Genomic DNA, 72,089 nt, shown 5'->3' on the forward strand with positions numbered 1-72,089 from the left:
ACGGCCGAAGAAGGAAGTATGTTCAAGTGTGTCAGCTGACACCGGAAACAGTGTAGACGGAAACATGCGGATGTGCGAGTTTGTGTTCGATAGCACCGGGACATCAGTTTGCGCTGACTGAATCCCTGTAATGTAATCTTCATGTATGGGATCCATTGAGTCGCCATCACGTATACTTAGATCCATATTTGTTGTGACGTGCACGTGGTTAAAGTTGCGCAGGTGAGTGCGTTTAATTTTAATTATTTAACTGATTGACCCCACTGTCATCTTTGCTGTTCTGTTCAAATGGTGAAAACCGAGATAGTGATAACTTCACTCTTATTTACAGTTGAACCCCGTTAATCTGTACGTTTTGGTTACGCTCGGAAATAGTACGGATAGCGAGACGGTCGGTTAACAGGATCAAAACAATCAAACCGTACTGACAATGTGAACAATTTATTCATGTATATATAAAAACATAAATCAATAGTCAATAGTAAAGCATTGCATGTAAATGGACACCAACAAACTTTCTTTTAGCACGTTGATTCGCGTTTACATGTTTCTTGACTCAGCATGTTCTTTCCTGAAAGCTTCATAGATGTTTGCCTTCTTGGGTTTATCTCTTCGAGTCTCTTCCTCATATCCATCAATAAATTAACTGAACCTTCGTTGCCACTGCATTCGAAGAAGGTTGACCCGTGAAGGTCCGGGGCAGAATAGGCCTTCAGCAACCCATGCTTGCCATAAAAGGCGACCATGCTTGTCGTAAGAGGCTACTAACGGCACATGTCATAGGTTCCCGATTGCGTCTGGTCCTGGTTATTTACCGACCGCGGCCATATAGCTGGAATATTGCTGAGTGCGACGTAAAACTCACTCATTCACTCGTAGAAGATCAGCAGACCGATAGCGAGGTCAACAGCTTGTGCTGCTGTTGGCGCGACAACTACTTGTTGCTCTTCGTCATCTGACTGGTCGTCTGCCGGTGGCTGCACTCTGTTGATGGTTTCAGAGTAACACTGAATACACTTAGTCGTGCGGTAAACAATACTGAACTGAAACATATGCAAGCACATGCGTAAATGGGGATCACAAGACACGTTTGTTGCTTATACTGAGTCTCTAAATGTATTTCCTGCAGGGTAAACTACAAAACATTTAGTTTTACAGACCCCAGGCTACCTGCCTTCGCACGACACGTTTGTTGCTTATACCGAGTCTCTAAATGTATTTCGTGCAGGGTAAACTACAAAACATTTAGTTTTACAGACCCCAGGCTACCTGCCTTCGCATGACACGTTTGTTGCTTATACCGAGTCTCTAAATGTAATTCCTGCAGGGTAAACTACAAAACATTTAGTTTTACAGACCCCAGGCTACCTGCCTTCGCATGAGTTGCACGCGTCAGCTTCTCATTGAAATTTTAGTGTCGTAGTTTCGGAGGTCAAATGGCTCAAACAGACGACCATGGTGATAACGATAGTGATGATGAAGAAGAAGATGACGATGGTTTTAATGAAAAACAGAAAGCTGATGACGAGGACGACTGCGATGATTGTGATAATGGCGACGACGACGATGACGACGATGATGATGAATATGTGACAGCTGATGAAGGAGAAGTGGAAGATGTTTGGACTCAAGACAGAGGGGAAGAGGAACCCAACAGAAACGTCGAAGCTGTACAAGTCGATAGTCGAGATGACAATGACGAGGTAGGTCATCAAAATGACGTACAGTTTGATGGGGAATACTCTGAAGACACTTGTAGAGAAGACGGATTTAGCGAGGAAGAGGTAGAGGAAGATTGTTACTACAGTCAGAATGATGCCACAATGGTCCTAGTTGACACCGTCCACCACAAGGACTACCGAGAAGTGGATCGAGGTACGTTTAACTTCTGAATACATGAATTTACTTGACATTGTAGATACCAGATTCCACATAACGTTATCATTCCTAATACGTAATCTTCAAGATCTTTATATTCTCAAGAAGCATTGAAAAGTGTAAAAATAATTATGCCTCTTTGTATAGTAAGCCCTTTCGGGTTTATTTTATAGTTTTTTTTTCTCCAAATTTGGATGAATGGTCGATGAAACGTTGCCACGACATGACAGGGTTTCAGTGTTATCACAGAATTCTTCGCTTGTGGGGCGTCGGGGTAGCCTAGTGGTTAAAGCGTTCACAAAGATCTTGGATCGATTCACCACATGGGTGAAAGCCCATTTCTGGTTTTCCCCTGAGTGATATTGTGAAATGTATCTTAAAGCAGCATAAAGATAAACTTGCTCACTCTTCGCTTACAGAAAAAGACATGCTTCTGCAACAGATCTTGAGGTGTGCCAATATAACGCCCCAACCCTGTGCTTCTGATGTGATTGCTTCTGGTTTAGTGAATACAACACAAGTACAATGTTTACCACCAATAAAAGACCAAGTGACAGACACTGAAGTACAAAGTGTACCAGCAATAGCAGACTGTGTCACGACAACACAAGAACAGTGTGTACCATCAACATTAGAAAGTGTCACGACAACACAAGAACAATGTGTACCAGCAACATTAGAACGTGTCACGGCAATACAAGAACACATTGTACCATCAACATTAGAACGTGTCACAACACAAGAACAGTGTGTACCAGCAACATTAGGCCATGTCACGACAACACAAGAACACTGTGTACCATCGACATTAGAACGTGTCACGTCAATACAAGAACATTGTGTACCATCAACATTAGAACGTGTCACAACACAAGAACAGTGTGTACCAGCAACATTAGAAAGTGTCACGACAACACAAGAACAATGTGTACCATCGACATTAGAACGTGTCACGTCAATACAAGAACATTGTGTACCATCAACATTAGAAAGTGTCACGGCAACACAAGAACAGTGTGTACCAGCAACATTAGAACGTGTCACGGCAATACAAGAACACATTGTACCATCAACATTAGAACGTGTCACAACACAAGAACAGTGTGTACCAGCAACATTAGGCCATGTCACGGCAATGCCAGATCAGTTTGTAACAGCAACACTAGACCCAGCTACAGCAACTCAAGGTCATGGTATACCCGCAGCAACAAACAAGACCATGACAACAGAAGGAGAGGGTGTCATGGCAACACAGAGTGTGCCAACATCAATAGATAAGTTCATGAAAGCAGACAAACATCATTTTCAAGCAAACATAGACCGTGTCATGGCGGCAGGGGGACAGTGTTTACCCTCAACAATCGGCCATGTCATGGCAGGTCACCAACAGCAACTCCAATTCCAGTGGCCAGCAGCAGTATCAAATGAAACTGCTAAAGGTAGGCCTACCTTGATATGGGTATTTCGATAATTTGGTTTCATGAGGTAAATTTACATGTACAGCATAATTTGCATAATCGGATAATCAGTTTCATCAAGTTAATCTCTGTTATTAGTTTGATCAGGGTAATTTGTACAATCAGTTTGATCAGGGCAATGTGTACACTCAGTTTGATCAGGGTAATTTGTTTAATCAGTTTGATCAGCATAATGTGCAAAATCAGTCCGATCAGAATAATATGTATGATCAGTTTGATCATGGTAATTTGTATAATCAGTTTGATTAGGGTAATGTGTATAATCAGTTTTGTATAATCAGTTTGATCAGAATAATTTGTACACCCAGTTTGATCAGGGTAGTTAGTATAATCACTCTCAACAGAATAATTTGTATGATCAGTTTGATCAGGGAAATTTGTATAGGCAGTTTGATCGACATAATGTGCACACTCAGTTTAATCGGGATGATTTGTATAATTAGTTTCAAAAGTTTGATTTGTATAATCAGTTTGAACAGTTCAATTTGCATAAGCAGTTTCAGCAGCTTACTTGTATCATCAGTTTGACCAGCGTATTTTGTACAATCAGATTGATCAGGGTAAATTGTATCATTAGCAATTTGTAAAACAACCCTCCCTCACTCACCCCGTCAGGAACTGTCCAATACAACTTCATCAAGATGGAGCAGCAGGTGGTTGTACCTAAAGCCAAGAACCTGAACGTTGGTGGAACTCAGAACATTGGTAAAGCTGACCCAGGTCAGAAGGATGAGGCCACCCCACTGACTCTAGTACAAAAAATACGAAGTAAGTGAACAGTTTTATTGAACCCGTTGACGGGCATTCGTATTTTAATTGTTTTTCATTATGTCCCATACTTATAATTTTGTCGCGCCAGCCATTTTTACAGCTATAACATAAATACAGAACTAACGGGATCGCTTGCCATGTTCAAAGACTTAGTTAGTTATTCCATCGTGTTCCAACTTCGAATATCGACAATGTAATGTCATTTTTCAATCACTGGATTGTTTAGTCCATATTCGAATATTTCATGACAGCCGTCATATTGCAGGAATATTGCTGTGTATGGGGTCAAAACATCAACCAGACCAAACGTATTTTGATTTTATTTTCGCCGTGATACTAGGGGACAGAAGAAGGTAAACAGACTTGGGATTTATGTACATGAAAGATGTTTCTAAATCTTACAACCACCATTGACTCCTTTGTGTCTGGGTAAATTTGTGTAAAATATTGTTTCATCGAAGACTGGGTTAAACACTGAATTTGCACGACGATGTTTAATATTATGTTATAAGTTGTGTCGAAAAAGTTATTCAGTTTGATACGGAAACAAAGATATGAAAGACACATATCAACTGTTGATATGATACCAATATTATTTTGTAAACATTAATTTAATCACAATATACTCTATACGTACTTCCCTAATTACGGGACACCTGTCTTCATTTGTCGTTGTGATAGGTGGACATCCACTTCCTGGTCTGTCTACGGTGACCCCAGTCTGTCTGTAGCACCGACTACTTCTCTTTACGAATACGGTGGCATCCATAGACGTTGGCAACATCATTGTATACCAACGCCATCGGCACCATCTCAATGGCTTTTTCCTGCTCTTCAGCTGTTAATCGTTGCATATTGGGCATCACACCATGCATTCTGGTCTCTCATTATACTCTATAGAATCATATGCAATGGATGCAAATACTGCTTGCATATTTCTGTGTTTTGGTGATTGATATGAATGCATTTATGAAATTTGTTTCGTGATTTGTATACAGCTTTCTTGTAAACTAATACCTTCTGACTTATATTTCATAGATCTTTGTAGTAATCCATAAAGGTAGTAGGGCAACGGTTCATTTTGTGTGTAGTGTATGTTTAGAAAGGAGAATCATGATTAAATGTTGACATGCATTCCAATGTGTTTGGACGTGATGTCTCAAGCGTGTGGAGAGCTTAATAATTTCAACTGAAAGTCAAACATATAAACTCGGTAGGTTCTCAAAGTCCTCGGGATATTGTAATGACAGTTTTGGTTACAGAAAGGACCGAGGCGAGGATTCGGTCATGGACGGAAAATACCGTGGAGACTGCGGTCTTCAAGAAGGTAAGAGAAACACTGGACAATGGAGCCCCTTGGGTCACAATCATTGGTCCACCGGGAGAGGGAAAGTCTACTGTAGCGTATATGACACTGAAAGATCAGTATAACAAGGGGAGACAAGTCTTCCAGGTAGAGTCGCCTTTCGAGTTCTCCGATGTCACGATGACCTATTCTCGTCCTCTTATCATGCTGGACGATATTTTGGGAGACTTGGAATTCAGCGTTGTTGAATGGTCCAGGTGGAGGCAAGTTCTTCGTTCATTCCTAGATCCGATCTCTTTCAGTAAGGGAAATACAGAAGAAAGCCGAAAAAAGATAACAGTTTTGTTTGTTGGTCGGGATTACATACTGCAGTCGGCCTCGGATGATTTAGGAAGGCTAAGGACATTTATGAAGGACGATGAAAACACTTTCCATATTTCGTCGGGGAGAGATGTTGATGAAAAAATACTGATGTGGAACGCTGTGCCCGAGTTGAGGCGTATGGAGTTTGATCATGAAAAGGTCAAGGCCATATGTCAGACAAACTGCCCCTACGGATTTCCGCATATTTGTAAACTGTTCATTGCAGCGTATCACCATGACAACAACATTTCAGCAGAGGAATATTTTACCAAACCCGTGGACTTCCTGAATCAGACTATTAAGAAGATCTTACAGGACAAGGCGAAGCGACGGTTGTTTAAGGCAATCCTCAAACGGAACGGGAAGGTGACGGAGAAGGAGTTGGATGATGATGATTATGCAGGGTACGACTGCATACTGGCTGCTAATCATCTGATAGGGACGTATTTAAAAAGAGAAGACGGCACATACATGTTTGCTCATCCTTCTATACACGACGCCACGTCGTCTCTCCTCATCAGGAAATAAGGTAATAGACCTATAAGTCTCGGAGTCGTTACTTCCGGTACCCAGCTGGTTCCTGGTTCCCGGTTCCCTTCGCAAGCGGATCTTGAGACATGCGAGACAGAGCCCAGCCTATTTCCTGTGCCAGTCTTCCGGTGACAAGCGTATATCCTGGTAAGTATGATTTTACTAGACCTGACCATGAGTTCCACCATACTTGGCTGTCACAGTTGTTGACAGTCGTAATAGATGGCTACTTTGGGAATGGTTAGATTCGAAATTTCTTATTCCTGCAAGGATTACGCGAAACTTACTGTCAACTGACAACATTAAATACCATTCGAAAGGACCATATGTGTTTGGTGAATACAAAGGGAAATTACCAAAAGTTGTGAATGACTGACAGTGTTCTAAAGACAAGTGTGGCGTATGCAATCTTCTTGTTTGCAAAACCTTGTCTGAATGTTTGAACACCGTAACATTTCAGAATTTAGTATTGCTGGGTTGGATATTAATGAAATCGTAAATCTGAAATAATTCAGATTCATATTTTCTATATCCTGCCGTGTTACGGGTTGTTACGGAAGAGCTTGAGGCCATCCGATTCATGATACAGCTTGCTGAAAATTTGCTCCTAGCGGATTTAGCCAACTGTTGGTACTATTTCATTGTCTGGTGGAAACCTATATAGTGTGGCCCAATACTGTTGTTTTTTGAGCTACAGACGAGTCGGCGTTGTGTTTCGCAACCGTGTGTGTTTGAAGTAAGATTTGAAACTCCGACTACTGGAGCTGTGTTACAGTGATTAGTGTCTCTTTTCTCCGAGTGAGTGAGGTCATTTCACACCGCTCTTAGCAATATTTCCAAATATATCACTGCATGAGACACCAGAAATAGGTTTCACGAATTGTACTGAGGTGGGGAATCGAACCCACGTCTTCAGCGTGAAGAGCGAAAGCTTTAACCATGTGACTACCCCACCATACCTGCCTTTTCCTTATTTGCGCGTGTTCGCGCATTGCTTCGCATTTGAGACGTGTGAAGATTCGTGTTAGAACCAGTCTTTAGTATCCCATGCTGGTCGTAAGAGGCAACTAATGGGTGACAGTATCATTGTGGTGTGGTATCTAGATTAAAGGGAACCGCCGACAGTAACGAGTGGGGCTCAGAGATGCATGGCTGTGAGGTAATTCAGATTTGACTGTTCCTGTGCCTAAACTTTCTAAGCTCTCTTACCGCTAAGACAATCGTAATGTTAATGTAGGCACTCTCAAACGGTTATCATAGCGCTAAGGGAGCTTCGAAAACCTTGGTCCCGGTTCTTCCTCGACATGGAACCATTCTTAATTACTCTCGTTATTCGGACATGCCGGTTGGCGACTGGTGCCCATCTCAGGGCCATGTTCACGGCTGGAGCCTCACCTTACGTTACATTATTTTTGGCCGGAAGTTCTGCAGTTTCCGGAAGTTCTATTTAGTTGGATATATCACGTCAAAGTGCTGTTCTGTCTTTTAGACAAAATACAGTATATATGTTCGGAGCAAGTTGTCCCACACGGCGTCACCTAAGTTAATTGAGGAGTTATTTATTCACCGTTAGTCACCGACAGTCACAAAATCAACTAATCTATTTCCATGGAAAGACCCATTTACTTAGGTGATCCCTTCTCAGTACTGTCAACCTATACTTATACTGTTAAGAAGTTCTTTTACATAAGTATGTAAAAGGCTGCAGTGTTTAAGGCTGCAAAGATACCCAAGTAGACTTGGTGTAGGAGCATAAAGCAAAGAGTAAATGAGACAGAAGATCTGTGTGAAAATGAACCAGTACCATTTTAACGTCAACGTTCTAACGGCTTTTTAAACATATCTCCAAAACGCATATTTCAAGACCTGCACGTGTTGTGCTTTCTTCACTTACTCATGCTGATAGGCTTTGTTGTGTGGCTAGACAATACCATGAATCGAGTCCATGTGACAGATCGAAGTGTGACAGTATGTGGTGACAGGATGTCGGAAGCACAACGTCAAATTGGTCGTGGCCGCCTGGAAACAGGCACGACACAACAAGATGTTGCCAACAACTTAGGACAATGCTTTGTGTTCCTTTATGCGTATATCAACAGGACGGGAGGTTTCTCATGTAAATGAGTGACCACATTTACAATTAATCTTGTAGATGGCTTTTGAGGGGTTGCTTATTGGAGGGTAAGTTACGGACATTGGCTTGGAGAGTGAGCGAGTGAAGATGGTGTCGATGCCTGCTTGGTGCTGTTGTAGTCTGCTGATTTGATGGGAGGTCTTGCCGATGTAGGGTAGGGTGATTCTGATGGGGGAGGATGCAGGCTTGCTCAGTCTGGGTTTGTTGTGGAGGGTGTTCGAGATGGCCTTCTCGACTAAGCTGACGGGATACTGGTTGAGGTTGACACATGTTGTAGGTAGTTCAGCTCATGCTCTTGGTACGGCTGCTGGATCACATTTCTCACATGGGTACAATGTGAGAAATCGAACCCGGGTCTTCTGCGTGACGAGTGAACGCTTTAACCAAGATGCTAAACCGTTACCCCTCCAGATATAAATGAGACACACCATTGGGTGACAGTATAAGCACCTCGCCATCATCGGGATAAGGTGACACAAAGCCGACTATGTTTTAGCTTGGTAGCAGTGGATGCGTTATGGTAACTATAGCATCTATAAGCCACGCTCATCCTTTCATTCTTTGTTGGTACAGTTAGATTATGGCGAAGATAATTATGACAGTAAGTGGGTGAGTGAGTGAGTTTTACACCTCTTTTAGCATTATTCCCGCAATATTGCGACGGTGGGCGCCAGAAATGGGCTTCACACATTGTACCTCTGTGGGAAATCATTTCAGCTTGACTAACGAATGCTTCAACCATTAGGTTACCCCACAACCCCGATTTACATTCCAGCAATATACAGAGGGAGGACCAGCAATGGGCGTTCCATATAATACCCAAGTGGGGAATCAATCCTAGGTCTTCGGGTTGATGAGTGGACAAGCAAGTCAAAACATTGATGAACTCGCTTGTTTTCCGCCCCATTTGTACCACAACCAACACAGAGTTTGAGACCAACTCTTTCAGCTGGATATATAAGTATTCGTCATCATTATTTGTTACATCTACACTACGCTTCTCCTGCGCCTTGAAAACACGTGGTGGAACTGCTCGTACTCTGACGTATAGCGTGCTCTCACAAAGAGGCTAAAATGGCCGCTAGAAACGTCCGACGGTCTCTTAAGGCCTTGATACTATATCAGTCACACTGTACGTTACAAAGAACACATAACAGGCGTAACCAGTGATCTTGATGAATTTGGAAACATTGTACGACCTCATCTAAAAGGGACAGCCTGTGACGTCTTAGCTAAGGACATGCTGTATAAACCTCGACATCAAATGCAGAAATATGACTTTATTAAACTCTAATATTGATATTAATTTGAAAATACCATTTTTATTGAGCACGAAATTCAATTCAGTGTAACCATAGTTGTTCGTAGAGCCTCTTTTTAGGTTAGTGCTTAATGAGTACATGTTTTGGTTTGCTCCCCACTCATTGGCCGTTGGTCGTGGTACAACATCTCAAATCTGAAGCTGAAGGCTTCCATTTTATTGCTCTGGACCAGTCACTTCCCACTCGCAATCACTTAAATGTGGTTCGTAAAGAAAACATTAACATGAAGTGTCGACTGTCTAATCAATTTACAGAGACACTCCAACACCTCGTTTGTGGATGCCTTTCTTTGGCACAAACACAGTAACTTTAAACACATGATGGCATGGCTCGTTGCTTCTACTAGCGTCTTCGTCATGCCTGTCGCTTTGACTCCGAGGTATATCCATCGTACAACCATGAATATGTCCAGGGCCTCATGGAAAATGACGGAAGAGGCCCATACCCAGCCTCTGAATAATTTCTGCCAACACACCTGATCTGTCCATTTGAATAAGCTAATGAATGTATGTATAGGATTGAATTTCCTTTTGACAGAGACGTGATTGGCGAGGAAAAGCCTCCTAAATGTGCCGATCTTACCTTTGAAATATCTCGCTTACACCCCAAGTACACTGTGTTGGTGAGTCTAGGAAGTGTTTCCTGTGAGAAGTCGCTTTTTGTATTTGTGTTAGTGTCTTTTTGGCTTTGGATGTTGTTGTGTATATGTGCACGCTTCCGTGCGAGCGAGCGAGCGCGTGTGTGCGTGTGTTCTGGTTTCCTTGTCCTCAACACTGTCAACATATACTTATCCTTCCCAACACCATCAACCTATACTCATCCCCTTCTCAACACTATCATCATATACTCAACCTGTCCTCTTCGCCATCAACCTATAGTCATCCCCTTCTCAACACTATCATCATATACTCAACCTGTCCTCATCGCCACCAACCTATACTCATCCCCTTCTCAACACTATCATCATATACTCAACCTGTCCTCTTCGCCATCAACCTATACTCATCCCCTTCTCGACACTATCATCTTATACTCAACCTGTCCTCATCGCCACCAACCTATACGCATCCCCTTCTCAACACTATCATCATATACTCAACCTGTCCTCTTCGCCATCAACCTATACTCATCCCCTTCTCGACACTATCATCTTATACTCAACCTGTCCTCATCGCCACCAACCTATACGCATCCCCTTCTCAACACTATCATCATATACTCAACCTGTCCTCATCGCCATCAACCTATACTCATCCCCTTCTCAACACTATCATCTTATACTCAACCTGTCCTCTTCGCCATCAACCTATACTCATCCCCTTCTCGACACTATCATCTTATACTCAACCTGTCCTCATCGCCACCAACCTATACGCATCCCCTTCTCAACACTATCATCTTATGCTCAACCAGTTCTCGTCGCCATCAACTTATACTCATCCCCTTCTAAACAGTATCATCTTATACTCAACCAGTTCTCATCGCTATCAACCTATACGCATCCCCTTCTCAACACTATCATCTTATGCTCACCCTGTTCTAAACGCCATCAACTTATAATCATGCCCTTCTCAACACTATCATCTTTCACTCATCCTGTCCTCATCGCCATCAACTTATACTCATCCCATTCTCAACACTATCATCTTACACTCATCCTGTCTTCATCGCCATCAACTTATACTCATCCCCTTGTCAACACTATCAACTTATACTCATCCTGTTCTCAACGCCATCAACTTATACTATCATCGTACACTCATCCTGTTCTCAACGACATCAACTAATAGTCATCCCCTTCTTATCACTTTCAACCTACACTCATCCCTTTCTTAACACGATCAACCTGTACTCATCCGCTTCTTACACAATCCGCATCCCCACCACAACACTATCAAACAATACTCTGATATCACCTTCTAATTACTATAGATCTATACGTGCTCTTCCCAGCGCTGTTAAGCAGTGCATGTTCCCTCCCACCTGAGTGTGCCTATATCGTCTTCAACCCGTGAAGGTCCCGGGGTAGAATAGGCCTTCAGCAACCCATGCTTGCCATAAAAGGCGACTCAGCTTGTCGTAAGAGGCGACTAACGGGATCGGGTGGTCAGGCTCGCTGACTTGCTTGACGCGTGTCATCGGTTCCCAATTGTGCAGATCGATGCTCATGTTGTTGATCACTGGATTGTCTGGTCCAGACTCGATTATTTTACAGACCGCCGCCATATAGCTGTAATATTGCTGAGTGCGGCGTAAAACTAAACTCACTCACTCACTCACTATATCGTCTTCAACAGTGTCGTCGTCTGAAGGCGACATAACACTGTAAATGGTCACTGTAAGTGGTCGGCGCCGGTGACGATGACGATGATGATGATGACGTCGACCATGTGCAAAATACGCATTATGTCGTCGGAAACCCACGTTATATTGTCAAATTATCGCCTTCTTTCTTTCGCGACTTTTGATTTTCTTGACTGATTTGTTCAACCTCAGACATAAGGGTACTTCAGGGATATGTGGGATCATTTCGTACCCATAGTTTAACGCTGGCGTTAAACCGCCGTAACACTAATGCTTTTGTGAATGCGAGTCCAGGTTTAAAGGCTGATATTAATGAATGGTCACAATGTCAGTTGCCTAGAGAATCATTTTATATAATCTGTAAACGCGACTTTTCTACCCTTGGTCGCCCTTGTCCGAGTTGGGAAATGACCGGTTCGACGGCATGCTGACCACAGTGCAGAAATGTAACATTGTTTACAATGGGGATTTTATAACATTCCTTGAAACTGCTGTCGTAAAGAAACATTAGGAAACAGAACAATTAGTTACTGTCGGCTGATGAACATCATGAAATGTATTTCAAGAAAACCAAATGCCTTTTTCTTTCTAAGAATACGTGGTATAAGTGTTAATATTCTAATGTTTTAGGTAGAGAAATTGTGTTGACATAGTTCCTCGTCTGCGATGCATGACGCATGCCTGAAAAACAGCAATTCTTGTTTAGGGCCGATAAGTACAGAAACTGAGCCCCAAACATGAATATTTAATTGTTCCGCCCTCCATCGATCAACGGAAACAGCCGAGCAGCGCATCGGTATAGACCCTCCCCGTTATACACACCTGTCCCGCTATATCGGGATTGTGAGGGCGTCATAATCATTGGGAGTAGCCACGCGTTTGTATGTACAGCTATCAGCCATACAAACGACTAATAGCCAGAGTGAAGAACTGTGAACACCCCCGGGTCACGGATTCCTGTTGCGATACCATGAATTAAGGATATTACCGAGCAGACGACAGACAGCAGACGACAAGAAAACGAAAACAAAATGTCCCGTTCAAACGACAAGGTGATGCGTTTGAATGTCGGGGGCACCTTTTACACAACATTAAGGTCAACTCTGTCGCTGCATCAAGGGACAGTTTTATGGAGAATAGCCACTGGAAACCAGTACTGCTACCGAGACGATAGGGGATTTTTCGTAATCGACCGAGACGGCCATGTATTCAGGTAGGTAGAGAAAGTCAGACATCTTGTCCATTGCAGCTGAATTTATTGATTTGGCTTGAATGACAGCGTGTACTATCCCAAGACGTGATGCAGTCGGTAAACAAATTACCTTGACATCCGGAAAGCATATTTGTTATGGCTGAATGTTGAATTAATTGAAACTTGTGCCCAACGAGTCAGAATTTGTTTTCATGTTTACGTTCTCCTTACTGATTGGATCACTGTGTGAATGACAGTGTCTGAAAACGATGAATTGCAAATTTTATATCTTTATTTCCGATGAGAAGGACAAATATTTTTAACCAGTTTACAAACCGAAGTGAACAAAAAAGCTCTACAGGGATACTCTTGCGGAAAGGCTTGCTTCTAAAACCGATTACAGATGCATGATTTTGTGTTTGTGTGACTTTAAAACGTATAAAGGTAAAGGTCACACGCTTTTCTATCCGTTGTGAACATCTGTTTCAAGTGATGATTAAAAATACCGTGAATGATATATTGTAAACAGATCTCCACACCTGTGTTTGAAGCTACACACCTGTGTTTGAAGCAAACTATACCCACAAAAACAAGCCCCAAAAGCACTAAATCATGGCAAATGGCGGGTGCTTGTCGACAATTATATATATATATGGTAACACAAATGACAAATGAACATTGTTTCGCCACACATTTTCAGTTATTCGGTAAGGTGAGGTGAAATGGGGTTTAAGAATATTTCGCTCATATGACAACGTGCATACTTGTGTAAATGTGATTGCTTGAACTCAAGCAGGTTTCATAGGGCTAGTTCACGGATATGCAATGCCGCAGTTAAGCACTAATACCCCATTCAACTGCATTATACTGTCTCCGAGCGTACCAGTCCTTATACCCATTACACCGAACGCCAGGCAGGGACAAACTAAGTACCATATTTTAACGTCTCGTGGTATAACGCGTCCGGGTCAGTTATTTCACCTGCGTGTACATTAAGTGCCGCCCCCGTGTTAATTTTGTTTGTTTTTAAATGAATTCACCAAAATCGAGTTCTTTTAACGCACAACCAAATGGTTATCCTCACAACCTTTTCTCCCCATCAAACCATATGTGACTATTTGCTTATTTATTGCATATATACAGGCGTTTGTTATTAAAGTATAATCGGATACATGGGGAGGGAGGTACGATAGTGGTTAAAGCGTTGAAGACCCAGGTTCCATTCCCCACATGGATGAAGCCTAGTTCTAACATCCCCCGCTGTGATATTTGCTGGCATAGTAAAACCATAATCCCTCCCTCCCTCCCTCCCTCACTCACTCACTAATCAGATAGGTTCTGTTTTAAATATATGCTTGATTTGATACACTGGTGGTTGTATTTCATGGAACTTATGATAAAGTCCATCCCTGTCAAAAGAGGAGTTGTACATATTTGAGAGCACCTTTCGTCATGTTTTTCGCATTATAAATGGCCGTCAGCATTATAGACAATTGACGATGAGAAATACATATATATTGAGAAGAGATATAAGACAGCCCTGCTGGACTGAAACTCTTTAATCTGATGTCCCACCATTACTATTCATTTTACTAATTTATTTATATAGTAATTGTAACATTACACATTACAAATGACACCTGACACAGGTAAAACCTTTCAGACATAATGCGTAATTACAGACAAATAAATCTTCAGCCTTGGCTGATGTTCGCCCTGGGCATGTCATAACGCAATATCTGTGTCTGTCATTTGTCTGTTACGGCGAGAAAATAAACAAATAAAAACAAGAAACGATCGCAAACCACACACTGACGGGCAACGAGACGTATACATCTAGAAAAAGATGTGACTGTCAAATTACAAACTTTTTCTGAAGGTTACCAGGTTTAAAACGGCAAAAACAGCAAGACGTGGATATAAAACACCACATAGGATAACTGTATCAAACCCGACACCATCAACCTTTACTGTTTGTGTCATCCTGAACAAGCATAACTCTTGGAGTACAATTTCTTAAGTCCGCCAGTGCATTCCCCAAAGAATTCAATTTGACTCAACTCTCCCTGTAGATGAATGTTTGGTGTATGATAGTTGAAGTGAACAGTATATCTAAACATCGATTAGTGTTACTCATTCATTCATTCATTCATTCATTTATTTACACATTCATTGATTCATTACTTTCCTCATTTCTATCACTACACGCGATTGAAATTCGACTAGTACTTGTACATGCAATACTGATTATTAATGTTCTGTAATATGACGACTATATATAAATATCCAACGTATATCCACGCATTATGTATTAAGCCGTTAATCAACAAAATCCTTGACTGCTAATTGAAAAGAACACGATAAGGCCACATATAATGTCTCCGTGCTGTATGTGATTGATCATAGTTACGCTTACCTCCATTATCGACCGTATAAAGGACTCCTGTTTATGAGCCGACTACTGCTTGACAACTGACGGTATTGTTATAAGTAGCAGAGTTACATACCTGTGAGGATCAGCTGTAGAGAGCACACATGGTCGTATATGTGACCGTAGAGTTTATTCAAAAGCGATGTACATGAGTATGCGCGTGCGTGCGTTGAGGCGTGAGTGAATATGGTTTTACGCCGCTTTTAGCAATAGTCCAGCAACATCACTGCGGGAGACATCAGAAATAGACCTTGACAGTCGAACCCGGTCTTCGGCTTCACGAGCGAACGCTTTAACCACGAGGCTACCCCACCATCGCTTTGGTGCACGCATGCGCGCTCTCTCTAAGCACACACCATATGATTGCGAGGCCGTCAGTCTGCCCAGACAGAAGGTCGGTGGTTCGAATCAACATAATTTTTAAAATGGTAATTGTTGAATGCTTGCTTTGTGTCGAAATGTAGTATCGGCAAAACACGGACCAGATGATTTTGGAATTGCACTGTATCTGGGTGAGGTATCCCGTTCTTGTATATCAGTAGACGGGAGATATTACACAAGCATGTCCCAGCTTGAATGAAAATCTCTCCGGTATACCGTATTTCACCTCACCAGAAAAGCTGGGGAAATGCCGATATGCTTAGTAACCCCGGGTGCATGCGTGTATAAACCAGGGTATATATCACCCGGGTGTCAGCCCGTCCGATCTGACGGGGGTATTCAGCCAGCGGTCCAAGACTAGGTACATGAACTAACAACTAGCTGTAGTTCATGCTTATACATAAGTCTCGAAATGTATTCAGTCGCGCGTACTGTTCCTTCACCTTGATACCAGACACTTAGGGATCTCGGTTACAATATGTCGAGGGAAATGCAGCCATTGTTAGGTCGACGTCGAGATATCTGTTAACGACTGTTCAATTATTTATCGAAAAACTACATCTCGATAGATCTTTACGTATGTAATTTTCATGACGTCATCGCGTAAACTGCAGTTGACGTGTTCGTTAACTGGAAGAAGTCATAGAACTCGAGTTATATATAAACATATGGAACTTTCACCTATTCCATCTCGATGGAGATATTTTCATTTCATCCTGATGAAGGAGCATGCAAATGCTCCGAAACGTTGTGTTATCCACAATAAAGAAGTCGATATGTATACATCTTGCTCTTCTTAAACGTGCTTCATATTTTTGGTTGATAATAATAGAGGGATTTTTGATAAGAAAATACTTACAGTGTCGCCGTTTACAGGCAGAAATACTGGTCTATGTCTATTCTGCTAAATATTCCCCGCTTATGTATAACATTAGCTTCACTACCCTTTTTAGTATTTTGCAGGCTTCATTAGTTACTCTCCTATCAAAGCTCGTGTGCTGTTATTGTGTCTGGCTTCCTATCCCAACCAAACTGTACAAACATATCCTCTAACTTGTATATATGCCCCTTTTCCTCATATCCTGCTTGATAACGGTGTTATCTGTAGAACCTACAAAGAAACGTCACTTTAACGGCAGTAAAGAAGTTGTCCGTCCGTAAAGTGTTATCCTTCCTTGCTACATAAAAGACTGCATCCACACGATGTCTAGTTGCAACATCGCGGGCCGAATACATGTTTGTATTTATTTCTTCAAAAATGTCTCACGTGAATACAGCTATTGAAGCAGAAGACTTTAACCAAGAGTCGATCGTTGGGTTGCATATTGCAGAGACGGTATGACGGACCGGAGAGGTGTAAATTGCAGTGATCCATGATATGATTGACAGGAAAGCGACAGGTCATGTCGACCACACAATAGGTGTCACCTGTTGCCCATTTATGATCTCATTATGTTCAGATCGTGAGACATGTCATTATAAAGACATTGGCTCGGTTCCACTGTGCGATCTTACTTCTAAGTGATCGTATTTGAACACAGACTTACGGTCATCGCAGCTTTAAGATCCCTTCGTGGTTCGGCTCCCTGGCCTGGGCACACAAAAGGCTGTTAGCACTAAACCAGGCCTCTAACATTAGGGTAACGATTCATCGAACTTCAATTTATTTCGATTTTCGATTCACTTTTACATAGACAAAAAAAAAACATCAGGTTTTATTTAAATCTCAGTGTCGGCTTTTTTAGCGTGAAATCCATCGTCAACCTGGCGATATCTGCTAACATCAGTGCTCATAATAATCAACCAATCACGTTTAGCCATATTTCAGCGCTCGAAACTGATGCAGTTTTAGTCAAATTTCGTTCTGGCTGTGTGGAAATGATTTTAACAGGTATTCAAACTGTCCAGACAGTCTAGTGAAATGTCATGGGGTCATTTTGTAAATATATCACTCTCTCCGACTTCTTAACTTATAGTGCATTTGTAGATCATGCATGATTATAGCCTCATGAAAATGTTAATTATACTGACAGCATTGATGACACCTGTGCCATGCCGATAATATTTTACCTCATGTATTCTTGTCTTCTTTAGCTTAGTTTTTAACTTCTTTATTCGGGCTAGTGAATTGTTTGTGGGCTTGTTAATTACAGGCTATATAGCCCGAAGGGCTGGCAAAATTTGGAAGCTATTTCACAGCTGTATTCCAGGGATATGACAACTAATGGGTAAGACAATCCTGTGAGTGATATCATGAGCAAGTCCACACCGTCGGGGTACGGTGACGCGAAATCGAACAGTTGACGCAGCATGACGTCGCAGCCTGGTGACTTCTTAGAGGGGCGGTGGGGTATCCTAGTAGCTAAAGCGTTTGCTCGTCACGCCAAAGACCTGGTTCCGATTCTCCACATCGGTACAACGTGTGAAGTCTGTGTTTAGTGATATTGCTGTTAAAAGCGGCGTAAAACCACACGCACTCACTTCTTAGGACGAGCAACGTTCAGTAGGAATCAGTTTCCACCTTCAGTTTTCAAGGTGGTAGTGGTGGGGAAGGTGGTTGTGTGGTGAGTTTTGTGGTTGGGCTTTGGGTGGGTATGATCTTTGGAAGTATATTAAATGCAGTTGGATTTAGATTTGTCATCTCCTCTCGAGTGTATTCGTTTTTGACAAGTGGGGTAAACTGTACGACACGTTTCTTCCACAATTATTCAGACGCACTGACATGAAACTAAACGCGGCGTCCACCTAATGGACCTGAACCAAGATCCATGTGGTAAACACTTCGTGGGTCAACGCCTTTAATTTCCTTAACGATGACTTTCTTTCAAACCTAGTATTCAGGCCCTGACCACAAAGGTCATTTGGACCCTGTCCGATCACATTAAGGAAATATACACTGTGGTTTATGCATACAAAAACCTTTTGCTAAAGCACTCGTACCCAAACGAAAATATGAAGCACTCACTCTACAACAGAGGCTCATCAAATGACACATTACGTCCATCCTTCTATGACTACAAGTGTACTTTGAAAAGGGTGTCCTCGCCGTACACATGAATACACACTCGTTGAAGCAGTACCGATGTCATGTAAATTTCTACCAAATTGTCACAATGCAACATTTTTTTACTAAAGTTCAAGATTAAAATATTTTTGGGACTGACTGAAATATCGGTACGAAGTTTAAAACTTGTTAAAACAGTTAACAATCTTTGCAGAGCAAAATGTCTTATTATTTCATCGTCAGCTGTATATTTCCACTGTGAACGGCACAAGCCATTCACATCTATGAAGAGAAATCATTTCTTGGAAAATATTACGACAAATGGCCAAAAGTGACGTTGTCGTCTTCTTTTGGCATTCCAGTATTTCACTTTCAGTCACAACTGGATTTTCAGATTTAAAGATTTCAGTTTTTATGCGACGACAGTCTTGATTTTACTTAACGATCTAGAGTCAAGAAAATCAGCTGTCACAAACTGGCACGAGAAATGACACAAAATAGATAAAGCCAAACACGTTTACCTTTTGCATAAGTATGTCCTTAGTTTTCTGGCGATGTCAGGCAGGAACCAAGACAACTACCCGGTGTCCCTTGTAAGGACTTAGCTAAATAGCAGGTTATATGAAGTCTTGAAAAATACATCAGTTAAGAGACAGCTGTGTAAAACGGCAGGAATTCTGCGTCAACTTTAAAAAAAATAGCTAGTTTTCTCAGGTAGTGGCTACTACCTTTACTGATGGACTTTCCAGTCGTATTTCTTTAGAAACCACATTTTTTTATGCAAACATATATTAAATCTTGTATGGGTTATGCATTGAGTTGTAACGCAATTTGAAATTACGTCAAATGTTCGAATATAACTGGCACGAGTCCGTACATTTAAACCGAAACTTGAACAGTAACTATATAAAGTGTACTGGTCAAATACGTAAAACATTTATTTCCCATGAGGTCATTTGTCAAGGGGTGAACTTGACATATTGGTAACAGCATTCGCCAATCATGCCCCAAACACCTGGTTTGAATCTTGGTTTGAATCATCATCGTTGTCGTCGTCATAAGTATCATAATCATCATCATCGTCGTCATAACTATCATCACCGTCATCGTCTCTATTAAATCGTCGTCGTTGTTATCATCATCCTCGTCACTATTATGGCGCCATAATGCGCCTTAAAATTGACTTATTCGTCAATATTAGATCACCATGATCGTCGTTATCAGCATCATAGTCACTATTACATGGAGAGATATACATGCAGTCGCTGAGGATGACATTACAAGGACGACGGTGATTAATGTTATTCTTCAGGATTATCATTCCTCGATATCTGAAATCCAGAATCGCAAATGTCAGATCCACTGACTTCAATTTTTCCGATCAATCGCTGTCCAAACATGCTGATCTGAGTAATCAATGTTTGTTCATCCATTCATATCGCTGTCAGTATTATGCAAATTGCCCCAACTACCTCTGTGACACTGACGTTTGTTTGAGATGAGTGATATGATATATTACCCAGGTTACGTCATCCAGATAAAACGTGTTCTCGGTAGAGGTCGCCCTGCACCAACCTACTGATGACCTCGTTGCTGCTTGTGAGTCACCGGCAACTACACTCAACGCTGCTGAATCTGTGTGGCTGTAAGATCGACTTGACAAACAGCTTCACAAGATTTGTGAAACATGAGACGGACGGGCAAGTTTATGGAGGATAAATCTTACTCCTCCTTGACCTTCTGATGTTTGTCTCTGATGTATGTCCTTATCATCAGCAGCATCAGGAGCAATCTTTAATAGCTTCTTACCATTCATGTAATTTCGACTAACAGTGATAGTGTCGAGTGAGTGAGTGAGTGATTGAGTTTAGTTTTGCGCAATATTCAGCAATGTTCCAGCTATATGGCGGCGGTTTGTAAATAATCGAGTCTGGGCCAGACAACCCAGTGATCAACAACATGAGCATTGATCTGCGCTATTGGGAACCGATGAGATGTGTCAACCAAGTCAGCGAACCTGACCACCCGATCCTGTTAGTCGCCTCTTACGACAACAGTCGCCTTTTATGGCAAGCATGGGTTGTTGAAGGCCTATTCTACCCCGGGACCTTCACGGGTCTGATAGTGTCGAGAAAAAAAGTTAGTATCATTATTACCAGCCCCGTCACGCCGAAGGTCTGGTGGTCGATTCCCCTTTCGGGAAGTCCCGCCATGGAATGCTGCTAAAAGCGGCATAAATCCCTACAGTCACATGCGAACGGTGACACATGACAGTGAGTTTGGCGCCGAGATTCGCTCTAGCATTGCACAGGATTACTTATGTCAACATTTACTTTCACCGAGTTAGCAAGTGCAGCTGTTTTCCCGGTTTCACGGCCTGATCTCCATTGTCATATCCACCTTTTAGGAAGCTCAAGTTTTGTATAAAACCATCCATCTTATCAGAACTAGGTCATCTGTAATGAGTGCATGTTAGACTCCCAAGCCGCAGTGTGTTTCGATATAACACTATGGAAGCTCAAATCTGCTATGGTGAAAACAAATCACAGAGTTATGTGTAGTTTTGTTGCTGGACTTACGCGTTCTCTTCGTTTGTTAAATCGTTCACTCGTCAGGACCAAAATCGGAGTTGGATTACCACATTTGGTACAATGTGTGAAGCCCATTTCCATATTGCTTGAATGTTGCTCAAAGCGGCTTAAACCCAAACTTACTCACCCTTTCATCACACCGAAACATAAGTCTCATTAACCTATTTAGACAATGGCCTACATTTCAGAATCCGCATTTTCTCGTGTGAAAATGAAAATGAGCACCCAAAACAACTCTGGTTAAAATGAATTCCAATTCCTTGTTTCATAAGAAAATGGTATTTGCAAATGAAGTTTAATTTTGAACTTTAACAACACCGTATTTCTATATTTTATGTTGAGGTTCAGGCAGCGTACCGTGACTATGGAATCACAGACTACCCCTGTTTGATGAGGTGGTAAAATGATTCACAATGCATCTGGTTAAACCTGTGATGTGTTTTGCACTTATTCAATGTAGTTCTGTAGTGCACAATGAGGCTGGTGTAATATCAATTCCGTACCAGACCGCCAAAGTTTCCGAGCGGTAGAGCCTCGTTTTGAGATTTCCACGATTTCCAGGTTTCTGTTTGTCAGAGCTCGCTGTACGACGCTGTATGACGTGTTTGCAAAGAATTAGAAGGAGCGTAGTGTTGCAATATACAAGTGCTGAGAGTTACCTAAAATTTGTGGACTTGTTATTGCACTAAGTTGCGCAATAGGACGGAACCCAGTAAACAGGAAATGAGCCTCTTCTGTATCTATGTTTTGACATGTGTTTTTGGTTAAAATATACTGCCGACGTGACGATGAAGATGAACGCGATGTGAGCGAGTGAATTCGTTTTCAAACCACTTGCAACAAGATTATCACAGCAGGGTCACCAGTCAGACATGTTAAAACCATATGGGTTTTACTTTGACCACCTTAACAGCAAACAGAACGCTTATCATTAATACAAGTATGAGTACTTTCCTACGAATAACGACCTTTGAAGATCTTGGTCGGAATTGATCTTCAGGAACCTATGCTTGTCCTAAAAGGCGACTAACGGGATCGGGTGGTCTGGCTCTCTGGCTTGTTTGACCCATGTCATCGCATCCAAAATGCGCTGATCGCAGTAGATCACTGGATTGTCTGTTACAGACACGATTATTTACAGATCGCCGCCGTATAGTTTGAATACTGCGTTACTCAACAAGCCAGGCCACCAAATCCGGGAATAACCCGTTTATTGAGACCATCATCAAACGTAATTCATCTTCACCCACACTACCGTCACCATCACCATCCATCAACGTCACTGATTCAGCCTTACGGCGCTTCGTTGGGTCAGGGAGACGTGCTGGTGTGGGTGATAGAGCGGTCAGCTCTGCCTGATTAATGTCTGTGTGCCACTGTGTTCTCGGGTCAAAAAGGTTTTCCTGTACAGCCTTACATCGAACGGCAGTAGGGTAGCCGAATGGTCAAAGCATCCGCTCTTCATGCTGAAAATCCGGGTTCGGTTCCTTACACGAGCACACTGTCTGAAGCCGATTTCTGGTGTCTGATCGCCAGCACACAAAGTCAGCCGCCTATCCCGCTCAGCCACCGAAACTTCCACAATCGAAGTCAGGCGGCTGACTTTGTGTGCTGGCGATTAGGTGCCTGACTCTGAGGGTGCGTAAATGGCATCGTGTAATCATAGCACAAACATCGATGGCGATGACAGGGGTCAGTCAAGGCAGAGAGCGTGGCCACCCGGTCCAGTGAATCACCTCACAACAAGCATGAGTTTCGGAAGACCAGTCCTACGAAACGTTTGGTTCAGCAAACCAGACTTGAAATATATCCAGCTGGATCGGTTGATAGATTGATACAGAGTGTAATAATTTTAGACGAGGAAACACACGAATCCAAAATCACAATTACAAAATCAGCAAAAAACAACACAGGTGCACAGACACACAGAGACACAGACACACACACGCACACACGCAATGAGAACGAAAGCAGGCAAATTTACAAAATACCCACAAAAATACCCCGAAAACAACGAAACCACGAAAGACTTACATAAGCACAAAACAGCGTCCTCACGCATCAGTGAGGAGTGTGAGAAACTGCCTTTAACCCCGAATAGACGCACGTGGTTACAAACACTATTTCTCGAGGGAGTAAGAGAGAATACATATGCTGTATTCACTAAAGCAGAATCTGTCTGCATATTGATTGATAAATGTATACCGCCCATACGCAAGCGGGACAAAAGAGACCGTTATTGACCTTATTCTATTTCACTGACACAGCATTTTGTTGAATTCGCGCAAAATGGCCAGCTGCTGGACTCCATGTTTATTTCCATTCCGACTGACTGGATGTCACAAACTAACTTTCATTCCTGTAGATAATGACATGGAAACGAAACAGTATCACATTTCTGTATCACGTTAGTAGGATGTCGGTCAAACACCAGCTGAAACTAATTATTGTTTCTGTTTTATCACCTCAAGGTCGAAATTGGACCACGTAAACCAGTGGTTGACCTCATACATATCGATCCACGTCTGTGTCTGTCTCTACGTAAAGAATCGAACACTAAATGTCTATTCTTCCGAACAACGCCGTGGAAGTGTGGTCACCTCTGTTACTACCTACATTATGAGCACGTCCCTCTGATATACTGAAACTCAACGAACAACGAATATCAACACAGAATCACTGAAAAGACTGGATGCGCTGGACCACTTGGCTATTCCACCGCCTCGATGAGTATAATTTGACAATAACTTGCGGAGAAAATATAGGGTTAAAATTGATCTTCAGTTTCTCACGCATGATGATGATGATGATGATGATGATGATGATGATGATTCCGGTCTTCTGAATACTTCGTATTTAGTCGAATCTTGTGGTAACACCGTCTCTCAAAAAATACTCATGAACAGACGGGTAAGAATTGGTCTAATAATAATAAACTACCGGGAGACACACGGTTGACACGTCATCGTATCCCAGTCGTGTAGATCGATGCTCTTGATGTCAATCACTGGATTGCCTGATCCAGACTATGATTATAGACAGCCGCCATCCCCTGGGAATATTGCTGAGTCAAAATAAATGCAAACAATCAAACGTTGAGAGCACTTACTAAGCATCATTTTGTCCATTAAAGAAAGATAAGTTGGTGGAGTTACCGACGGGGCTCTATTCATCAATGCAATCAACGAGGAGATTTCTTACACGTTATCTCGGCTTCTGTTACACTTAACTAGGCCCATGTTACACTTTATCTCGACTTCTGGTACACGTATCTAGGCCCATGTTACACTTTATCTCGGCTTCTGTTACACGTATCTAGGCCCATGTTACACTTTATCTCGACTTCTTTTACACGTATCTAGGCCCATGTTACACTTTATCTCGACTTCTTTTACACGTATCTAGGCCCATGTTACACTTTATCTCGGCTTCTGTTACACGTATCTAGGCCCATGTTACGCTTTATCTCGACTTCTGTTACACGTATCTAGACCCATGTTACAGTTTATTTAGACCCCCTGGTTCTTTGTCTAGACGTTCTAGGTCATGATCTAGCCTTCTATTACCCTATACCTAAGTTCCGGTACACTTAATCTAGGTCCTCCTGCACATTATCTAGCCTTTTCGTGCGCTACCGCTGGGCTTCTGTACACTTTATCTAGCCTCATTTACACTTTGTCTGCCCTCTGTTACAAGTATCTAGCCCCTCCTTACAAAATATATAGATTCATGTTAACTTATTTAGACTCATTTACACTCCATCTTCCCTTTTGCACTTCGTCTAGCATCTTACGGTTTATATAGCCTCTTACAGTTTATATAGCATCTTACAGTTTATCTAGTCTCTGAGAGTTTATCCAGGCTGTTGCACTTTATATGGTCTCATTCATTTTACTTAGGCTCTTCTCACATTGTCTAGCCCTTTACACTGTTTCTAGGCTCCTTGTACACTTTACCTAACCTCTCCACACATTGCCTAACCCTCTTAACCATATTGGGAAGCACTTCTGAACGTCGTACCATCTGTGATACTTCCTTATCCTCACATATGCGACAAAACACACACCTGAAACAGGTGGTTGATCAATATATCATGTCATCGCTTCACTCGTCCAGACTAATTATACATGTACATAGCCGCAGGTCCCATCCATATTTTATCCCTGAGTTGTGGGCTGAATGAATTAATCATTATATTTCCTGGTGTAAGGTTTACTGTATACCTTATTCACCCTAATCACGGGCATTACGATGATAAATTATCGGCGACTCACAAGTCTAAGTAAACGTATCCTGAGTACTTTTCGTTACACTCCACTACTGAGTCTAGCAAAACCTTATGGGAGGTCGAGTCGGGTAACCTTTGAGATTGACCAATCAGAACACAGCTTACCAAATCGCGAATGTGGACATTCGCACATTCCCTTTGACCTTTGTATCTCGAAAAGGTTCGTACCCGAACAATTCCGAATGCTATTTAGCGGACGCTCTCTTCCGGGTGATGCACACGGCATACGTACAACCATGACAACGGTGAGTAAACAGTCGCTGAAAGTAGTGTTTTTGGCAATATCCAAGGATGTCATCTCACGGAAATATGAACTAATGGTAACCATGTCACCAGAAACCCCAAAGCGTAATAAAAAATATACTGTCAAATAACTGTGTTATATGCTGATTTTTGTTTGTGGAGAGATATGTGTCAGTGACCTGAATATTTTGAAGGTACCTCCGATCCCTAAATAGTAGCCGTTGTCTGATTGGTTAATCTATTTAACCGTCTCGCGTTTGATTGGATGGTCATTGGTTGCTTAGAGGTTACCTGACGCGACCTTCTACTAGGTTTTGTTAGACTCAGTGGTGTAGTGTAACGAAATACACTGAGACTAAGTTCACTTAGACAGTGCATACACGCGTTCGGCTCCTTTCGCTCCTTTCCGTCGCTGTCCGACATGTTCCGGAAAGAAACGTCTCATCGAATGTTTACATAAACTGTAGATTTATTTTAAAAATCCCTTCTCAAGCTGACGTGAATGAGACTGTGGACAAATATATGGGTATATGTTGTTGAATAAAGCGAATTTGATGGTTTTACTGCACATGGAAATAAAATGTGGTGTCTAAAATAACCTAAACTAGATTTTCCAGAGGAACGTATCTTCACGCCAGACAAGGATTCTGAGCAGTGCCACCGCCTCCGTTGCCTAGTGGGTGGAGCGTGTATCGGAAAGTGGCACGTCGGTGTTCGATCGCCTGGTCGCGTCACACTAACAGTCGTTATAACGTGGTACTTGTTGCTTCCCTGCCTGGTGCGTAGCGTTATTACGATGAAACAACGATTTGTCGGATCGATGTACTCATAATGTGGTATCCGTGTTGAAAAAGGCATGATATCTCAGAGTGGAATATATTTAGTTTGGTCGTCCACAAGCAGACACACTCACGCACGTAATAACGCACGTGTGCATTCACACATTTTGAAAGTGCAATAATCTTGAACGAAACTGTAAACCCCACTGTAGGCTGAGATCACTAGGTTTCATAGCCTGTTTCCAACTTGATGGTAAATGTTGCAGCCCAATCAGATCGTGTCAAACATTATGTGCCACAGGTAACTTGTTGTAGGCCGTCCCCGATGGCATTCTGACGTTTGTACAACGTTGGCTCATTTACGTTAGCCCAACCTTTGTAGCCAACGTTGGCCCAACGTGCAGCGTCATGGAATAACCTAAGGACAGAATACGCTGAATAAGTTAGCCTAAAAAAAGTATGTATAGCTTGCAGTCAGGAAATCATTTAGCCTTCTAACTAGGTGTATCTGTACCGTGTGTCGATTTGATGAATATGGAAATCTAACAGATGCACACCTGGTACTGATACTGAATAACATTTGATACTTCAGCCACATAGCTTACTGTTCAAAGTCTGTAAAACGTTTCTGTAACTGTCTAAATTAAAGGGGCATGAAGAAGCTCGAGGCTGATACCGCTCGTCATATCCACAGTCATGAGTTCGATTTAAGGGGTACTAGGTTACTCTTTTACCACAGTACGGTTCGAATTGCGGTACATTTCCTCCGGTTCGGTTCATTTGGGTCCGGTATATGAGATCTGATCATAATACAGCAAATTGACAGCGATTACTAATCACTTTACATTGTTTATTGAGCAAAACAATTATTTTATGACTAGATAGAAATGACGGCACGAAAACCAAAAATCCCTAGTTCGAATCCCTAATGGATAAATCGAACTGCGGTAGATTATACCTCGTGGCGAAGCGAATGCTCGCCGACACATTGTAACATCCCTACTTAAAACCAGTGTACTAACTCGCTGAAACCAACTGGAAAATCCTTTTCGATGTTTCTATTTCACGGGTTCGTCAACCCGAGATCGATTTTATCTGTACATCTTGAAGACGATAGTAATTTGTACGCGATAGGTTTTATTCATTTGTGTTTTACGTGTCTTGCATTGATTTATAAACCAATGGTCATGTAGTAGCCTAGCGGTTAAAATCTTCAATCAAACAAAGGTTTGATCCTACAGTGGTCCTGTGTGTGAAGCTCACAGAAAACTGTAACATATATACCCCGGCTCAATGGAGGATGTATATAAAACATGATCTCTCGTCATCTCTTTTCCTCCCTCTTCCTTCAGTCTCCTGATATATCTCCTTTCATCCCAATTTCCCCGTCTCTCATTCTTTTTACCTCTATCCCGTTCCATTCAGTAGCACATATTACTTTCCTATCTACACTCCCCCCCAACACACGCACACGCACACACGCACGCACATCATAAACAGCTGTAACGCCATCAGTCTCGAGTTTAATGTTACAGAAACGCACGGCTTAATAACGATATTTAACATCTATAAAGCTTAGTGGTCAAAGCTTTCGCTCGTCACGCCACAGATGGGGGTTCGATTCGCCATTTGGTACAATGAGTGAAGACCGTTTGAGGAATCCCCCTCCGTGATTTTGCTGGAATATAGCTAAAAGCGGCATGAAAGTAAACTCATTCATGAACGTCTTTGGACATGTTGACAAAGTATATATCTGATTTCAGAAAAGCAAGTCCGTGTTTCGAATCCTCTTTGGAACAGTAAAAGGGATTAATGATTTCTGAAGTATCTATGATTTTTACACACAATGTATGGGCATGTCTAAACGCTGCTCCAAAAAATGTTCCTGGAATATCATGGCGGAGGCCACCAGAAAAGGACCTCAAGACAATGACCGAATCGAACGCGTGTATTCGGCGTGAGGAACGAACGCTTCAACCACTAGGCTACCTGGCATCGAACTCTGGGAGAGCTCTAATTCTAGTAAGTTGTAACCGTTTGCCGTTATACGCAAGAAGTGGCTGAATTCGTTGTCCTTCACAGTTCGTTGTAGGTCTGTTTGTTTTAAACTCGGTTTACTTTTAAATCGCTTGATCTCTCATTTGCGTCAGCATCGACAATTGCTCATCCTCTATATCCTCATTATACAACCTTCACTATATCACCGTTAATCGTACATGATATATGACGCGGCTTAATTTCGCTCGTTTCCCGTTTGCAATCTATACGTTGACTTAATTACCACGCATCGACCTCGCACTACATCGACTACAAGTACACGGCTATTAAATTGGATAGAATGTCAGTAACCTGACATAGGGTGATTTTTTCATTACTTACAGAACCAATCATTCTGACACATTTCAACCCATACGAGCGATCAAAAAACAGTTGGGGATCCTGTGTGTCATATTTTTTTCTTTTGATTGTGTCGCCTTATATCTCGGCAATAAACAGCAAACAAAACATGAAAAAAAACCGACCATGCATTTCAGTTTTCTAATCTAAAAAATGACGGGTCAGCTGTCTTGCTGAAAATGACAAATGTGACCAATTAGAAAGTGGGCGATTTCGCTGCATTTGATTGGCTAGTGAAGCGGTGAGATGTTAGTGATGTCTGTAGTGGTGTTGTGCGATGAGAGAGGGAGGGCATAAATTGGAACAATGTGTGAAAATGTCATGGATAGACAACTGAAAATGACTCACCACCTTAAGGTGAGGTGAGGCGCAATGGGGTTTAGCGTACTTGAGAATATTTCACATGTGTATGTGTGGCTGCTTGTACAAGCCTAGACTGCTGGTTTTGTACTACTAGCTCACTGAGATAGCATGCCGCATGAATATCCTACTCAGACATATTATACTCGTTCAGTGTTGTACCCATAAATACCAAGCAGGGACCAACAAGTACCACCTTTTAACGTCTTTTGGTATGACGCGGCCGAGGATGGAAGACTCCCACTCGCCGGGCGGACACGGTAACCACTACATCACGGTTGCGCTATCGCCACCTTCAGAACAACAGTACGTTCTCACATTCAGTGTGACAACGAATGTGGCACATGCCTTCATTTTAGACCTTCGCGAGCTCATACTGGGACAAACACTGGCGTGGGCCAGATGTTGCTCGTTTGTAGCACGACATCGATCGCCTCACCATTGCGAATAGGTGTATACATGATGGGGGTTTAAAGGGTGCGTTCGTAATACGGGAGATTCAGATATTGACAGTAGCAATGACAATGCACATGCACAGCTTGCAAATGACTTACTACTGTGTGAGATTCGGTTCTGATTTTAACTGGCGTAGGTGATATTACTAGTTGTGTGATGTTAACTGACGTAGGTGGTGGTACTGGTTCTGATGTTAACTGACGTAGGTGACGTCACTGGTTCTATTTTTAACTGACATATGGTGATTTTAACTGATGAAGGCGAGGGTACTGATCCTAATGTTAACTGACGTAGGTGATTTTACTGGGTCTGGTTTTAACAGACGGAGATATGGTACCGGTTCTGATTATAACTCACATAGGTGATGATACTGGTTTTGATTTTAACTGATGTAGGTGAGGGCACTGGTTCTACATACGTGATGGCACCCGTTCTGATTTTACCAATGTACGGATGGCAATGGTTCTGATTTCAACTGATGTACGCGATAGCACAGTTTCTGATTTTAACCGACGTAGGCGATGGCACTGCTTCCGATGTTACCTCACTCACGTGATGGCACTGTTTCCGATGTACAGACGTACTTGATGGAACTGGTTCTGAATATAACTGATGGACGCGATACCACTGGCTCTGATTTCATAGGACGTATCTCATGGCACTGGCTCGGGTTTTGAATGGCGTTGGTTTGTTTGTTGACTTGGTGGACACACGTCGTATCCCAATGGCGTAGATCGATGTTCATGCTCTTGTTTGCAGACCGCCGCCATATAGCTGGAATATAGCTCAATGCGGCCTAAAACTAAACTCACTCACCTGTCATCAACATTGATATTTTGATACTATTTACGTCAAATCAATACCTCTCTCTTATGTTCCAGACACGTGCTCAACTATCTCCGGACGTCGAAGCTCCTTCTGCCGCAGGGCTTCCGGGAGCTGGATCTCCTACGGGAAGACGCCGTATACTACGGCATAAACAACCTGGTCCGCGACATCGACGCTCTTTTAGAGAAAAAGAAGAAGAAGAGACCTCCGCAAGCTGGAAACAGAGGGGGACGGATGAGGAGGATGAGTGCCAGTGTTGGGGACAATCTGCATCAACTGGACGAGGATGAGATCGGGCTAGGTTATTTCGAGGATAGCTGGATCGACGGGAACACTTTCTAGACCGCCATCGGCAGAGGACAACCCTGAGTCCTAAAGGGACGGAATCTTCGTTCTCCTCCTAAACACAATGGAGACGACGACCCCTTGGTCGGGAATATATAAGCGGAATGTCCAGACTGGTTTGGACATATCTATGACCACTGGTGATGTTTCTTCTTAACCCCCTTCTGTGACCTAGAATATATTGAGACAGATTCCTTGAATACTTTGAAGGTGGTTAGTATATATGGTTTTGTCCCATGAAAGAAATCCGGCATTTATGATCTCAAAGCGAATGCTGAGATAGCCTGGATTTAAAACACAGAGTTGTCTTTCCTTGCAATTGATTTCTGACGACAAGATCGGGTTAAAAATGTCAAGTGGTTGTTTAAAAATGAATAACCCCAAAATAATAATAATGTTTGTTGTAGGTATGAATTTCTTTTTTTTAAAAAAAGGGGAATGAATTCCTGCATTGGTATGTCACTAAAACCCTCTTCACTTGCTCTGGGGAATAATCCTATTTTGATATGAAACATGTATGAATACGTTAACAAATGTTTTTTCATACTAGTATTCTTACATTACATACTAATATTTGTGTAACGCCAATAAGCAGTTCAATCCTTGTTTTGTCCTCGATAATTGCATGCCAATCTCAACGGCACATCGTATTTTAAATCTCAACTCCAATGGACATTGTAGAACATAGTGAGAGATTGTTAAGATTTTGTCCAGCAACGTTTCTAGAAAGTATCGAAATGTTCCGGTAGCCTACGGTTTTAAACGTTTGCTCGTCACTCCAAAAACCTGGATTCGATTCCCCACACGGATACAAAGCGTGGAACATATTTCGGGTGTTCCATTGTGATAACATATTGATGGACATTTGCAACGCAAAAGCCCAACTTGCTCAAGCTGAAAGGTACTTGACAAAGTTCAGCAGGTATCTGTACTAGAATCGTGCTACAGTAGCACTGGACTTGAAGGGACAGTAGTCAGTCAGTACCACACCCGTGACGTTCAGCGCTACATGACATGTTCACTATTTCACAGTGCATTGACGCAAGCTTTGGAAGGTCGGAATGGTACTATGGACTCTCGTCCATTTTGACGATTCCGGGAGGATTTGTCAGTGTTTTGTCACTAACGTGACGATGTCCTAAACCTGCTTCATCTTTTGCCGTCTCCAAATGTTGCACACAGAAAAGGGTCATCACACGTACTAATCTATCGAGGAAACGAAAGTATACACTTTAAAGTCCGACTTGCATATTTTTGGCTGGGAATAGTATTTTATAATATTTTTAAAAATAATTTCCGTCATGCTTTCTGTAGGTTAAAATATTTTAAAATACCGACAGCCAAAAGTCTCATACCTCCATATCTAGAAACCTTCCAGTCCGTGAAAGATAATCAAATAGGTGCAAAAATCAAATTCATAAATAAACATGCCAGTGTTAGTTCAACAGTCATTTTTATCGAAATGGATTGACAATACTTCCCGTAAATCCTTTGAGTAAATATTTTCTCATTTACAAAAACTGTTACAGTTCAGATACGTTTTGTATATAGATCGTTATTTCTCGTTAAAGTTTGTATTTACAACCTTTGTATTTCAAACATCTTTTACTCCGTCTATAGCCATGTTATCTCCAGTTTTATCTCGTGGGTATTTATATCACAATATACACTTGACAAAAAGTAGGGGAACGAGGACTTTCAATTTGGATAGGAAATATAAGTGTTAACAAACTATTATGAACGCTGCACCATTTTCCTTTTGTCGCCTCGAATGCACGTGCACAACACAGTAATCCCATACGCTAGCATGGGTTGTCATTCTCATTTTGGTGGATTTCCGGAAGGTCGATAAATCAATGTAGACCATTCATTTTGACAATCATTTCGCTTCACAAAGTTGTTGATGTTTGGTTCTAGCCGTGTTTTTCGTTTTGTTTGAAAATGATAATCGAACATATCGCAATTTCACGTCACACACCAATCATCTTTCAAGGGCGATTATGATACCAACAACTATGGCCAAAACATTCATTGTTATCATATCAATAATGATAGACTACGATATATCTTCCAATTTTGTCAATCGCAAATTGAAAATTAAGTTCCCCAACTTTTTGTGAAGAATATATTTATATATGTCGACTGCAACCATGACATGCTCAGTCATACCAACATCCATGCTGTTTCCATTTAGACAGGTCACCTGTACTGTTATGATGTATTTTATTCCTTGAACGAAATGCATTTACTTTTGAAAACAATTTAACATGTTCAAACCTGCAGCTAAATCGTGTTTGTGATAGAATTAATTATTCTGAGGGTAATCTTCCTTTATTGATCTTTACTTGTCCATGGTAGCACGATGACAATGAAATTTCGGAATTATAGTTGTTTTTATGTAGATTTTCAGATCAATATCTCCATTTTAGGGAACACGATACCACTACCAATATAAGTAAGGCCTTGGAGATTTACGTGATCTGTAATTCGAGAATGTGAACTCATTATCAGCTCTCAAAAATAGTTTACATGTTATATATATTCTTCTAGGTCAGGTGTGAACTGACTGTATTTACTGGGTAAAGTGTAGCTATGTAGTTATGTGACGAACCTTCGTGTTGGTAATCGTCTAGATTGGTTGCGTGGTCTATGCTGGACATGAGCAGTCTGTTGAGATTCGTACAGCTCTGAAGCTTGCACGCAGCTTTGTCAGTTGCTACATCGAATCACAGAGTAGACAATGATTCCAAAGATCATAAGGTGATCAGATGGCACAATGGTTACTCCGTTCGGGTTAGGGTTTGGGTTCGACTTCTCACATGTGGGTAGAGCTCGTTAAACCCATTTGAGATTCAGTTTTCATGACATGTCTGAAAGACTTCCGAAACATCAACAAAACGTACCACACCATCATTTCTTGTTTCCATTCTACCTGAACTGATGTTATAATAAAGTAAAATGTAAATACGTTTAATAAAATGTGAATACATATAGATTTAAACACCGTTGTGTCGAATTTTGATGTACCGAACGTACATCGGTAGTAACATATTGGTCCGTTCAAATGGGTTCCTTTTCATCATTCTGTGTGGAACCTGGCCTATCTCGAGGTATACACACAATGGTGCTTGGATGAATATTGTATGCTAAACTGATGAGGACCAAAAATATATTAGCGATTGATAGTCTGTACAATATTTGTAAATATGGCAAAGAGTAATGTTGAAAATATTTGGTGGAAAATTCAATGATACGTCCGTCCCATTTTCTCAAGATGTTTAGTGAAATTAGTTATATAAACCGACAATAATGAACATATTTTTCCAGCTAAAAATGTATTTGGTGCTGTAGTTATCTATGAGATTTATGGTTTGAATGTTTATTATTTAGAACTTGTTTAAAAGGCATTGCAGAACGTTTATATGATCATCTGTGCTTGCTGTATTGTTGCGTGCCGCAACTCGTTGGTTTCTTGCCACAGGTTGTCTTTCAAAAGGTTCACGGAGCTCGGGTGATCCGTCATAGCAGAGTCCATTCGTGGCTTAGAATACATGGCTTTAGCTGAATGTAACCCTTGATTTGCTAAGACCATAACTGCATTTTACTGGTAGCAAACGTTATAAATGTACCACATTGGACTTGTCCTTAGCTTATCCGCCTTAAATGACATTTGGAGTGTCCAGCACAAGAACATAACCGTAAATCCTTAAAAAAAACCTGGAGTAAACGCATGGTCCAAGTACCATGTGCTTTGAACAAACGCGGAATCTGACGTTTGAAACAATGAGCGGACTGTAAATGTTCCCCACGAATGTAAGGGTCTATGTTTTTTACCGCATATATGAAAATAAGACCTGAAAGACAAAATCCTGTGCTGAAAATAAATAAATATGCAAAAGGCAACCTCAAATACCGGCTACGTTTCGGGTCTCATAATTAAACCCTGGGAATAAATTTAAGGATTTACGGTAAAATGGTGCGACGGAGAAATATACATGAAGTCCTGAGCAAGTGTTAGAAATGCAGATCCATTCCATGAAACACAACAACGAACGTTTAGAGTTGGATATGTTTGTTTTTATTTAAGTAACATCTTTGTGACTCGAGGTCCAGGAGTTTCTTTTTGGTAGTGTCAAGGTATATATTTCAGTTATGATTATACCATGACTATTTTCTGTTTCCCATTCTGTTAATTTCTAAGTCCTCACAGAATTTACTTCGGGGTTTGAAATATTCTTGTAAACCCTTATGTGTTTAGAGTTGTTTCCCTTTGTGACTTTCGTATTTTCTGAATTAAAAACTAAGGGAGACGACTCTTTATGAAATCAGTGATGCCGAAAAGGCGGTTATAACGAACTCAATGTTAAGTGAGCTCAAATCTAAATTGAATTGAACAGATTAAAAGGAGATCCATGCTATAAGCCTAGGCTTATCATCCCATGCCCATGTTCCTAGGGCAACTCTTACCGATTCCGTTCCTTCAGGTCGAAAAAAGAAATAAAAACATCCAACTATCAATATGATGTAATTTTTTTAAAGGTATAATAGGTAGGATTTTGAAAGAAACGTATGGAGGATTAAGGTGTAATTTTGAAAGGTTTTGACTATGTTACTCTGAATAACTCATGTTGTAGGCGATTGGTAAAAAGACAGTTGTTTATGAACAGTTTACTTATTTCTGGTACAAAGGATCCTTTTTAACTTTCTTAATGTAAACCTGCTTAAATATATTTTTTCACATCTCAAATACAGAATTTGGTCTTAGTTGCTATACAGTTACAAATGTCTGTGATCGTTGTCCCTTAAAAGTTAGGGTTGGTGGGGTAGCCTACTGGTTTAGGTGTTCGCTCGACACACCGACCTCCCAGGTTCTATTCCCCACATGGGCCCAAGCCCTTGATGATGCTGGGATATTGCAAAAAGCGATGTAAAACTAAAATCACTCCTGCACATGTAACATTACCTGACTCACCAAGCCGAGATGGACCCTAGTATATTAAAACAGTCACTTCTTTGGTCAAACACATAGCATTATTTGACATTGCATTTTCTTTTATAGAATATTACTTATTACAGTTGTACAAATATAGACCGATCATACTATACTCAACAAATAAAGTTTCCGACCACACCAGTACTCAATATATTATATTGGTCTTAATATAAACTATTAAGTACTTTAATACTGAAAATTGTGGTGGTCCTTAAAATCTTTGTTGAGTATACACTGATCATGATCACAGTAACAGTGCCAGTCATTGCTAGGAATAGCAATGCTAAATATAATATGCAAATTATATATGTTTATGTTTTATATACTTACTTCTAATTACCTGTAGATAATAGCTATGTCATTGTCATGCAAATTTGAAAAAAAATAGTACAGTTTTACCACTATATTACGAGAGGTGGAGTCCGTGATAAAATATTTCTTGAAACTTTACATTTGTACAAAGTTGATATCGTACTGCCATTTATTGTTGCAGTGCAACGTTGTGGTATTTTTAGAGTGATTGTAAACGTTGAATCTGTCCAGATACAGTTTATTATACATGGTCAAGGATGTAAAAACGTAGCGCGATATGCATGTTTGCTTATAACACTGGATGAAAAGCTGTATTTCCATACTGAGAAAGAAGGTGGAATGCAGGTTCGTTCCGGTTTCTTTATGGCTTTATGGAGTCATTTCCCAAAGTGTTTTCAGACGTCGATGGATTATTTTTAAGTTTATTGCTTTGTTTTTGAATGCATAAACTGTTGTATATATTTAAACAACGATCATTTCACAGAAATATTTTGGAAAGAAAATCCATCTTTGAACGTTTTGGGACAAGATGTATTATAGGGCCAAAAATGGCAGAACTTACGCCGCTTACACTTTTGGGAAATATACTCACTGGATGTCTGTGTTAAAATCCCACAAATAACATCGTTCGTCATTTTTTTAAATAAATACTTTTTGATCAAGGGAATACTAATCCAGAATTGTGCATGGTTACGTTTTGATATCGCTTCCATTAACAGTGCCTGAGCATTTGCCACGAGTTTACAACAGATTTGCTCATATTGTGTGTTCATCAAGTATTACCAGTATCGTGTGCCAGTAAGGGCCTCTCCATTTCATATTCTTGGGGACTTGGCTTTTGTGGAAGGGAATATTTTCCACCAACACCCGCAAAGCCAGATATTGGTGAACCCAAACAATCTGGATAAATCAGTTTTGATTATGCGAGACAAGTTCTTTCAAGGGTTTGAATCATAATTTACATTTCACAATATTTTATGGGACGGTGTGATTTTTTCGGTAACATCCCAACCCTCCTCCCCCAGAATATGAAACAGTTCTGTGTGTGTAACTGATATGCATTTTGTAAATGTATAATATTATGTCTGAAATTGTTTGTACTGGAGAGTTTCATGTGATAAGCTTGATCTACTTTGCCTTTCACCGCCAGCAAACTGAGATTGTGATGCCATCTTTAAATGTCCTTTCATTATTTCGTAGTTGCTGAGTTTTGTTTTCCCATTCACTTTGTGGTTGATATGGGTTGTCTGGTGGTTGAGGATATGCGGATACAATTGCGGCCATGATGCGGCCAATTTAATCCTGCAGCATAAATATCGGCATATTCACACATTTCCATGTTATAAACGAGCTATAAGTTATCGTTTCTTGGCCTAGGGATACGATAGGCGCAGCTGATACTTTCTTAACAATGAAATGTATCAATACTTTATTTGTAGACAGATGTTTATTATTTTTATGCCTGTTTTCCATTGTTAAGGCCTATAACTGAAAATATTTTAAATGCCTGTTTTGTTTCAGTCTGTTAGAGATATATTTCGCTACTGCTGTGATCGAAATATTTGTTTGATGTGTTCATGTGTGGTAAGCTGTCCAATAAGCAGTAGTCATCACAGCTGCGTTCGATATGCTGTTTGTAAATGTTTGTGAAAATTATAATCACGTCAGCCGTTTTCGGTATACATGTATCCATTACAACTGTACTCGACATAGTCGTGGAAGCTATTGTCGTTATTTCTTGTCATAAGAATGCAAATTCAAAACATATATGTTCGCTATAACTATATTGGATATATATCCTGTTCACCTACCTCACTTGGTTATGTCAATAGACGTTTCTCAAAGATTAAAGCGTTTAGTGGATGCAGTTTTACTGTTCAGGAAAATAATGGCCTTCGTAAACATTCGTGTACACATTCTATTTTGTATTATTATTTAGTTATTATTGTTTTGGAACGTGTTTTAAAGGTCCTCGTGAGTGTTCTTTGAACAAAATTTCATAAATACTTTTGAGATTATTTGTGAAGTAGTATTGGATTCATTGGATTAGAGTAGGCTGGCGTTATTTATGGTCAGTTGGTGTACACGTAAGCTAATACGCTGATATAATAACATTTTACCTGACATGAAAATCATTTCAGCTACTTTATTCCAGCTGGCATGGTGTCACTGCTGGTGTCAAAGCCGTTTTCAAACCCCACGGATAGCAGACCCGTGTAGTGATTGTACGGACGCATCTTTCTGTTACACGTTGTGAACAGGGTCCGAAGTCGCACAGCGCTGTTAAAACATTGACATACGTTAATTGGCTTAGCTCTCTTCTATTATTTTCAGTGTACTTTGCTTACAAGCGTTTACCATTTTCTACGTACGCCACTGGCAATGCCGAACTCTCGAATAACATTGAATTACGTATGACGTACGGAAATTACCGATGTTTTAAGAATGCAAAACGATGGAAGTGAGATAACTCAGTTTTGTACCCGTGCTTCACACAATTCATAAATACCAATGAGGTGTTCGGTAGGATAAATACATTGTTCACCGGTCCCTTGAGGAACATGCGTTCATGTACTCTCGATGTTTGTTTATGTTCCCTGAGCCGACTTATAATGTGGCTAAAGAAATTGATAATCGTTATGTATCGTATTCCTTTGATTTCGAGGCCAAATATAGAAAGAACGTGCTTCATACGACGATACGACAGTGTGAACAGAGTGACCATGGCGGAGACAATGTGGGTGAGGATCAGGTGATGAGCTGTATCTGACCTAGGCGTGGCATATACAAAAAGTAGCTATGGTAAAACGTTATAGCAAATATGAGGATGTGTAAGCGTGCACCCAGGGGTGGTTGGGGCTGGGCGGGCGGGCGTGATGATTACAAACTTGTGGTTCATCGTATGAGAAGTGGCTTCTCGTGCTATCAGCCAAATGTTTACTTACCTAACTGATTATTTACAGCCTAATGTGTACGGTATAGTACCGCTGTCAGCAGTGTGAAACAACATTCACTCCGATGTCGAGCGATGATTGTGTATGGTATGACATGGCAGCTGAACTTGTGTTGTCCAGTGTTTGTTATTGTGACCTTAGTGGCCGCTCATAATTTATGTCTTGGGTGGGGGTATTCTCATTATTCTTTGGGAGAATGTATTATAAGATTGAGCCTCAATGTTATCCTCCCCTTAATGTCATGTACACAATCAATGACAACCCCCTAGTACATGTGTACAAAATGGTCGACCCCCTTAGCTCCTCAGGACAAAACGGGTGTCCCCCTTCCTTGAAACATATTCAATATAACCAAGCACCCCCGAGTCATAAATTATGAACTGTCTCTTTGTGCACCCACACCTTAGAGTCTGTTTTTAAAATGAGCTTCGAAAGCTGGCAAATTAAATTGTTCACGAATTGTGGTGTATGAGTCGAACCGGGACTTTTCTCCCCTGTTCGCCTTGCATATGGTACTCGTATATGCAATAACATGGCTTCACCCCTTGCCATTATATCTGCAAGCCATACCATATCAATATATTATTATGACAGTTCTTTTCTATTTTATTTATTGTTTTATCTATCATTTGTTGCTATGGTAAAGGTGTATACCGACCGAGCGGCTATGTCTGACATGATGTACGCCACATTGGTTGAGGTCTTGCTTCAATAAAACCATGAAAAAGCCAAGCCATTCTTCCGTTTGCTTGTCTGCTTGAGTGGACGCATTCGCCACATGAATATACTATATGCTTCCACTTGCTTAAGTGAAAACTTAGAGTACAGTTTTACGCCGATTTGAGTAACATTCCAGCAATATCACGCTGGGGGACACGAGAAATAGGTTTCGCACATTGGACCATTGCGAACGCTTTAAGCACTATGCTACCCCAGAATACCACCCAGACTTAAAATATCCTTACAGGCAAAACTTACAAACAACAAACAAAATCGGAATTACAATTTTAATGGCGCAAATCAAATCTTATTACTTTGAAGACAGAGGTATGTTTCATGGTATGGTGACGACAAACAGTCCATGAAAACCGCACATCCTGCACAGCAAGTTGAACATATGCATTCAACCGTGTGAGCATGCTTGTGGAACCTCCTCTTGTGTTGTGCCTCTTTGCCTATGCAGGATGCGCCCTGTTTCATGGACTGTTTGTCGTCACCACACCGTGAAACACACCTTTGTCTTCCAAGTAATAACATTTGATTTGCGCCATTATGGGCATCGAAATCTTATCTTTATAGGATGAACGGAATTTGCTTTAATTCACCGTAAAACCTGTGGTAAGTTCGATAAGGTCGTCCTTTAGCCTTTCGACATTGACAAAACAGACATTTTACTTTTCTTCCCTCAATCGACAGATCGACTAACCTCCCTTGTATTGCGAAACGAGCGAATTAGCCAGTTTGATCTTCATTCAGTGATATTATATTGTTTCTGTTGATACAGGCAAACACAGGCTTGGTCTCTTTTTGACATTTCTCATCTTCAGTCTTACTATTTGACATCCTCAGTCTTGATCGTACTTGATATTGCCACAAATATGTTACAGTTCACCCCCAGACCGACCTTCACCTTTCTCTGACCAATGAAATAAGTAACTGGAGGTCAGGATTACCCAAACAGAAAGTAGCGTCTTGAGCTTTACGGCACTTGATTCAAAATAGCGGCGTTTATTCCCGACAACGCCATGCAGATGTTTTTGACAAATGTTTGTAATTCGATATTTGGAAATGATAAATAGATAGCAGAGACGGTATGGCAGTACGTCTCGCTGGAGGTTGAAGGATATTCCCCGTTCTAAATGTTTATCCCACTGGGGCGAACGACAATGATTTAGTTCGGAAGGCTCAGTGGGAACATTTACGGTGTTGCACGATCAGAAAACACAAGATTCCTTGACCAACTGGTCGGATGAAATGGAATGTCTTCGTATTGTTCGATGTTGTTTAGAACAACTGGGTACCAGGTAAACCAGTGATTGACATCATGAGCATCGATCTACGTCAGTGGCATGCGATGACATGTGTCAACCAAATATGCAAGCCGGACCAGTAGGTCCTTTTACTCGGTGGAATGTGATGTAGCCTGGTGGTTAAAGTGTCCGGTCGTCCCGCTGGAAACCCTGGCTCGATTCCCCACATGGGTACAGTGTGTGAAGCCCAACCGTGATATTTGATGGACTATTTACCTGAAGGGGCAAGAATTATTGAAACGTCGTATAAAGAATATAAATAAAATGTGCCGACACTACGACAAGAATGGTTGCAAAAGACCAGCTCAGTCTATCAACTGTGATTTATACACGCAGGACAAGGCAGTCCAGTGACGCTCACCATGCGTATGGAATCGTATGTTCACTTTGTTAACTGGATGTCTTCATGAGATTACGTATATTGTCTCTACTCCAGCCCGTCAACATTGAAGGAACAGACATTTTACTTTACTTCCGGCAATGTCACAGCCTGAGTAACCTCGCTTACATTGCAACCCGTGCCCCGACCCCTGTTTGAGGAGTATCTGGTTGTCTACAACATTCAGTCTGCATGGCATGATCTGCTAAAACGACAGACGATGGCTCGGTTGGGTGAGAAAGTGAGTGAGTATGGTTTTACGCTGCCTCTAGCAACATTCCAGCAATATTAAAGGCGAGGGACAACAAGAATGGGCTTTGCACCCATGAGGGCATTCACATCCGGGTCTTTGGCGAGACGAGCGAATGTTTTAACTTCTAGGCTACCCCACAGCCCCCCGCCTTGAGAAAAGCTTGATAAACCAGTGGTTGATATTATGAGCAAAACCACACACTGTGAAAGTACGATGACCAACAAGCAACAAACATCCCCACAAAGGTCACGGGAGGTTCACACAAGTCCCAGGACCTATCATCATCAGTTGTTTTTAAAATGGCATTTGTTCTTAACCTTCCCGGATTGAGTGATAAAAAGGAACTGGTGTGCACACTAAACTGACGTATGGTATGTTGGTGCACAGCCACTGACTATCATTATTGACAACCAAGGATAAGTTGACAATTAACCCGTATTAGTGCCCCTTCCTATCGCTTGGCTTTGTGAGCGAAGGCGCCCCGGGTTGCCCGCGATCAAGTGCCATAGCAGAGTCTTACAAGTAAGGAGTTGTGCAGCAACGCACGGAATCAATTTCATCGTCATGCACTGCACGTGAACTAGCCTATATTTGCTCTCCCTTTCACAAACAAAACGGGTTTGCTCGTTGTCATGCACCGCCTACCTCTCGAAAAAGCGATCTCTGCTCCCATCCAGCTTATCTTGTTTGCCAGCAGTCCGTTTGGCTTAAAAGCGGACCGATGGATTGCAATCTATCTCGAAAACTAATGAACATAACATGCTCAAAAAATGCTGTTCATAATCAAAACAGCATACCAACACTGAGTTGTTTTGCAAAATTCATGAAGCACATGCACAAGTGCCGAGAAAGTTGTGGACTCATTAACCTGTGCTGTGCCGTCTCCATGTTTCCTCGCACACCTGGCTGTGCCTTTCTCTGCTGTTCCTCCGTCGTAACAAATAGTGAACTGTGTCAATATTTTAATGATAGATTGTTAAATAACCTTTTTGTATTTGTAGGACAAAAATTTTGCAAAAACCTCACAGAGTTGTATGATGATTTAATTGTGATCAGTGTTTCATTGAGTATATATAACGGTTATGTTTATTAGTTTTTGAGCTAGATTGCAATTCATCAGTCAGCTTTTGAGCCAAACGTACTATAGTTTGTCTTCGAATACGGTAAACTACGTTTATGATGAAAACGCTTAAAACGAACTGATCAGTTTTGTCCACGCCCACGTCCTGTATATTTTAGTCGAGATGAATAATGCGAACTTCAGCTATAACGAACAAGGGCAGAGTTACCAATGAACACTACACATGATTGTTGCTAAAAAGGATGGGCAAACTCTCAATAGTACCTTAACATAAACTTTTCAACCTCTCGGGCTTACACGAAAAAAACTCCAAATCTGGCCTTCTATGCGCCTGACGAAGTAAAATCTTTGAAGTCGTCATAACAATAGTAATGGCGGAATGAGATATTGCAAACACGAATTACAACGGCACTTCAGGGACATGGAAGAAACTGCCTGTTAGGATCAAAAGTTCAACATATTCGTGACAAACTAGAGCTCGTGACATTGCGATACAAGCCGAATAGCGGCTCGTGCCCCTCGTGTAGAATTTGAATACTTCCATGACCGTCTCGTGTTATACCACGACAGGCCTGCGTTGCCATCGTCTCGTTCAATACATAAGCTCAAAACACACTTGTATGGCGTTCCATCGTGACGTCATTGCCCGTTTTCCACCACTGTGCAAAGACTCTTGCACTTATGACACCGTGAACAGCCAAGGACTGCCAGCCCAGTGAAATACCGATGGTTTGACATAGAATATACACAGAGTACAGTCCATTGTGAGTGAGTGAGTTACGTTTTACGCCGCACTCAGCAATAATCCAGCTCAGTGGCATCTTTGTAAGTTTTACCCTGTACTCAGCCATAATCCAGCTATACAGTCTGTAAAAATTCAAGTCAAGACCAGACACTCCAGTGATTAGCACCATGAACGTTCTATGCATACGGTGACATGTATGAATCAAGCCAGCGAGCCTGACCTCGGGGCTTCTGTAGATCATACCGGATAGAAGTAAACTTTGGACTTCTGAATCCCGAGCGCACTCGATGAGGGAATTTGGCATAGGAAAATGCGTGTAAGAGTGCAATGTAGGATTCAACCAGGACGAAGCTGGGCTCAAAGATGCATTGGTGTATAGTTTGCAGACCGTCAGTGGCCTCCATCCATCGTTTAAACATAACGACTGCATCTAGGGCTTGGGGAATTGGTTTTCTGAAAAAAATATGTATTTGTTCAAACATTGCACGTTAAACACGTTCGTGTCGAAATTGGATTCCCTCTCAAATGTAATACCCAGCATATTTCCGTAACAGAAACAAAATCCAAAGTCTGTTATGATTCAATATTACCGAAGCCGGCTCGCCATCACGGCAGACACTCAACTTGAACAGACTAAAGTGCTTCGGTGTTGATTTCAAATGTCACCACATCCCACGCCTGACGTCAATCAGCTTTGCATGAGAAACACGGGACACTAGAGGCTGTTTCATCTGAGGCTCGTGCTTCCCGTGCGGGATAACTTACACCCGTAGACCTGTTTTCACGAAAAACGTGCTCACCGAGATATCAGCTCGTTCAGTTACCCATCCCTCGCTTATGTGAAAAGGTGAGCATGCTCACGCAAGAGAGTGAGTGACTCAGCAATATTCCAGCTATATGGCGGCGGTCTGTAAATAATTGAGTCTGGACCAGGCAATCCAGTGATCAAGAGCATGAACATTGATCTGCGCGATGGGAACCGATGACAAATGTCAACCAAGTCAGGCAGCCTGACCACCCGATCCCGTTTGTCGCCTCAAACGACAAGCACAGTCGCCTGTTATGGCAAGCGTGGGTTGCTGAAGTCTTATTCTACCCCGGAGTACAAGTACAAACAGACCTGTGTCAAAAGAACAAAAGCCATCCGTTAAATGTGTATGCAAAACAGCTCTTTTTCCTTTTAAACTGTTAGATTAACCCTTGTGATTTTCGCAAATGCAACACACTTTTAATAATAAGTAAAACTGAAGTGGCTTATTAAAACTGGTCCTGCCATTGTGTATATCAGAAAACTCGGTTTCAGACTTAAAATATGGCTATCGCATTGTCGCATTATCAGAGACGGCTTATTTGTCCGTTTGAAACCTAGCTCGCTTACTGGTTTTTACAGAGATATTAAGTCGTCTATAGCAATATTCCTCCAATACCTAATCAACGATCATTCTTGAGAGGCACAGACCCTCTATGTTTGGATTGTATATTGTTTATCGCCGGACTCTGCAATATTCTAGTTATATGGAGGTGGTCTGTAAATAATGTAGTCTGGACCAGACAATGCGATCAGTTAGAGCCCTACACGGAAGATCATAACCGATATTCGAGTGGTACTAAAACTAACATTGGAAGTAAAACAACCCATGTTTGTTGGACAACAGCGAGTCCAGCGAGCTTACCCCTCTGCATACCTGCATGCAGGCATGTTTTCTTGTAATTTCGAATTGCTATACCTATATCAAAGTGTGTACATGTAAGGATTTGACAGTATTCACATAATTATATTCTGGGGTATTTAATATAAATATCTTGAAATTGTAACTGTTGTTATCTTGAATCTTGAAATTTAAAGACAAAAATATTTTCTGTTCAATAGCGGAATTGTGTGAGGTGAATTCCTGGGGTCCCGCAGCAATAACATTGCGTAAAGATAAATTCTCACATACAATAACTGAGTATGGTAAAAGAAAGGTGGGGCGATTTGTAGGACGCGTCTTTTCGACAAGACCAATTATAACCCGATTCTCCATGGGTCCTCTTTAGCAATGTGTGATGTGCATGTAAAATCGTCTGATTCCATAAGAAGGACGTGTCATAGTAATTGAAAACTGAATTTATAATTGACAAACTCGTGGTTTGTTGACACAAAATCTCTTTAGAAAATCTGTGTGCGTAAGAAAGCATAACTAATTATCTGGGCGCCTTGTCCTATCTAATCTGCTGCAAAATCCATACTTTTTGTTTTATAAATATTTGTGTGTGTAATTCATCTATTGGGTGATTCCATGATTTGCAATAATCCAAGCATACTCGGCGGTGGACAACAGAAATATGCTTCACGTGGTTATACCAACTGGGGAATCGAACCCGGACCTTCGAATTACTAGACAGCTTTCCCAATATCCCAATCCAATGGTACTAGGGCTAAAGCTCAGGAGAGCATGTCCATTTTCATCAGTAAGAACTTTCTGTTCAGAAATAGAGGCGAGAAAATGTGCGGTAAGGTGAGGTGAAATAGGAGTTTAACATCATTCGTAATTTTCATGCACTTGTATTACGATGGACACGCGCGTAAATACTTCTGCAATATTTTGTCTGCAGAGGTTGAAGCATTCACTGGTTAACCCCGCTGACTCGGATTTGGATCACCGCAAGGGTAAAATACCATTTTCTGGTCTACCCTCTCTGATATTTCTGTGTATTGATAAATGCGGTGTAAAAGCGTGCTCACCCTCTAACCCAAAAATATTCCAGCTCCATATCGCTAGTCCAGTTGGACCTGTGACGGAAAACATGAGGAACGACCCACGAACGATTATAAGTTACATATGTTAAAGAAACATTATTATCAGTAACATATGTATAAATTGTTTATTGTGTTTTTCTGTCACTTTGTTTATAACCTGAATATATTTTTGGAGATTTCGTAAAATGAAATATATTGGCAAAATGTTGATCTGACGTGAGTTTTAATTGCCCACTAATCCCTTACTCATTCCTCATTGTTGCACCTTTTACTTTATTTAACTGCTTGATACTATGAAACTGGCAAAGTTGGAGGGCACTGTGAATATTTATCACTGTATGTACAACCACAACCACCTCCTTTGTGTGTACTTGGTATATTCTGCGTTCCATTTTATGTAGCACCGGATATGGTTCCATTTTATGTACCATCAGATATAGTTCCATTTTATGTACCTCCGGATATGGTTCCAGTTTATGTACCACCGGATATGGTTCCATTTTGAGTGTTACTTTTGCCAGTATGGGTGTGCTGCCATTCAATCTAGTATTGCCACTCTACTTTGTACTGTTGTCCTTCCCTCAGGGAGTTTGTATGATTGATCTGTAAACTCAGTTCTGCATAGAATACATTTGTAAATTGTAAAACACTTCCTTGTCCGCCGATTTTACGCCGAATTCTTCCACGGAAAGATATCCAATTACCCTGTTGTTTCAAACTGAACCTGGACGCATAGTCCCTGCACCAAATTGAATATTCTCATACATCACCGTTCTTAAATGAAGTCATCTCGCTTGACCTTTACAGTATACGACAGCCGACCTAGATCTGATGAAATAGACACCCCCTAAAAACCTTAAGGTGCTAGTATATTAGGTTTAGTCAAAGTCCTATCAATAAGTATTAAGCTGTCGTTGGGATAATCATCATATTTCTTTGACCTTAAATATCAGACAGTGATATCCCAGGCAATCCTAAAGGTTATTTAGCCCAATCAACGGTGAGGTCTGTCCCAGCATACTGTATAATCATCTTCATTTCCGTCATGGATGGAGGCGGTGCGGTAGCTCAACAGTTAAAAAGTTCGCCCGTCATGCTGGACGGTCAGGTTTGATTCTCTACACTGGAACACGTAATATTTATGAAGTCTATTCCTTCTGTTCTGCGATGCGATATCAGTGGAATACTAATAGAAGCGTCGTCAAAGAACACACACTCACTGTAATGGATGAATAGATGGCCGGGTTTATCGTTGTGGTTATTAGTGAATGAAAACTGTTTTTATGCCACTTGTAGCATTATTTTACTCATGTGATCTGTAGATATTTCAGTCTAAAGCAGGCAGACCAGCTGTTGGTACCATATACAACGGCTGAAGTGAGAGGATGTGTAAAACAGAGAAGCCGAAACGTCATTAGATCCAATATGCGCTGGAAAAAAAATGTGTACGTGTCTGTGTGCATGTGTGAGTCAAGCTCAGACAGACAAAAGCATAGTGCTAACAGACCATGATTCATACATCGGGGCAACTACATAGTTCCAGCACAACACGGGCACATCCTGACCTGGAAAACTGACAAATCGTAGCTCGGAGAAGTGCCGAATATTCATCACCTTCGCATCTCATGTCACCATCTTCATTAACAAAACGTCAAACAATTTAGAAATGCATTCACCAACAAAGTTAATCCTCTACACTGCCATGTCTGTGTAACGTTATGTGATGTTAATACTCTTGTCTGTTTGGCAACAGATGTCAAGATATTCAGTGATTTCCTTTGATCACACTTTCATAATGTAATGAGGCTCCGCCTGTGTGTGAGGCTGATGTTTTGGCTGCATCCAAAGTTAAAACAAATCTTTTATCCTCACCTCATCTTCCATGTCGCGCGGGCATAAAGGCTTTTTTAAAGTTGAGACCAAGTTATTTCTTTCAATGATTTTTGTCTCGTATAAGCTATTTTTAAAACAAAACAAACCCCTCCTCCAAATGTAATTATTATACATACGTAAGTAAATGAATAAATATATATCTACGATTGGGAGTTTCGTGGTCAAACAGTCAATTGCCGCCATCCCAACGAATGTCAAGTGGGTGATGCTTCTTGTTTTAAACATAACACTCAGCCAAAATCTAACGCCAACCAACACGCGTGTCTCCCAATGACACCCACGGGCGACACAATGCTAAACACGACCACGGATTTAGCATCCAATAATTTCCAGATCCGTTGCCTGTGCCATTCCGGAGTGTCCAGTGATACACTCGACTGAAACCAATGCCAGAATTGGCGACACAACTGCTGGAATAATACAGCGCTCTTCTCGACTTACTCACGCCAAAGTGTCTACTTTGAATTCAAGAAGTGTTCTTGGTAATCTGTCACCGCGCGATTGTCGTCTGCTCTCAGAAACTTCCATCCTCGTCTGCCAATCAGTGGCACAGCACCCCGACTGGATTAATCTGTGATCAAGTTGCAATCACCGCTTGCCAATGCAGACGATCAAGCCATGTGAAATGGACACGGGAGACCGAGATCTTACTCGGATTACCACTACTTTTGTTCTTGAAATGCCTGGAGTGGACTTCATCCGATCGTCAGTCTATTGTTTCCAAATCTCTCTCTTTGGTGTTAGGGCTTCGGTGTCAGTCGGTATTACGAAGGTTTATGAAGTATTTGTGAAGTCGTTCAGCGTAAGTAACACCCAGGGGACACAGCAGGGTGATCGCTGTTGCATTACCTCTATCTTACTAGCCATGAAAGACTTCCGCGACTGAAAGCTTTTCATTTAAATTAGCGTTTAGGATAGTACATTTCTAACGACACAGAGAGAGTCACTGCAGGTGGCATATTGAACATGTTCATATTGTAATTGCCCACACCGTGTTGACTGTGAGACCAGATTTATTTTCCTTTTCTTACGACAATGGTTCAAACATTCACAGAAAGAAAGATTAAAATGAGTAAAAAATGTACAAATTATGCGTTTCTAATCCGCCCACCTTTCTAAATGTTTAAAAAATGCCCTTGAACTATCGTGAGATAACCACTGTTTCCTTGTGCCAAAATATAGTGTGTAATGTGATTTGTAATCAATAACACTCCTTGTTTATCATACATTGCACTGCGATTGAAATACTGATCAAATGTTCGACCAAACATTTCTCCATTGCCATAAATGGATATGAACTGTGAATATACTGGGGAAAATTTGGCAGTCAGTATCACAGTACTATCGTCAGAAGCTGTGGTCAGACTGTAAACAACAGTGAAACAAATAAATACTAATAAACAACATTTTTTCGTGAAAAGAACAACACATTAAAACTCCATATTAAGTAACGAACAAACTCCAGGCGTAGTACACGTAAAAATATTGTAAATTAATAACATTAAGTATTACTTTGTGAGGTAGTATTCAGATATTAACAAGAGACAATTTTCCTAAACGATGTATCTACTCTTCTAGCAGAACTAGATGTGCCTATGAATCTCGACTGAGGCATTTTCAAGTGATATGTGCTATGTGATATAAAGTGAATTAGCATCAGACATCAGGACTCAGGTTCGGTTAGATGAATACAGATCGTGATTACTGAAGTTAGTTTTCGTCCTTATTGCCCTCACACATGGCAATGAAATACTGTAAAATACGTTGATAAAGAACACAGTATACAACAGACTAAATGATATACGAATAACGGACTTCGGTTGAAACTCCGTTTATCCAGTTGCCTGTTTCATGTACTGAATGCGCTGTTTCGTGTATCGAGTTGAACCCACGAAGGCCCAGGGGTAGAAATGGCCTTCAGCAACCCATGCTTGCCATCAAAGGTAACCCTGCTTGTCGTGAGATGCGGCTAATGGGATCGGGTTGTCAGGCTCGTTGACTTGATTGGCACATGTCATCGGTGTCATCGGTTCCCAATTGCGCAGATCGATGCTACTTTTGATCACTGGATTGTCTGGTCCAGACGCGATTATTTACAGACCGCCGCTGGAATATTGCTGAGCGCGGCGTAAAAGTAACCTCACTGTATCGAGGTGTTTGCTTCATGTATCGAGGTTCGAGGATGAATGTGGCTGTTGATGAATGATGTGAGTGTCATTCTTCTCAGGATCGGGCTACGGATGGGGTCGTTTGAGGTGCAACAATGCACAGCGGTGAATATTGACCGTGTTTCGACGGATGACCGTGTGCTGGGATCCTTGATTAGCCCTTCTCTTGGGTTTCACAAGCTGGTAATCTCTCACTTCACTTAGCACGTCTTTGAATGTCATTTAGAAGTGAAAATACATAAGAATGAAGATTGTTATGGATATCAACTTCTTTATGAGAGAACACAACGTTTCGGAGTTAATGCTTACTCGTTCATCAGGTGATTGAGAAAGGGATACAGAGGTGTATTTATATGTACAGGTAAAACAATAACAAAGTAACAAGTGGAATGAGTTAACGAAAGCTAGTATAAACAAGCACTGATAGGAAGCCGATAGTTAAGATAACAATGATGGAAGCCAATGGTAATGCATTACAGTTGATTGGATATGTTTACATAACACAGATACGGGGTAAGGACGATGTACATGATTGGGGATAAGGATGGAAGCCAATGGTGATACATTACGCATGATAGGATGATGTACATAACACACGATAGGGGGTGAGCATGTTTACATGAGGGTTGATGATGTACAAACACAAGTAGGTAAGGATGTACTCGGGTAGATTGGCTATACATGAATTACATAGATAGAATGTACACAGATAGATGAGATTAATTTATCAATAAGTCCCAGGCACTTGGTAGGTATACTCCTTGGTCGCGGTTGATGGCTGGTTTCTGTCTCCGGATCTCGATGGCCTCTTGCAGTTTCCTTTGGCGCCAGTTGTTGTTGTTGGTAGATAGTATCCTAGTGTCCTCCCATCGAATTGAGTGTTCAGGGTTCTTGAGAATGTGTTCAGAGATGGCCGATTTCTGGTCGAGTTTCCTGACTGAGGTCTGATGTTCCTTCATTCTGGTGTTGATTGGTCTCAGAGTTTCTCCAATGTATAGGTCGCCACAGTTGCAAGGGATCTGGTAGATGCATCCTCTCGGGTTAGGGTGTTCACAGCTGGGTCCTTTACCGTTGGCTTTTAGGTAGGTCTTGATGGTCTTGCCACTGGAGAAGGTGACATCGATGCTGGCTTTGGTCTTGATGAGGCGTGATATTTGATGACTGATGGGGCCAAGGTAGGGTATGGTTACTCTGATGGGTGATGGAGAAGGTTTGGGGCGGGGTTCTCGGTCATTGAGGGTCTTGTTGATGGTGGCTGTGACGAGCTGGGGAGGGTAACCATTGAGTGTGGTGAATGTCTTTCTGAGGTGGTCCAGTTCATTGTTTAGGGCATCGGGGTGGCAGAGGGCTTTGGCACGTCTGGTAAGGGTGGCGATGATAGCTTGCTTGATCTGAGGGTGGTGGCAGGAGTTGTAGTGGATGTACTGGTCGGTGTGCGTCGGCTTGCGGTAAACTGAGGTTCTAAGTCCATCGTCTGTGGTGTGGAGGGATACATCGAGGAAGGGCAGGTGTTGGTTGGTCTCAGTCTCCATGGTGAACTTGATTCTTGGATGTTGGTCGTTGAGGTGGTTGAGGAGCTCATTGGGGTCGTTGTCATAGGCGATGGTGGTGAAGGTGTCGTCGACTTTGCGGTACCAACAGAGGGGCTGGAACGGAGCTGTGGAGAGGGCTGCTTCCTCGAAGGAGGTCATGAAGATTTCTGTAATGAGAGAAGAAAGAGGTGAGCCCATGGGGAGACCGTGGATCTGCTTGTATATCTTACCATTGAATGTGAAGTAGGAGGTGTCAAAGCAGCTGCGGGCGAGGTTGGTGATGCTGTCTATGGTGAGCTGGGTGTCCAAGTCTTCTATCCGGTTGGCTAACTTGCTGCGAAGGATGTCCAGGGCTTCTTCTAGTGGGATGTTGGTGAAGAGGTCCACGACGTCGTAGCTGACCATGGTGCCTGTGGGGTTGGATTCTTTCAGCTGGTTGACAAAGGATGAAGAGTCGCTGATGTAGGACTTGCCATCTTTGCCAAGTGGAGCGAGGAGACGTGTGAGGAACTGGGCAGTGTTGTAGAAAACTGAACCTCTTGAGCAGACTAGGATCCGGGCTTTGGGCGGGTTCTTGTGGATCTTGATGGTGGCTCTTCCGTATGGGGCTTGGGAGTTGATAGGGTTCAGCTGGTTGAAGATGATGTCGTTGATTTCTCTCTTCTCATGGAGGTCCTTCAGGGTTTTCTTGTGTTGTCTTTCCAGTCTGGCCGTCGCATCTTTCTTGATGTTGAGGTAGGTGGTGGTGTCTGAGAGGCTGTTGTTGACGAGCTGGAGGAATTCCGGGGTGTCCATGATGACTGCTGCTGAAAGAATCCAACCCCACAGGCACCATGGTCAGCTACGACGTCGTGGACCTCTTCACCAACATCCCGATGTATCCCTCCACACCACAGACGATGGACTTAGAACCTCAGTTTACCGCAAGCCGACGCACACCGACCAGTACATCCACTACAACTCCTGCCACCATCCTCAGATCAAGCAAGCTATCATCGCCACCCTTACCAGACGTGCCAAAGCCCTCTGCCACCCCGATGCCCTAAACAATGAACTGGACCACCTCAGAAAGACATTCACCACACTCAATGGTTACCCTCCCCAGCTCGTCACAGCCACCATCAACAAGACCCTCAATGACCGAGAACCCCGCCCAAACCTTCTCCATCACCCATCAGAGTAACCATACCCTACCTTGGCCCCATCAGTCATCAAATATCACGCCTCATCAAGACCAAAGCCAGCATCGATGTCACCTTCTCCAGTGGCAAGACCATCAAGACCTACCTAAAAGCCAACGGTAAAGGACCCAGCTGTGAACACCCTAACCCGAGAGGATGCATCTACCAGATCCCTTGCAACTGTGGCGACCTATACATTGGAGAAACGCTGAGACCAATCAACACCAGAATGAAGGAACATCAGACCTCAGTCAGGAAACTCGACCAGACATCGGCCATCTCTGAACACATTCTCAAGAACCCTGAACACGCAATTCGATGGGAGGACACTAGGATACTATCTACCAACAACAACAACTGGCGCCAAAGGAAACTGCAAGAGGCCATCGAGATCCGAAGACAGAAACCAGCCATCAACCGCGACCAAGGAGTGTACCTACCAAGTGCCTGGGACTTATTGATAAATTAATCTCATCTATCTGTGTACATTCTATCTATGTAATTCATGTATAGCCAATCTACCCGAGTACATCCTTACCTACTTGTGTTTGTACATCATCAACCCTCATGTAAACATGCTCACCCCCTATCGTGTGTTATGTACATCATCCTATCATGCGTAATGTATCACCATTGGCTTCCATCCTTATCCCCAATCATGTACATCGTCCTTACCCCGTATCTGTGTTATGTAAACATATCCAATCAACTGTAATGCATTACCATTGGCTTCCATCATTGTTATCTTAACTATCGGCTTCCTATCAGTGCTTGTTTATACTAGCTTTCGTTAACTCATTCCACTTGTTACTTTGTTATTGTTTTACCTGTACATATAAATACACCTCTGTATCCCTTTCTCAATCACCTGATGAACGAGTAAGCATTAACTCCGAAACGTTGTGTTCTCTCATAAAGAAGTTGATATCCATAAAAATCTTCATTCTTCACTTAGCACGTTCCTCCCTCAACCAGCCGACATACTGTGATATAACATAAATGATGTTTAAAGCAGATAAGGCCCAACCTATTCATACATATGAAAGCATCGCAGCGAAAATCTTGGAGCAGGTGTCGACAATGCTGTGTTGGTATTGCATGTCGTTACTGTTGCCGGACACAACCTGACCAGTCTTCCTACCAAGTCCTTCCAATTAGGAGACATAAATGACGTTCCCTAATCTACAAGGACAGGAGAAGGAAATAGGCAACTCGTTCATGAATAAGATCCTCACATTTTCATAGTCCAGGAAATTGAGAAGCGTTTCCCTTACAACACCAAAAGACGAGAAGGGATGGTCAGTATGGGTTGTTCAAATTGTCGATCTTGCTTCACATGCAATTCAAATTCACCCCTATTTCAGAAATGAATCAATGCTGCAGTAATATTTAGCTTGACGGAACTGGATTTCAGCAGGAGAGCGAGTAGAGGATGTGGGTGACAACAGAGGCTGGAACATGACAGAGAACACGTGGGAAGAAGGAAGAGAGAAAAATGAGCTCAATGGACATGGAAGGTGTGATTAATTACAATTGATCGCCAAGCGTATGAATTACTCAAGCCAAATCAATAGGCTTCAAACGCCAGTATTCGCATCATTACCAAGATTTCAAAAATAGCCATCGGCTCTTGTTCAGAAGTTCTATCATGGTAAGAACTTTCAAGACCCCAGCATTCTAAACAACGGTTTAGTAATTTAATGCAAAATATACTTGTAAACAGTACAGGGGTATACCAACAAGCCTGTTCGTTTTAGCCAAATGTTTAGTGGTATGCTATGACACTATTAATGCACATATTGTGGTATCATCGTATCATTGTCGCCAAAGGTTAAGATACAATCAGGCCACTGTTTTGAACGTTGTTTAAAGGTGCTTTCGGCAATGTTTGAACAGCCTGTAGACAATCAAGACGAGAATATTCAGGAATTGATATTATGGCCGCCCGCTACAGCAGATCTGAATATATGTTGAATACATGTCTAACATAACTCTTGAATGTCAACAGCTTAATGCAGTGTTCGAGTCTTCAATAGTTTACTTGTTGAAGGATAAACACATCACGAGCAAGACTCGTACATAGATACCTCCTTCACGCCACCCCACATACTGACTTAAGCATCAGAAAGATCCCTGAGTGAACTCAATTTGTCCACATATAAAAACGCACTGCTCCGCGAACATTCCAGCGAGTTAAAAGTGTTTTAGACGTAAATATGTCACGTGAAAACATCATCAGAAGGAAGAATTCTCTAAGATGTGGGTCTAGAGGTTAAGGTGTTTTCGGGACGTTGCGTGGCGAGTTTCTGTGATCATGAAGCCTGTCAGGGCTTGTTGGAAATAGCAGAAGCCACGACAGGCCACTCCATCAGTTCACAGCTCGATCACAAGCATTGGGAACCAGTCGTTTTTTCCGTAACTACAGTTCAGCGTCTCGGAAATATACAGGCATGACTTGCGTGATCAGTCTAGCTGTTAAACTCGTTCCATTGTTGATTTTGATTTACGATGAGCTTGTGATCCAAACTTAAAATACAGATTCGTACAAATCTCGCTATACATGCACATGTGTCGGATACATCTTTCTGAGAAATGGGACTGGGGCATGATGGCGGGGGAGTTTGTTAATGGGTCAGCGAGTCTGTATTTTTGGCAATGTCACACCAGAAACGGGCTACGCACTTTGCGTCCGTGTAAACTGAACACTATGCAAAACAATTTTAACCGACAAATATCACACTTGTCACATATATCCTATGTACTTACGTTTCAAACCTGCTAGTACAGTTGCAGTAGTGGAACTTGTCACTCATTTGTGTTTGTTGGATTTACCGGAAACTTCAGAAATTGTACCCATGAAGATCCGGGTCAGAACTGATCTTCAGTAACTTGCTGAAGGAGGTGACTAATGGGACCGGGTGTTCAGGCTCACTTACCTGGTTGACACGTGTCATCGGTTCCCAAGTGCGCAGATCGATGCTCATGTTGTTGATCACAGGATTGTCTGGTGTAGACGCTAATATCTACGGACCTTCGCCATACATCTGGAATATTGCTGAGTGTGGTGTAAAACTAAACTCACTTACTCCCAGAAATTGTTTTGTCATAACCGCACGACCAGACTCACGTACTCCCCGTCTTCCGCGGTATGAAGAGCATATTGTATTATGAAGGAGACAGAAGATTAGTTTTAAATATTTTTAGGCAAGGAAATAAACATATGTGTCAACATCGGAGATTTGCCTTATGACATCTGAGATATGCTTTATTATCAGTGAATCCCATTCGAAAGTTTACGAAGAATAGACGCAATGGACATGCACAAATTTAAACATTAGCTGAACTCGATTTTCGAACATATCACCATTTTGAAAACATCTCATGTATAAACTGAAATGCTGATAAGTATTTTAGAATTGAACCATCTTGGAAAAAGTTGTATGTAATACTTCAAATATAAAATGACACGGTCTTATTTAAGGTGTACAATATAACACTACTGAATAAATGTCCTGACACTTTTTTGTCAACAATGAGTGAGTGAGTTTAGTTTTACGCCGCACTCAGCAATATTACAGCTATATGGCGGCGGTCTGTAAATAATCGAGTCTGGACCAGACAATCCAGTGATCAACAACATGAGCATCGATCTGCGCAATTGGGAACCGATGACATGCGTCAACCAAGTCAGCGAGCCTGACCACCCGATCCCGTTAGTCGCCTCTTACGACAAGCTGAGTCGCCTTTTATGGCAAGCATGGGTTGCTGAAGGCCTATTCTACCCCGGGACCTTCACGGGTCCTTGTCAACAATGCAACTGTTAACATAATACACTGTAGTATTGCTTTTCAGTCAAATTTACAAATAAAAACTGTCTGCGTGACTCCAGAGGTCAAAATGGTGTACAAGTGGCTTTATATGAAATACTTAGGTCTTGCACATTCATGCTGCGGCTTAAATAGTACTCCAAGAATCGAAATGACTGACAGTGTGTAAAGCTTATGTACAGGCTCAAAGAAATCATTCCGCATCTCAAGCGAAATCCAATGAAAGTGAATGAGTGAATTTAGTTTTACGCTGCTTTTAGCAATATTCCAGCAATATCATGCCGGGCAACAACGCAAATAGGATTTTCACATTCTACCCGATGTGAGGAACTGAACCCAGAACTTCAGCATGGCGAGTGAACGCCCCACTATCAGGCTACCCAAAATCCAAAAAGGGCCTCCTTGTACGTGCGACGTACTATTGTGAAAGCCGTGTGATGTTTTTTGTAATTTTATGTAAATTTAATTTCTATTCCAACATTAAGTGAAGTAAAAAATCGGAATTACCTAAAACATCATGACTGACAGTTCTAGCAAACCTCATTCATACTGTTAGGGAAACGCAATGACACAGCGTCTCCTGTAAATCACACATTCAGCCTATAACGCCAGATTGAAATTGACGCGACTTTTCAAGCACATTGCTTCTCAATTTCCTGGACTATGCAAATGTGTGGATCTTATTCATGAACGAGTTGCCTATTTCCTTCCGTTGTCCGTGTAGATTAGGGAATGTCATTTATGTCTCCTAGTTTGAAGGACTTGCTGCGAAGACTGGTCCGGCTGTATTCAGCGACAGTAACAACATGCGATACCACGACAGTGCGGTCGACACTTGGTCCAGGAACTCTGGTGCGGCGCTTTCATACGGGTGAACTTCGCGTATTGGTGGGTTGAGAGCAATTGTAGTAGCCCCGGCCTGTCAGTCCGATGTGCGAGGTAAAGGAGACATGTTCGCTGTAAACATGCCACAAATAACACAATACGCAGGACAGTCAAATTGATACATGAAATACTCAAAGCAATGGATGTAACTTAATTCATGAGTCAACTCACGGGATGAATCTGCGAACTGAGAGCATGAAACAGCCAACTCAGTACATTAAAGAGTCAACTTAATGCATTAAAGAGTCAACACAGTGCATTAAACAGTCAACACAGTGCATTAAACAGTGGGCATGCATTAAAACTGAAAACGTAAAACTGTCAAATCTTCATGAAAAAGTCATGTCACAGCATCACGCTGTCAACCCTGTCACCACAGAACAGAAAAACATTGACTGTATACGGCGATGTGCCCGACTGTGCATGGTGTCACACGTGATGATAAAAGTGCACAGTTTTAAAATAGACACCCCCGACCTTTTAATTATGAAAAAAGTTTGTGATGTTTGAAATTATGAAGCATTAACCAAATGGAAACGTCTCTACAGTTCAGCGTTGTGTAAATGGAGTTGATTCAAACAGATTCAGTTAATCGGTAAATATGCAGACTACGCTTGTTTGTTAGGCCAAAGACAATTTAACTCAGATGAACATTTGGTTGTGTATATGGCGAGGTATACATACAAACAGATTATTACTGTTATTGCCCAATAGTGATTCTATGTGTATACGATTAAATAACATCCAACTTTGTTTCTTCATTCTTGATATAATAAATACACTTTGTAGCCTTAAGTACTTCAAAACTGTGTTTTGACATTTTAACAGTTTGATCAGCTTAAACATACTTATATTTTCCAAAAGGGTGTCATTAAAATATTGTTTGCATAATTCGTGACATTTTGGTCAAATCAAGAGTACGTCGTGCTCATCTTCTGTTTCTTTCGTAAAAAGGGGGCATAATCTAGCAGAAAATGTGATTTAATGCACACTCTATCTTCCTTCTGTAACCATAACCATGAAACGTAAACTCCTTAACATCAATATTAGTTGTGTACTTCTCGATGTTTCCTTACTATGAACTTACAATCTAGTTTCACCCAGAGTTGATAACTGATGTTTCCACATTTGAGTATAAATACCCGTAAATTCTTTTACAAAATCTTTACCTTCAGGAACATACTGCGTAACTCAGTTGTTACCAAATCCAGACCCAAAGACAGTAACTCTCAATAAACTTGCCCAACTGTCAATATCACGGTTCAGTGGTGAATGGTATATGAAAACTATTTATATCTGGTTTACTTCTTCAACCAATATTTGATAATCCTAACATGACGAGTTTTGACGTTTAGGATATGTTTTAATAATTCCATGTTTGCCTTTCAACAGCATTAGCTTCCACAACGTCACAACCGTGTGAAAGAATAGCAGAAACAGCAGGTTTCGATAACTGACACTGACTACGGGAGAAATGTACATCATATCTTTGAATATATTGTACAATGAACCAAGTGCTTCCAAACCTTGTTCTGGTAGGATTTCCTGAGCTACTGAAAAACTGCGCCCCCACATTGAAAATACAAGACCAAAATAATTAACCTATTGACTACCTCTCAAGGCAAACTATTATAAGACCACCTTTCAATATAACAATCGTTGTGTTTTCAGTATTTATGGTCAAGCCCCATTTTATGCAGTAAGTAAACATCATATCCAAACCGCCTTGTAAACCTCTAACACTATTGCCAAGAATGTTCTTCTACTATGTCATTAATAAATAATGAACACAAAATTGGCGAAAATTTTTGAATGAATATTACTGGGCAGCCTCAAACAAAACTTAACCTCCTCATACATGTTTCAAACTAATGTTAGAAGTCATCCAAAGATTTTTTAATTGACACCAGAGTGCATGCCTATTTACATAGTGAAATGCAATTGGGCAGTCAGTGGATGTCCAGCATGGATTAACTTTATTTTTAATATTAAGTGATCGATGTAGAACAAACATACAGTCAACAGTGCTATTATTTTCTGGGAAACCGACTGTTTTTCTTCAGTGGTTAAACTGTACTTGTCACTCCAAGAAGAAATACTTGAATTCAAAATGCAAACTGACAACTTGCTCGAACACGTCATTAATATGTTCCCTCAATAATTATATGGCATAACCTTGCTGCCCTTCGTATGTACAGGAAATATAACTCCTTTAGTCCATCCTGGTGGGAAATACGATGTTGTAAAAATGGCCTTGAACAAATTCGTCAGAACTGGAATGGATATTGACGTGCATTACAATATATGTACAAGCGCAGTAACATAATACTCACTCACTCATCTTTACTTTATCACTCGATCCTGTGTTAAGGTTTGTCAGCCGTCAGATCCTCCACACAGTACACTCTTCACTTCGCCCAAACGCTAGTCTTAGCATCAGAAACAGCCCTGATTTACGTGACGTACAACTTAGCATAAATTCAATTTCTCCACACAGAATATATCACGGCTTCGAGAACACTTCACCGGTTGAGAGGATTTCAGCTGTAAATACGTCATGGGAACTGATCACTGTAATTGTCGGCCAACAGAAGGAATTCTTTAAGATGTGAGTTGAGAGGTATAGGTTTTGTGAGGACGTCGTGTGGTGAATATCGGTGACCATGAAGCCTCACAAGCTTACAAATAGAGGAAACCAGGAAAGTAGAAGTTCCAGACACCAGATTCTAAGGCAGCGTGTCTAGATATAAATCTAATGACACACACATTTAAATACCAGCATTATATAATGCTTTCTCGTTGCTGTAATAGAAATAATGTTGACCTCTCATAAACTTATATAGGTTCCCAGAAAACATTATGCAGGACAAGTCGAATTCCACGGAAACGTCTTGTCTACTAATGGAATAGTAGTCTACTAATGGAATCGGTAGGACTGTTCGGGTTGTGTATGGCAGCAGTAACGACATACGATACCATAACAGCATTTCGACACCTACTCCAGGTTTTCGCGAGGATGCTTTCATTTGTTTGATTAAATTGGGCTTAAGTCTGCTTTAAACAGTATTTCAGTTACGTGTAGGTGCTTTGGCTGGTTAATGGAAGAACGTCCCAAAAGAGGTGAGAGCTTACCAATTTGTGAAATCCAAGAAAAGGGCAAGTCAAGGATTCCAATTCCCGTTCATCAACATTCAGCAAGACAGGTGAAACACAATCTTGTGCCACTCAGAACAGGCAGCATCATACGTTCAACTGCCATCTTCATACTTGAAACTAAATCGCGAAACACTCAAGTCGATGCATGAAACAGTCAATTCGAAACATGAAAAAGTGAACTCAAAACACGAAAAAGTCAAGTCGGTACATGAAACAATCAAGTAGTAGTACAGCAGTGATTGTCATGTCTGGGTACAGTTAGGACAAAAAAAGACTTACTTCAGTAATCACGACGTGTGTCTAACGAAATCCGTGACCCAGTGTCTCATATTAATTAACTACGTATCACATATCAATCTGTGAAAATGTCTCAGTCGGGACTATCATGTTCAGCTATTAGAGGAGATGGATTGTCTTGCAAGATTGTCTCGACAATTAATTGTTACCTGAACAGGAAATCAGAAATTAGTGCTCAACATTATGAATTTTTACTGATTGTCAATGCATACAAGTAAAGTCGATATATTTTGTTCCTCAACGCAGCACTTTGTAGGTGTTCTTCTACGTGAAGAGGTTATTTGTGTTAGTTTATAGGTTAGACCACCACATATTACGTGTTTACTCCCAGAATGATCCCTTGTTGTTTGCACTATGGTGGATAGGGGTGTTGGTGGGGTGGGTACACTTTACAAGGGCATGTTATATCTACATGTTAAGAAACATACATTCTAACCAACAATAGTACGACAGACATAATAACATCCACAGATTGAACATGCACAAATTCACAATCGATTATGAACAAATTTTATTCCTGCAGAGCAACTGACATAATTCAATAAACGTTGCATTATAGCAATGAAAACAAGACGTAACATTTGCACAGATAACAATAGGTTAAGGTGAAATATTTGCCGTGACAAAAGGTGCAACAAATTCCCGAAGAACCAGCAAAATATAACACTTACAAGTCCGAAATTTTCAGTAATATGTATTAAGCAGAGAGAGCAAGATAGAAGATTCACAATAGACGTTTCATGTACAATGCAACTGAATCAAATCTAAAGGTATGGGTACAATATCAGCTCACCAAAGACTTGGTTTGAGAGTGAGAAACAGCTATACTGAATGTAAAGCGGCGAGCGGCCAGGCAGTGATTATGTAGATCAAGCTTTGACAAAGGCAGGCAGTTTAATGTACCCCAGTTAATTGTGTGTGTGTGCGCGTCCTTGTCGTCATCATGACAAACAGTCTTGCAGAAACTTTCTGTTACGATCATAGCAAGATAACTAACATAATAACATGATATGTAATAATGTGAATAACATGAGAACCATCTTGCAGAATTACTATGATAAAATGCAAATACACACGTGCAGCATCATCAAGTCATAATACATTTAAAGCCTGGATAGTGCATCAGCACAAACATTGTCTTTGCCTTAAATGCGTTTGATCACAAGATTAAACCCTTGCAAGGTCAAACTCCACATCATAAGTCTTTGGTTCTTGTTCTCCATTTTATGAAGAAAGTCAAGGGATTGTTATCAGCAAACACTTCAATTGGCAAAGAAGTGGCACCTAAGTACCCTTCAAAATACTGTAAAGCTAACAAAAGATCCAATGTCTCTTTCTCAATTGTAGAATAGTTTCTTTGGTGCTTGTCAAATTTCTTGGAAAAATAACAAAGTGGAAAAAATAAACTGGATGTTCAATTCCTAAATCATCCTCTTGAATCAGGACAGCACCTACACCTACATCACTTGCATCAATTTGCAGTTTAAATGATTTCTCAAAATTTGAAGCCTGCAGTTCGGGAGAATTCATGACTATGTCTTTGACTTTTTCAAATGCAGTCTGACAACTGCTATCTCACTGAATTTTTTCCCATAAAGTTGGTAAGTGGTGATACAACATCTGCTAAATTTTGACAAAACTTTCTGTAATTGCCTGTCATACCCAAGAATATCATTAGTTCTCTCTTAGACTGAGGCACTGGAAAATGCACACCTTGTACTGATATAGTCCATCTGGTGTAGTGAATGCTGATATTTTCTTTGCATGGTCTGCGAGAGGAATCTGCCAAAAGCCTCTCAGTAAGTCAAACTTACTTATATATCTAGCTTGACCAATGAGATCAATGTAATCGGTCACTCTCGGAATAGAGACCTACCTAAAATACTAATAGCACTGAACATTTATGATACGAAATGTGGCCTACAATAATTATCACTCAAAATAAAAATTATCACCTAATCAATAATACAATTTACAGAAAACACACTTTCGAAACAACTAACATTTACAATAATAACCCATAATCATTCTCAGTCCCATATATTGAGACACAGTATCGTGGTACTGCTTTTGATTGATATATCCATTTGCGTTTGGCTGATTGAAGGGCGTTGTCAAGAGCCCCATATTTCTTCCTCCTGGGAGGGACACTACCTCCATCATTTATTTGTTTCTCAAAACCACCCACAGTGGTTTTTGAGACACAATGCATGTATTATGCAGTAAACATCAAGATGACAGAACATACATGGATATAAATTCTAAGTCTGTAAAACTGTAAACAGAACATGGACACGTTGACGTGGATAAGTCAAACAAATCAGATATCAACACAGATGTCATACGAATAAACCATGCATGGAAACAAGCAACAGATGGAAGTTTTTATAAATGGAATGAAGGAATTATGACCTAAGTTTTGATGATATCCATTTAAGGTATTTGGAAAGGTTATGTGGGCTGCTTGTCTCTTTTGACAGAAGAAGAATGGCCATTTTAGATAAGTCTGGGAATTGGCAGAATCTTTTGGCATACATAGTTCTCTCTTGGGTGAAGGTTTCACACTTGGAAAGATAATGGAACTCATCTGTTATATCATGACTTATTTGATTGGCATATTTAGAAGTTGGACGTACCAGCCTCAGCACAAGTTTTGATCCCCAACTATTTTCGTCTCTCAGAACCGCCCAAACATCAGCCAACAACAAACCTGACTCCTCTACCAAGAAGATACATGTGAAGAAGTTCCAACAACTCACGACCTCCACTGCCAGTGCAACCAAGAAGACCTCATCAACCACCAGCAAGACCGTTGTCAACCTTAGTTAGCACCTCGGCCCACAGCAAACCAGCCTCCTAGCTAAAGGATTCAAGTTTGCCCCCACTCCTCCTCAGCTTAACACAGACATGTTTATCAGTAATATCGAGAAAGGACTTCAGCTGTTGGCTCCTGGGGGAAAGGTAGACTTCCTCCATCATCAGATCAGCAGCATCCTCCAGAAAGCCAAACCCCAGAAGCCCAAACCTGACAGCATCTGACCTACAGGCCATCAAACAACTAAAGGAAGATCGAGACATCGTTGTCGTTCCAACAGACAAAGGCAGAGCCACTGTGGTGTTAGATCGGCCCCACTTCCACACCATGGTCGACAGTATGCTTCAGGACACATCTACCCACAAGAAGCTCCAGAAGTACCCCACCGCAAAGCTCAACTGCCAACACAAGGCTCGCCTTAAGACCCTATGTGACATTTATGAACTTTCAAAAGGCTTTCATCGTAAACTGTCAGTGTCCCATCCCCAGGCCCCTTATGCCAGGGTAATGGTCAAGATCCATAAGAAACCTGTCAAAACCTGCATCCTTGTGTGTTTTTGTGATACAGTTTTTCGCAATGCTGCTCAGCACCTTAGTCATGTTCTATCACCCCCAGGTAAGACAGCCAAGTCCCTCATCACAAACTCTAATGATTTTTGTTCTAAGTTGCGTGAACTATCGACTCCTGGTCCCATTGTCAGCTATGATGTTGTTGATTTGTTTGCTAACATTCCACGTGAAGAATCCCTTACAGCCCACCTAGAACGACTCAACCAACTTGAACAGCCATTTGACACCAGCCTCTCCACAGACTCTATCATAGACCTCGCCTCAGCCTGCATCAACTCAACATACTTCACATGGGGAGAGGATATATAAGAACAGATACATGAACTGCCGATGGGCTCACCACTGTCACCTATCCTTACGGAGATATACATGTCAGACCTTGAAGAGAAAGTCCTCCTCACATCACCTTTCCAAACTATGTGCTGGTATCGGAAGGTGGACGACACTTTTGTCGTCCTGAAACCTGACAACGACCCTACAGAGCTGCTAAACCACCTCAACAAGCAACATCCAAGAGTCAAATTCACCATGGAGGCAGAAACCAACGACCAGATCCCATTCCTCGACATCCTTGTATCCCGCACCCATTCCAACCAGCTTCAGACAACAGTATACCGGAAACCCACCCACAGTAACCAGTATGTCCACTATCAGTACAACCACCCTCCACGAGTGAAGTCAGTTATTATCTCCACGCTTACTAGAGGAGCTAAGAGTGTATGTTCTATAAAGCTGCAAGAGGAAATCAACCACCTGAGGCCAAAACCTCCTCGACCTGAATCGGCTCCTATAAAGATTTCAATCCCAAATATCAGCAAACCTTCCCACCAGATCAGCAAGCTGCTTAAGCAACAAGCAGGAATAGACACCACCTTTACTACCTCTGTCACTATCAACAACCTCCTAATGGCCAATGGAAGAAAACACCCGCAAGCCATAAAGTCCAACCCCAAGGATGTAATCAACAAAACTGACTGCAATTGTGGGCACTCATACATAGGAGAAACACCCAGGCCTGTCTGCACCAGAATCAAAGGACATCAGACATCAACCATCAAATCGGACAAGAAATCAGTCATTTGAGATCACCAAATCGCCATCAGATCAGATCAGCATCCAGATCACCAAATCAACTGGACTGACTACACAATCCTCTCAAAGAACCAATCAGACCAACTGAAGCCATCAACATCAAATGATATCGACCCCTGATTAACAGAGACCAAGGCTACCCCATCCACGCGGCTTACGATGGGCTCATCAAACCGCTCTAGACTCGTGTCAAACCACTCTAGCCTCCTGTAAAAGACATCTACTCTGTGTACTTCACTGGCTTACTTAGTTATCATCACATAGTTAACTTGTATTCATACTGGGCTCTGTGCACCACTGGCTTCTTGTTTATCCTTGTATCCAGTGTTACCCTCCTTTTTGTTATCATCACTTGTTAATTAGTTTTCCGCTGTATATATATCGCCTGTTCTCTACCTATATCATTTACACTTGAAAATGATACAAGAACCTGTATCGAAACGTCGCGTTCTAGTATTAAAGAAGTTGTCATCCATATACACTTATTCCATCTGCTATAGCAGGTGAGCTACAGACAGGACAAAGCCTTTCAGCTCCAGGTACTCCACTACAAGTTATGTTTTGATGTTCGCAGTTTCATCAGCTGTAATGATTTCGTCTTAGGAAGAAGATTCAAATCCAAAAGGACTGCTTGAAATAGCAATAATATAACCTTTAGGGCTTGCAGAGATATCACGTTTCCAATTTTGAAAGAACTGGTCTCAGCGTTCAAGACTAACCATGGGGTGGAGTACCCAGAGGGACTATTCCATACATGGTTTAAACCAATGTTATTTAAGATAAGCTGTAAATACGTTAGCCATGGCTAGTCACTGTTATTAATTTTACAATATAACCAAACAAACCGAAGCATTATTTGAGAGAACTTAGTTAGTCACACCGATTTGGAGATGTAACTTATGCCAAACGTTCAGCATACGCTTGTATATATTGACACATCACGGTTCACTCACTCACTCACATAGCGGTTCGACCCGTGAAGGTCCCGGGGTATAACAGGCCTTCAGCAACCCATGCTTGCCATAAAAGGCGACTATGCTTGTCGTGAGAGGCGACTAACGGGATCGGGTGGTCAGGCTCGCTGACTTGGTTGACACATGTCATCGGTTCCCAATAGCGCAGATCGATGCTCATGTTGCTGATCACTGGATTGTTTTGTCCACACTCGATTATTCACAGACCGCGGCCATATAGGTGGAATATTGCTGAGTGCGGCGTAAAACTAAACTCACTCACATAACGGTTCTCTTCCTAGTTCCCCATACACCATAAAATTGGGTGTAGAGTTTCGTAGTTCCGTAGCTAGCTCAAGACATTTTGATGAACTTATTCACTTAAGTGTAGGTTTTCAAATCCCCAAACCTGTGAGCCATAAGTCAAAACTGGAACAACCAGAGTGTCAAAAGCTGATAATAAACAGTCTAGCGGCATGTTGACATCTCGAGACTTCCTGAGTAGAGCACACATAGCTTTTTGTGCATTTTCGCATAAAGTTTTTATTGCATATATAAATATACAAATAGTCTATTTCTATGCGTTTAATTCCAAGGTAAGTATAGGAATTAAATATCTCTAAACAATATCTACCGTAAAAGAAGGCAAGTATTGATTATATAGGAGGACCACCCCGAAATAAAACAACTTTAGCTTTCGCAATATTAACGTTTACCTTCATCATAATACTATCCTCATTAAAAGGATTTAAGGACCTCTGTAAGCTGTCTGGTGTAACATAAAAATAACAGTGTCATCAGCGTAAAGTAATACAATGAATTGAATCCACATAATGACCATGGAATCATCTGAATTCCTAATGCCAACATTAACACCCCCACGTCCCCTAGAATATAAGAAAGATTCCACGCCATTCAGGAATAGGGATAAAGAGGTTCTCTCCTTGTCGGGCGCCAGTAAGTCATGGGAAATAATAAAAATCTTTATCATTCACTCGTAATAGAGGTTTTATGTCTTTATACATATAAAATATTAAAGTGAAGATCTTTCCCTTGATTCCATTTTCCTGTATCTTTGACCATAGTTCTAGTCCCTTGTCTCCAGTTTTCTTTTTCAGAATTTCAAAACATGCATGAGTAGGTGAAGGACAAACATATTAGCAGTCATAAAACCAGTCTGAACTGAATCTCATTTACATCAAGGAAATTAGTAATGCTGGTATTAAGTATTCATGCGAATAATTTGTCAAGGCATCTTAGAATAGTAATGTGTCTATCGTTATTTAGGTCCATAGGATCGCCCTTATTTATAGATATATAGTTTTTTTCAAACAAACAAGCCAAAGATCAGGCTTCGTACCGAGGAAATTAGCAAATACACAGTGATCCGTAAGTCCATTGAGTCGATAATGTAGTCTTTTTCTACACAGTCTAGGCCAGAAGTTTTGTTTCCTTTAATTCCCTCACTGCCTTTTTAATTTCTTCTAACTTTAATGTTTTGCAGTCATAACATGCTGGTCCAGAATCCGATTTGTTAAAGGTCACATGCAACCAAAGAATCAAACATAATTAAAACACAATTATCACTTATTCATGAATATAATATACAGTGCTGCTTTTAAACAAAAATATGACCAAAATTATAAGCTTACAATCGCGATTCAAAAGTGCAATATTTTGTACTTGGGCTTACAAAGCCCTCGGGAGACCGAGCCCAGTCATAACGGGTGGGTGTGCACTCACGTGTAACGCCGGCGTCCGATTGGCTGGTTCATTTGCTGATATGCTGAGGGTTCATTGTGTGTACAGAAAGATGATCTGTTTGATGAGCGTTTTAGAAGTATGACGAGTCACAAGAAAGTACATCCTTTATGGATAACAGCTTCTTTCATTGCATTTGATGCGTCGTTTCAGTATGGATTCATATACCGTTGACAAAAAAATCATATACACTACAGAAGAAGTTGTTATCCATAAAGAATGTATATAGAGATGTTGGGTTTTATAAATACACGTTCTCTGAATTTGCGTTCGATCCAATCAAAAATCATCTCAGTAGAGATGGTGAAGTACTGTGTGGCTGGAAACGGTTATTCGTCCAAGAACAAAGCTGGATCTGAAACTGACAAGAGTTTGCACCAGTTTCCGTCAGATCCAAATGGATGTAGTTTGTTTGCAACCCACTGACATAAAAACATGTCATGTGTACAAGAATCACACCTGCCTAATTACATAATGTGAGCTCTCGTTTGAACTCCGATTTCGCGGGCTTTTTTTCACCACGTTTTATCAGCTGTATAGATTGAATTGGCATTTTTGATGATTTGTGCATACCGAAAGGTATCGGAATATGCAAAGTTGTGTTTTAAGTTGCATGTGACCTTTAAATATCTCGGTATCATTGATTTGTTTACCTTCCGTGCTGTTTTGTGACTTAAAGTAATCATAGAATGTATTTATATCTGGGGTTACATTATTCAGGTTTTTAACTGGATTTTTGTTCAATAAATGCCAGAAACCCCTTGGAGAATATTTCATGGAATTTCTCAGAATGTCTCCAGTTTCTTGTATTTTCATGTGTTACTGTTCATCCATTTCTTTTAAGATTTCGATGTTTTACGAAACAGTTCTTTATCTGGGACGGTATTTGAATTCTTAAGACGGCTTTTAGCTTTACGAAATAGCTTTTGTAATTGTTTACATTCCGAAGCGCGGTTTATTTTTATTTTTCACGCCTCGCTTATGTATGAACTGTTTACAGGTTCCGAATGTTTCTCGCGTGACATTGGTGAGCAGATGCGTTATGCGCTCACCGAGATCATTCACGACAAATGGTTCACATCGACCTGTGCGTGCGTCGCGAATTGATTGTAATAATTTGTTTATTTAGGGCGTATTTAAATTGTTAACAAATATAGTATTCAGTCGCGTAAGTATTATTTAGGCTGTGTTCTGCTCCTGTCGATTTGAACTCTTGCTCACTTCAGGAATTTCTGAATTTCGCTCACATATGTACATATGTACTGGAGATGTACTCCACAATCCCACATTGACTAAGGACTAGCACACGCCATTGCTTTGCCTACCTTAGACAAGACCTCCCGGCTTTCATGGAAGTACAGCTATAGTCCATTTGGCTCAAAAGCGGACATATGAATTGCTATGTAACTCAAAATCTAACACGCATAACAGAACCAATGAAATGCTGATGATAACCAAATGGTCATACCAACTGTGTGAGGTGTTTGCAGACTTTTTGTCCTAATAATACAAAAGTTGTTTAACAAACTATAATTACAGTACTGAAACAGTTCACTAGCATTCAAAATGAATCACATTAATAATTACACTTTGGAGTATGAAAACACTGGTGATCAAGGCAGCAAAACTGATCGCCTGACTTGTGTACTAGAGAAAATTCAGGCCAGTAAGTCAGAAAAAAATCTGAAATTCCAACTTTTAATTATTTTTACTCTCGCGATTCATCTGAATTCGTTGACTTAAAAGATGTGTAAAGATATTTTTGATAAAATATTTATCAAACAATATTAATGTTGATAGTAACAAGTATTACATGTTCTTCAACATTCCTCTATTCTCCGCAAGTAGGGAAATACAAACACGTTGATACATGTTATATATGACTCATTTTGATTTTTAATTCAGTTAAAATTTGATGTTTCTTATCAATGTATTACAAAGCACACGGTATGGACAATTACATTTCGAAAATGTTCAGTGCTACCTTATGTGACTCTCACACATTAAAAATGTACTATCCTATAGCTAAACACTAATTTAAATGAAAAGCTTTCAGCCGCGGAAGTCTTTCATGGCTAGTAAAGCTTTGTGAGATAGCGATAATGCAACAGTGATCACCCTGCTGTGTCCCCTCGGTGTTATTTACGCTGAACGACTTCACAAATACTTCGTAAACCTTCGTAATACCGACTGACACCGAAGCCCTAACACCAAAGAGAGAGATTTGGAAACAATAGACTGACGATCGGATGAAGTCCACTCCAGGCATTTCAAGAACAAAAGTAGTGGTAATCCGAGTAAGATCTCGGTCTCCCGTGTCCATTTCACATGGCTTGATCGTCTGCATTGCAAGCGGTGATTGCAACTTGATCACAGATTAATCCAGTCGGGGTGCTGTGCCACTGATTGGCAGACGAGGATGGAAGTTTCTGAGAGCAGACGACAATCGCGCGGTGACAGATTACCAAGAACACTTCTTGAATTCAAAGTAGACACTTTGGCGTGAGTAAGTCGAGAAGAGCGCTGTATTATTCCAGCAGTTGTGTCGCCAATTCTGGCATTGGTTTCAGTCGAGTGTATCACTGGACACTCCGGAATGGCACAGGCAACGAATCTGGAAATTATTGGATGCTAAATCCGTGGTCGTGTTTAGCATTGTGTCGCCCGTGGGTGTCATTGGGAGGCACGCGTGTTGGTTGGCGTTAGATTTTGGCTGAATGTTATGTTTGAAACAAGAAGCATCACCCTCTTGACATTCGTTGGGATGGCGGCAATTGACTGTTTGACCACGAAACTCCCAATCGTAGATATATATTTATTCATTAACTTACGTATGTATTTCATTTGGAGGAGGGGTTTGTTTTGTTTTAAACATAGCTTATACGAGACAAAAATCATTGAAAGAAATAACTTGGTCTCAAGTTTAAAAAAGTCTTTATGCCGCTCGACATAGAAGATGAGGCGAGGATAAAAGATTTGTTTTAACTTTGGATGCAGCCAAAACATCAGCCTCACACACAAGCGGAGACTCATTACATTATGAAAGTGTGATCAAAGGAAATCACTGAATATCTTGACATCTGTTGCCAT

The 72,089-nt window shown here is 41.2% G+C and overlaps 3 protein-coding genes across 3 annotated transcripts; all 3 read left to right on the top strand.

Moving 5' to 3' along the window:
* The first annotated feature begins 1,436 nt into the window (after positions 1–1,436).
* Positions 1,437–6,324, top strand: LOC137272510 (uncharacterized). The gene is made up of 5 exons (XM_067804901.1): positions 1,437–1,875; positions 2,298–2,378; positions 3,084–3,317; positions 3,972–4,124; positions 5,390–6,324. Exons 1-5 carry the CDS (start codon positions 1,437–1,439, stop codon positions 6,322–6,324), a joined length of 1,842 nt encoding a protein of 613 aa, XP_067661002.1.
* Positions 6,325–12,905: 6,581 nt separating this feature from the next.
* Positions 12,906–31,539, top strand: LOC137278787 (BTB/POZ domain-containing protein KCTD4-like). Its single transcript, XM_067811301.1, has 2 exons — positions 12,906–13,300; positions 31,091–31,539. Exons 1-2 carry the CDS (start codon positions 13,119–13,121, stop codon positions 31,377–31,379), a joined length of 471 nt encoding a protein of 156 aa, XP_067667402.1. The 5' UTR covers positions 12,906–13,118; the 3' UTR covers positions 31,380–31,539.
* Positions 31,540–65,562: 34,023 nt separating this feature from the next.
* On the top strand, positions 65,563–66,276 carry LOC137272520 (uncharacterized). The gene has a single exon (XM_067804912.1). It carries the CDS (start codon positions 65,563–65,565, stop codon positions 66,274–66,276), a length of 714 nt encoding a protein of 237 aa, XP_067661013.1.
* Positions 66,277–72,089: the final 5,813 nt, after the last annotated feature.

Source organism: Haliotis asinina, chromosome 1 (genome assembly GCF_037392515.1).
Source record: "Haliotis asinina isolate JCU_RB_2024 chromosome 1, JCU_Hal_asi_v2, whole genome shotgun sequence".
Taxonomy (NCBI): domain Eukaryota; kingdom Metazoa; phylum Mollusca; class Gastropoda; order Lepetellida; family Haliotidae; genus Haliotis; species Haliotis asinina.

Excerpts from the sequence above, each read along its gene's own strand:
- LOC137272510 (XM_067804901.1), top strand. The coding sequence starts at position 1,437 with ATGGCTCAAACAGACGACCATGGTGATAACGATAGTGATGATGAAGAA. Across the intron at positions 1,876-2,297 it reads CTACCGAGAAGTGGATCGAG|AAAAAGACATGCTTCTGCAA; the intron begins GTACGTTTAACT and ends CTTCGCTTACAG. Across the intron at positions 2,379-3,083 it reads TTCTGATGTGATTGCTTCTG|CAACAAACAAGACCATGACA; the intron begins GTTTAGTGAATA and ends GTATACCCGCAG.
- LOC137278787 (XM_067811301.1), top strand. The coding sequence starts at position 13,119 with ATGTCCCGTTCAAACGACAAGGTGATGCGTTTGAATGTCGGGGGCACC. Across the intron at positions 13,301-31,090 it reads CGAGACGGCCATGTATTCAG|ACACGTGCTCAACTATCTCC; the intron begins GTAGGTAGAGAA and ends CTTATGTTCCAG.
- LOC137272520 (XM_067804912.1), top strand. The coding sequence starts at position 65,563 with ATGTCAGACCTTGAAGAGAAAGTCCTCCTCACATCACCTTTCCAAACT.